This window comes from Pristiophorus japonicus, chromosome 7 (genome assembly GCF_044704955.1).
Source record: "Pristiophorus japonicus isolate sPriJap1 chromosome 7, sPriJap1.hap1, whole genome shotgun sequence".
Lineage (NCBI taxonomy): Eukaryota > Metazoa > Chordata > Chondrichthyes > Pristiophoridae > Pristiophorus > Pristiophorus japonicus.
Window position 1 is genome coordinate 6,455,636 of NC_091983.1, and position 71,661 is coordinate 6,527,296.

The 71,661-nt window shown below is 49.7% G+C and overlaps 1 protein-coding gene and 5 non-coding genes across 6 annotated transcripts in view; 1 reads left to right on the forward strand and 5 right to left on the reverse strand.

Annotated features, from left to right (window-relative positions):
* Positions 1–23,059: 23,059 nt before the first annotated feature.
* trnam-cau (transfer RNA methionine (anticodon CAU)) lies at positions 23,060–23,131 on the reverse strand. The gene has a single exon. It is a non-coding gene; the product is annotated as a tRNA-Met (tRNA).
* Positions 23,132–32,664: 9,533 nt separating this feature from the next.
* Positions 32,665–32,736, reverse strand: trnam-cau (transfer RNA methionine (anticodon CAU)). Its single transcript has one exon. It is a non-coding gene; the product is annotated as a tRNA-Met (tRNA).
* Positions 32,737–41,756: 9,020 nt separating this feature from the next.
* On the reverse strand, positions 41,757–41,828 carry trnam-cau (transfer RNA methionine (anticodon CAU)). The gene has a single exon. It is a non-coding gene; the product is annotated as a tRNA-Met (tRNA).
* A 10,270-nt stretch (positions 41,829–52,098) lies between these two features.
* Positions 52,099–52,170, reverse strand: trnam-cau (transfer RNA methionine (anticodon CAU)). The gene has a single exon. It is a non-coding gene; the product is annotated as a tRNA-Met (tRNA).
* An 11,495-nt stretch (positions 52,171–63,665) lies between these two features.
* On the reverse strand, positions 63,666–63,737 carry trnam-cau (transfer RNA methionine (anticodon CAU)). The gene has a single exon. It is a non-coding gene; the product is annotated as a tRNA-Met (tRNA).
* A 641-nt stretch (positions 63,738–64,378) lies between these two features.
* The window catches only part of sdhaf4 (succinate dehydrogenase complex assembly factor 4), an 11,219-nt gene continuing 3,936 nt past the window's right edge, over positions 64,379–71,661 (forward strand). Inside the window, exons 1-2 of the mRNA XM_070884317.1 lie at positions 64,379–64,516; positions 71,574–71,661. The exon at positions 71,574–71,661 is cut by the window's right edge and continues 62 nt beyond it. Coding sequence (XP_070740418.1) covers positions 64,456–64,516; positions 71,574–71,661 — 149 coding nt within the window. The 5' untranslated portion in view covers positions 64,379–64,455. The remainder of the gene's footprint in view (positions 64,517–71,573) is intronic.

A 71,661-nucleotide genomic window follows, 5' to 3' on the forward strand; every position in this document is an offset into this window, starting at 1 on the left:
TTCAAGATGTATCCTTGTCAAGGCTGGGATTAGTTGCAGTGCACGTGTTGGCGGCAACCACATTAAAAGCTGTCTTTAGCAGAGGATGGTTTCGATCCATCGACCTCTGGGTTATGGGCCCAGCACGCTTCCGCTGCACCACTCTTCTGCTGGTGTTGGAACTGATGAATTGCACCTCCTTGTGCTGGGACATGGCTGGCTGCGGTTGCGTGTGATTGACAGCTGCTCTAGTGAGCGGATTGGGCCGCGGGGTCACGTGGTGGATGGGCGTGATTAACCACTGCTCCAGTCATCACCAGAGGCAGTCCCTCGAAATCGAGGAAGACTTGCTTCCACTCGAAATGTGAGTTCTCAGGTGGCTGTTCAGTCCAATACAGGAATTACAGTCTCTGTCACAGCTGGGGCAGACAGTGGTTAAAGGAAAGGGTGGGTGGGGAGTCTGGTTTGCCGCACGCTCCTTCCGCTGCCTGCGCTTGTTTTCTGTATGTTCTCGGCGCCGAGACTCAAGGTGCTCAGCGCCCTCTCGGATGCTCTTCCTCCACTTAGGGTGCTCTTTGGCAAGAGATTCCCAGGTGTCGGTGGGGATGTTGCACTTTATCAAGGAGGCTTTGAGGATGTCCTTGAAACGTTGCCTCTGCCCACCTGCGGCTCACTTGCCGTGTAGGATTCCTAGTAGAGCGCTTGTTTTGGGAGTCTTGTGTCGAGAATGCGGACAATGTGGCCCGCCCAATGGAGCTGGTCGAGTGTGGTCAGTGCTTCGATGCTGGGGATGTTGGCTTGATCGAGAGCACTGACGTTGAAGCGTCTATCCTCCCAGGGGATTTGCAGGATGTTGTGGTATTTCTCCAGCGATTTGAGGTGATTGCTGTATATGGTCCATGTCTCTGAGCCACCCAGGAGGCCGGATATCACTACAGCCCTGTATACCATGAGCTTGGTGCCAGATTTGAAAGCCTGATCTTGGAACACTGTCTTCCTCCGGCGGCCGAAGGCCCAACAGCCTGTATCCAGCAATATTTACAGGACATCCTCTCTCGTCAACACTAACATTGTCCTTAACCAATACTGCCACCCCAACTGCTACCATTCATGTACACCCGATATCCAGCTATATTTACGGCCCACGCCAGCCCTTTGAGCCAGATCCCAGTTATTGCCACAGCATCATATTCCGATTTGCTTGCAGATCAGCAAACTTATCTAGTAAAAGAAGAGGAAACAATAAGACTTTTAATATCAAGCTCATATTTTATGAGTGTGCTCTATCAGCCCAAGTTATTTTCGAGATGTATCCTTGTGAAGGCTGGGATTCGTTGCAGTGCACGTGTTGGCTGCAACCACATTAAAAGTTGTCTTTAGCAGAGAATGGTTTCGATCCATCGACCTCTGGGTTATGGGCCCAGCACGCTTCCGCTGCGCCACTCTGCTGCTGGGTTTGGAACTGATGAATTGCACCTCCTTGTGCTGGGACATGGCTGGCTGCGGTTGCGTGTGATTGACAGCTGCTCTAGTGAGCGGATTGGGCCGCGGGGTCACGTGGTGGATGGGCGTGATTAACCACTGCTCCAGTCATCACCAGAGGCAGCCCCTCGAAATCGAGGAAGACTTGCTTCCACTCGAAATGTGAGTTCTCAGGTGGCTGTTCAGTCCAATACAGGAATTACAGTCTCTGTCACAGCTGGGGCAGACAGTGGTTAAAGGAGAGGGTGGGTGGGGAGTCTGGTTTGCCGCACGCTCCTTCCGCTGCCTGCGCTTGTTTTCTGTATGTTCTCGGCGCCGAGAGTCGAGGTGCTCAGCGCCCTCTCGGATGCTCTTCCTCCACTTAGGGCGCTCTTTGGCAAGAGATTCCCAGGTGTCGGTGGGGATGTTGCACTTTATCAAGGAGGCTTTGAGGATGTCCTTGAAACGTCCCCTCTGCCTACCTGCGGCTCACTTGCCATGTAGGATTCCTAGTAGAGCGCTTGTTTTGGGAGTCTTGTGTTAAGAATGCGGACAATGTGGCCCGCCCAATGGAGCTGGTCGAGTGTGGTCAGTGCTTCGATGCTGGGGATGTTGGCTTGATCGAGAGCACTGACGTTGAAGCGTCTATCCTCCCAGGGGATTTGCAGGATGTTGTGGTATTTCTCCAGCGATTTGAGGTGATTGCTGTGTATGGTCCATGTCTCTGAGCCACCCAGGAGGCCGGATATCACTACAGCCCTGTACACCATGAGCTTGGTGCCAGATTTGAAAGCCTGATCTTGGAACACTGTCTTCCTCCGGCGGCCGAAGGCCCAACAGCCTGTATCCAGCAATATTTACAGGACATCCTCTCTCGTCAACACTAACATTGTCCTTAACCAATACTGCCACCCCAACTGCTACCATTCATGTACACCCGATATCCAGCTATATTTACGGCCCACGCCTGCCCTTTGAGCCAGATCCCAGTTATTGCCACAGCATCATATTCCGATTTGCTTGCAGATCAGCAAACTTATTTAGTAAAAGAAGAGGAAACAATAAGACTTTTAATATCAAGCTCATATTTTATGAGTGTGCTCTATCAGCCAAAGCTATTTTAGAGATGTATCCTTGTGAAGGCTGGGATTAGTTGCAGTGCACGTGTTGGCTGCAACCACATTAAAAGTTGTCATTAGCAGAGGATGGTTTCGATCCATCGACCTCTGGGTTATGGGCCCAGCACGCTTCCGCTGCACCACTCTGCTGCTGGTGTTGGAAGTGATGAATTGCACCTCCTTGTGCTGGGACATGGCTGGCTGCGGTTGCGTGTGATTGACAGCTGCTCTGGTGAGCGGATTGGGCCGCGGGGTCACGTGGTGGATGGGCGTGATTAACCACTGCTCCAGTCATCACCAGAGGCAGCCCCTCGAAATCGAGCAAGACTTGCTTCCACTCTAAATGTGAGTTCTCAGGTGGCTGTTCAGTCCAATACAGGAATTACAGTCTCTGTCACAGCTGGGGCAGACAGTGGTTAAAGGAAAGGGTGGGTGGGGAGTCTGGTTTGCCGCACGCTCCTTCCGCTGCCTGCGCTTGTTTTCTGTATGTTCTCGGCGCCGAGACTCGAGGTGCTCAGCACCCTCTCGGATGCTCTTCCTCCACTTAGGGCGCTCTTTGGCAAGAGATTCCCAGGTGTCGGTGGGGATGTTGCACTTTATCAAGGAGGCTTTGAGGATGTCCTTGAAACGTTCCCTCTGCCTACCTGCGGCTCACTTGCCGTGTAGGATTCCTAGTAGAGCGCTTGTTTTGGGAGTCTTGTGTTAAGAATGCGGACAATGTGGCCGGCCCAATGGAGCTGGTCGAGTGTGGTCAGTTCTTCGATGCTGGGGATGTTGGCTTGATCGAGAGCACTGACGTTGAAGCATCTATCCTCCCAGGGGATTTGCAGGATGTTGCGGGCACGTGGTTGGTGGTATTTCTCCAGCGATTTGAGGTGATTGCTGTGTATGGTCCATGTCTCTGAGCCACCCAGGAGGCCAGATATCACTACAGCCCTGTACACCATGAGCTTGGTGCCAGATTTGAAAGCCTGATCTTGGAACACTGTCTTCCTCCGGCGGCCGAAGGCCCAACAGCCTGTATCCAGCAATATTTACAGGACATCCTCTCTCGTCAACACTAACATTGTCCTTAACCAATACTGCCACCCCAACTGCTACCATTCATGTCCACCCGATATCCAGCTATATTTACGGCCCACGCCTGCCCTTTGAGCCAGATCCCAGTTATTGCCACAGCATCATATTCCGATTTGTTTGCAGATCAGCAAACTTATTTAGTAAAAGAAGAGGAAACAATAAGACTTTTAATATCAAGCTCATATTTTATGAGTGTGCTCTATCAGCCAAAGCTCCTCAAATTAATTGATAGAGAATGATTTTAGAGATGTATCCTTGTCAAGTCTGGGATTAGTTGCAGTGCACGTGTTGGTTGCAACCACATTAAAAGTTGTCTTTAGCAGAAGATGGTTTCAATCCATCGACCTCTGGGTTATGGGCCCAGCACGCTTCCGCTGCACCACTCTGCTGCTGGTTTTGGAACTGATGAATTGCACCTCCTTGTGCTGGGACATGGCTGGCTGCGGTTGCGTGTGATTGACAGCTGCTCTAGTGAGCGGATTGGGCCGCGGGGTCACGTGGTGGATGGGCGTGATTAACCACTGCTCCAGTCATCACCAGAGGCAGTCCCTCGAAATCGAGGAAAACTTGCTTCCACTCTAAATGTGAGTTCTCAGGTGGCAGTACAGTCCAATACAGGAATTACAGTCTCTGTCACAGCTGGGGCAGACAGTGGTTAAAGGAAAGGGTGGGTGGGGAGTCTGGTTTGCCGCACGCTCCTTCCGCTGCCTGCGCTTGTTTTCTGTATGTTCTCGGCGCCGAGACTCGAGGTGCTCAGCGCCCTCTCGGATGCTCTTCCTCCACTTAGGGCGCTCTTTGGCAAGAGATTCCCAGGTGTCGGTGGGGATGTTGCACTTTATCAAGGAGGCTTTGAGGATGTCCTTGAAACGTTCCCTCTGCCCACCTGCGGCTCACTTGCCGTGTAGGATTCCTAGTAGAGCGCTTGTTTTGGGAGTCTTGTGTCGAGATTGCGGACAATGTGGCCCGCCCAATGGAGCTGGTCGAGTGTGGTCAGTGCTTCGATGCTGGGGATGTTGGCTTGATCGAGAGCACTGACGTTGAAGCGTCTATCCTCCCAGGGGATTTGCAGAATGTTGCGGGCACGTGGTTGGTGTTATTTCTCCAGCGATTTGAGGTGATTGCTGTGTATGGTCCATGTCTCTGAGCCACCCAGGAGGCCGGATATCACTACAGCCCTGTACACCATGAGCTTGGTGCCAGATTTGAAAGCCTGATCTTGGAACACTGTCTTCCTCCGGCGGCCGAAGGCCCAACAGCCTGTATCCAGCAATATTTACAGGACATCCTCTCTCGTCAACACTAACATTGTCCTTAACCAATACTGCCACCCCAACTGCTACCATTCATGTACACCCGATATCCAGCTATATTTACGGCCCACGCCTGCCCTTTGAGCCAGATCCCAGTTATTGCCACAGCAACATATTCCCATTTGCTTGCAGATCAGCAAACTTATTTAGTAAAAGAAGAGGAAACAATAAGACTTTTAATATCAAGCTCATATTTTATGAGTGTGCTCTATCAGCCCAAGTTATTTTAGAGATGTATCCTTGTCAAGGCTGGGATTAGTTGCAGTGCACGTGTTGGCTGCAACCACATTAAAAGTTGCCTTTAGCAGAGGATGGTTTCGATCCATCGACCTCTGGGTTATGGGCCCAGCACGCTTCCGCTGCACCACTCTGCTGCTGGTTTTGGAACTGATGAATTGCACCTCCTTGTGCTGGGACATGGCTGGCTGCGGTTGCGTGTGATTGACAGCTGCTCTAGTGAGCGGATTGGGCCGCGGGGTCACGTGGTGGATGGGCGTGATTAACCACTGCTCCAGTCATCACCAGAGGCAGTCCCTCGAAATCGAGGAAGACTTGCTTCCACTCTAAATGTGAGTTCTCAGGTGGCTGTTCAGTCCAATACAGGAATTACAGTCTCTGTCACAGCTGGGGCAGACAGTGGTTAAAGGAAAGGGTGGGTGGGGAGTCTGGTTTGCCGCACGCTCCTTCCGCTGCCTGCGCTTGTTTTCTGTATGTTCTCAGCGGCGAGACTCGAGGTGCTCAGCGCTCTCTCGGATGCTCTTCCTCCACTTAGGGCGCTCGTTGGCAAGAGATTCCCAGGTGTCGGTGGGGATGTTGCACTTTATCAAGGAGGCTTTGAGGATGTCCTTGAAACGTTCCCTCTGCCCACCTGCGGCTCACTTGCCGTGTAGGATTCCTAGTAGAGCGCTTGTTTTGGGAGTCTTGTGTCGAGAATGCGGACAATGTGGCCCGCCCAATGGAGCTGGTCGAGTGTGGTCAGTGCTTCGATTTTGGGGATGTTGGCTTGATCGAGAGCACTGACGTTGATGCGTCTATCCTCCCAGGGGATTTGCAGGATGTTGTGGTATTTCTCCAGTGATTTGAGGTGATTGCTGTGTATGGTCCATGTCTCTGAGCCACCCAGGAGGCCGGATATCACTACAGCCCTGTACACCATGAGCTTGGTGCCAGATTTGAAGGCCTGATCTTGGAACACTGTCTTCCTCCGGCGGCCGAAGGCCCAACAGCCTGTATCCAGCAATATTTACAGGACATCCTCTCTCGTCAACACTAACATTGTCCTTAACCAAGACTGCCACCCCACCTGCTAGCTTTCCTGACAACCCTATATCCAGCAATATTTGCGGCCCACGCCTGCCCTTTGAGCCAGGTCCCAGTTATTGCCACAGCTGTATATTTAATTCGCAAGACTGGGAATTAAACATACAGGGGTATCTGACGATTCGGAAAGTGGAGGGCAGAGAAACCCAAGGCAAAAAACAAAAAGGGCCACTGAATATATAGGGGTTGCAGGAGGGGTCAAAACTAAAAATCATAATTTAAAAACTAGTATTAAAACACTCTACCTTAACGCACGCAGCATTCGAAATAAAGTAAATGAGTTGACGGCACAAATCATTACAAATGGGGATGATTTGGTGGTCATTACAGAAACGTGGTTGCAGGGTGGCCAAGACTGGGAATTAAACATACATGGGTATCTGATGATTCAGAAAGATAGACAAGAAGGGAAAGGAGGTGGGGTAGCTCTGTTAATAAATAATGATCTCAGAGTAGTTGTGAGAGACGATATTGGCTCTAATGAACAAAATGTTGAATCATTGTGGGTGGAGATTAGAGATAATTCAGGGAAAAAGTCACTGGTGGGCGTAGTTTATAGGCCCCCAAATAATAACTTCACGGTGGGGCGGGCAATAATCAAGGGAATAATGGAGGCATGTGAAAAAGGAACGGCAGTAATCATGGGGGATTTTAACCTGCATATCGATTGGTCAAATCAAATCGCACGGTGGAGCCTGGAGGAGGAATTCATAGAATGCATACGGGATTGTTTCTTCGAACAGTATGTTACAAAACCTACAAGGGAGCAAGCTATCTTAGATCTGGTCCTGTGTAATGAGACAGGAATAATAAATGATCTCCTAGTAAAAGATCCTCTCGGAATGAGTGACCACAGTATGGTTGAATTTGTAATACAGATTGAGGGTGAGGAAGTAGTGTCTCAAACGAGCGTACTATGCTTAAACAAAGGGGACTACAGTGGGATGAGGGCAGAGTTGGCTAAAGTAGATTGGAAACACAGACTAAACGGTGGCACAATTGAGGAACAGTGGAGGACTTTTAAGGAGCTCTTTCATAGTGCTCAACAAAAATATATTCCAGTGAAAAAGAAGGGCGGTAAGAGAAGGGATAACCAGCCGTGGATAACCAAGGAAATAAAGGAGAGTATCAAATTAAAAACCAATGCGTATAAGGTGGCCAAGGTTAGTGGGAAAATAGAAGATTGGGAAAATTTTAAACGACAGCAAAGAATGACTAAGAAAGCAATAAAGAAAGGAAAGATAGATTACGAAAGTAAACTTGCGCAAAACATAAAAACAGATAGTAAAAGCTTTTACAGATATATAAAACAGAAAAGAGTGACTAAAGTAAATGTTGGTCCCTTAGAAGATGAGAAGGGGGATTTAATAATGGGAAATGTGGAAATGGCTGAGACCTGAAACAATTATTTTGCTTCGATCTTCACAGTGGAAGACACAAAAACCATGCAAAAATTGCTGGTCACAGGAATGTGGGAAGGGAGGACCTTGAGACAATCACTATCACTAGGGGTGTAGTGCTGGACAGACTAATGGGACTCAAGGTAGACAAGTCCCCAGGTCCTGATGAAATGCATCCCAGTGTATTAAAAGAGATGGCGGAAATTATAGCAGATGCATTAGTTACAATCTACCAAAATTCTCTGGACTCTGGGGAGGTACCAGCGGATTGGAAAACAGCTAATGTAACGCCTCTGTTTAAAAAAGGGGTCAGACAAAAGGCAGGTAACTATAGGCCAGTTAGTTTAACATCTGTAGTGGGGAAAATGCTTGAAGCTATCATTAAGGAAGAAATAGTGGGACATCTCGATAGGAAGAGTGCAATCATGGATTCATGAAGGAAAAATCATGTTTAAAAATTTATTGGAATTCTTTGAGGATATAACAAGCATGGTGGATAGAGGTGTACCGATGGATGTGGTGTGTTTAGATTTCCAAAAGGCATTCGATAAGGTGCCACAGAAAAGGTTACTGCAGAAGATAAAGGTACGCGGAGTCAGAGGAAATGTATTAGCATGGATAGGGAATTGGCTGGCGAACAGAAAGCAGAGAGTCGGGATAAATGGGTCCTTTTCGGGTTGAAAATCGGTGGTTAGTGGTGTGCCACAGGGATCGGTGCTAGGACCACAACTGTTTACAATATACATAGATGACCTGGAAGAGGGGACAGAGTGTAGTGTAACAAAATTTGCAGGTGACACAAAGATTAGTGGGAAAGCGGGGGTTGTGTAGAGGACACAGAGAGGTTGCAAAGAGATTTAGATAGGTTAAGCGAATGGGCTAAGGTTTGGCAGATGGAATACAATGTCGGAAAATGTGAGGTCATCCACCTTGGAAAAAAAAACAGTAAAAGGGAATATTATTTGAATGGGGAGAAATTACAACATGCTGCGGTGCAGAGGGACCTGGGGGTCCTTGTGCATGAATCCCAAAAAGTTAGTTTGCAGGTGCAGCAGGTAATCAGGAAGGCGAATGCAATGTTGGCCTTCATTGCGAGAGGGATGGAGTACAAAAGCAGGGAGGTCCTACTGCAACTGTATAGGGTACTGGTGAGGCTGCACCTGGAGTACTGCGTGCAGTTTTGGTCACCTTACTTAAGAAAGGATATACTGGCTTTGGAGGGGGTACAGAGACGATTCACGAGGCTGTTTCCGGAGATGAGGGGGTTACCTTATGATGATAGATTGAGTAGACTGGGTATTTACTCGTTGGAGTTCAGAAAGATGAGGGGTGATCTTATACAAACATTTAAGATAATGAAAGGGATAGACAAGATAGAGGCAGAGAGGTTGTTTCCACTGGTCGGGGAGACTAGAACTAGGGGGCACAGCCTCAAAATACGGGGGAGCCAATTTAAAACCGAGTTGAGAAGGAATTTCTTCTCCCACAGGGGTTGTGAATCTGTGGAATTCTCTGCCCAAGGAAGCAGTTGAGGCTAGCTCATTGAATGTATTCAAATCACAGATTGATTGATTTTTAACCAATAAGGGAATTAAGGGTTACGGGGAGCGGGCGGGTAAGTGGAGCTGAGTCCACGGCCAGATCAGCCATGATCTTGTTGAATGGCGGAGCAGGCTCGAGGGGCTAGATGCCCTACTCCTGTTTCTAATTCTTATGTTCTTATGTTCATCATATTCCCATTTGCTTGCAGCTCACCAAATTTATTTACTAAAAGAAGGGGAAACAATAAGACTTTTAATATCAAGCTTATATTTTATCAGTGTGCTCTATCAGCCAAAGCTCCTTCACTTCATTGAAAGAGAATGATTTTAGAGATGTATCCTTGTCAAAGCTGGGATTAGTTGCAGTGCAAGTGTTGACTGCACCCACATTAAAGATTGCAGTTAGCAGAGGATGGTTTCGATCCATCGACCTCTGGGTTATGGGCCCAGCACGCTTCCGCTGCACCACTCTGCTGCTGGTGTTGGAACTGATGAATTGCACCTCCTTGTGCTGGGACATGGCTGGCTGCGGTTGCGTGTGATTGACAGCTGCTCTAGTGAGCGGATTGGGCCGCGGGGTCACGTGGTGGATGGGCGTGATTAACCACTGCTCCAGTCATCACCAGAGGCAGTCCCTCGAAATCGAGGAAGACTTGCTTCCACTCTAAAAGTGAGTTCTCAGGTGGCTGTTCAGTCCAATACGGGAATTACATAGAAACATCGAAACATAGAAAATAGGTGCAGGAGTAGGCCATTCGACCCTTCAAGCCTGCACCGCCATTTAACAAGATCATGGCTGATCATTCCTTCAGTTCCCCTGTCCTGCTTTCTCTCGATACCCCTTGATCCCCTTAAATATAAGAGCCATATGTAACTCCTTCTTGAATATATCCAGTGAACTGTCATCAGCAACTCTTCGGCAGGGCTTTCCACAGGTTAACAATTCTTTGAGTGAAGAAGTTTCTCCTCCTCTCAGTCCTAAATGGCCGACCCCTTATCCTAAGACTTTGTCCCCTGGATCTGGACTCCCCCAACATCGGGAACATTCTTCCCGCTTCTAACCTGTCCAGTCCTGTCAGAATCTGATATGTTTCTATGAGATCCCCTCTCATCCTTCTCAACTCCAGTGAATAAAGGCCCAGTTGATCCTGTCTCTCATAGAAACATAGAAACATAGAAAATAGGTGCAGGAGCAGGCCATTCAGCCCTTCTAGCCTGCACCGCCTTTCAATGAGTTCATGGCTGAACATGCAACTTCAGTACCCCCTTCCTGCTTTCTCGCCATAACCCTTGATCCCCCGAGTAGTAAGGACTTCATCTAACTCCCTTTTGAATATATTTAGTGAATTGGCCTCAACTACTTTCTGTGGTAGAGAATTCCATAGGTTCACCACTCTCTGGGTGAAGAAGTTTCTCCTCATCTCGGTCCTAAATGGCTTACCCCTTATCCTTAGACTGTGACCCCTGGTTCTGGACCTCCCCAACATTGGGAACATTCTTCCTGCATCCAACCTGTCCAAACCCGTCAGAATTTTAAACGTTTCTATGAGGTCCCCTCTCACTCTTCTGATCTCCAGTGAATACAAGCCCAGTTGATCCAGTCTTTCTTGATAGGTCAGTCCCACCATCCCGGGAATCAGTCTGGTGAATCTTCGCTGCACTCCCTCAATAGCAAGAATGTCCTTCCTCAGGTTAGGAGACCAAAACTGTACACAATGCTCCAGGTGTGGCCTCACCAAGGCCCTGTACAACTGTAGCAACACCTCCCTGCCCCTGTACTCAAATCCCCTCGCTATGAAGGCCAACATGCCATTTGCTTTCTTAACCGCCTGCTGTACCTGCATGCCAACCTTCAATGACTGATGTACCATGACACCCAGGTCTCGCTGCACCTTCCCCTTTTCCTAATCTGTCACCATTCAGATAATAGTCTGTCTTCGTGTTTTTGCCACCAAAGTGGATAACCTCACATTTATCCACATTATACTGCATCTGCCATGCATTTGCCCACTCACCTAACCTGTCCAAGTCACCCTGCAGCCTCTTAGCGTCCTCCTCACAGCTCAACCGCCACCCAGTTTAGTGTCATCTGCAAACTTGGAGATATTACACTCTATTCCTTCATCCAAATCGTTAATGTATATTGTAAAGAGCTGAGGTCCCAGCACTGAGCCCTGCGGCACTCCACTAGTCACTGCCTGCCATTCTGAAAAGGACCCGTTTATCCTGACTCTCTGCTTTCTGTCTGCCAACCAGTTCCCTCTCCACATCAGTATATTACCCCCAATACCATGTGCTTTGATTTTGCACAACAATCTCTTATGCGGAACCTTGTCAAAAGCCTTTTGAAAGTCCAAATACACCACATCCACTGGTTCTCCCTTGTCCACTCTGCGAGTTACATCCTCAAAAAATTCCAGAAAATTCGTCAAGCATGATTTCCCTTTCATAAATCCATGCTGACTTGGACCGATCCTGTCACTGCTTTCCAAATGCGCTGCTATTTCATCCTTCATGATTGATTCCAACATTTTCCGCACTGCTGATGTCAAGCTAACCGATCTATAATTACCCATTTTCTCTCTCCATCCTTTTTTAAAAAGTGGGGTTACATTAGCTACCCTCCAGTCCATGGGAACAGATCCAGAGTCGATAGACTGTTGGAAAATGATCACCAATGCATCCACTATTTCTCGGGACCACTATTTCCTTGAGCACTCTGGGATGCAGACTATCAGGCTCCGGGGCTTTATCGCCTTTCAATCCCATCAATTTCCCGAACACAATTTCCCGCCAATAAGAATATCCTTCAGTTCCTCCTTCTCACTAGTCCCACTGTCCCCTCGTACCTTCGGAAGGTTATTTGTATCTTCCTTCCTGAAGACAGAACCGAAGTATTGGTTCAATTGGTCTGTGTTGTAGGGCATTAGGCACCTGCTGATTATATACATATATGTATGTGTAAAATGGTAGCCAGATGTAAAATGGCTGTCAGGGATTCCACAAAACACTAGGGGAATTCAGCTAACAGTTCGCTTGACTACATTTTTGGGTAGCCGATGACACTGCAGTTCCGTGTACAGGAACACTGGAAAGGGCGAGCTCAGCAGAACGTCCTTAATCAACAAACCACAGACAAGATTTCCTAGCAGGATACTGAACAAAGAAACTCCTGTGACTGTGTAAGGATAAGAAGGTTAGGCGCAAGCAGAACCCAAGGACAATAGAGATAAGGGGCTTTGGAGAATATCACGAGGCCATGAATAAGCCCCAGCTAAAACATGAGATGATCACGCAGTCCCCTGGTGCCTGGGGGCCAATTCTATTGGCCCAGTGGAATCGATTTGTAACTTATAATCGTCATGATTGGATTGTGTCCAGCCGACATGGGCTGAGTAATTGTAATGAACTATTGTAAAACATATAAATATCGATGAATTTCTTTGTTCGGTGGAGTGGAGTGCCTGGAGTTGGACCAGAAGCTCTCTCCCCGCCGCGTAATAAAGGCCGTTTTGATGTTGGAACCGACCCAGAGTGTCGCGTGATTCTTGCGAGAAAACATTCACGCTAACAGTGGCGTAGTCGGCAGGATTCCGAAGTCGCTGAGCGGCCTTGGAGAAACCGGGTGAGTATACCTTATACAAAATTTATAACGGGTGCCGAAGGTGGATGCCGGTTGATCGACACGAGGAGACGGTCTAATATCTCAAACACCTAGCCTGAGCCTGAATTAAGAGGACTTTGTCCCACGTGACGGCCAGGAACTAAGTAGGTGCCGGGAACACACTTAGACCGTGGGATCGTGATACCGAACGACATCTTCCGGACCCAGTAGTGTGATTTGAAATATACCCCGTGGGGGGGCAGGGGCTAGGCAGTGCACAGCGACCAACGGAATCCAAACCTGTGAACAAGGTTGGACCAACGGGCAAAACGGTGGTAGGTAGTTGTTAAGGATACGTAGAGCGCTGTTGGGAATTGCTTAAACGCGTTTTAAGAATTGTATAAGTTTGTGTAAAAACAGACCTGTGACCTGACAGCAGCCCGGAGACGGTCTACTACAAGTTGTGCGAGGTAAAAGGCAAACCTCTGAGAGTCGATTCCTGACGGTTCTGGTCCTACCCAGGAATGGCCAATAAAGCAGATAAACTCGAGTGGGGGCCGGAAGGCTCCCTTACCCGCCACCTGGCGGAAAAACAAAAGAAACTAATGGAGAGAATGATTAAAGCAAGATGGGATCCTCAGGACCCGCCAGCAGACCAGCGGGAATGGTGGGAGAAGGAAAGGAAAGACAAAGATGAAAAGGCAGTGGTCCTGGTACTGCGAGCCCATGTAAAGTTAACAGAGAAAGTAAAGCAGTCTGTGCAAACAAAAAGAAAGCAAGTGACTGCTGAGACCGGACTGACAGTTTTGCCAGTCCTAACCATGAGTAGCCCAAGTGCGCCACCTAGTGAGGAAGTTTGGGAGTGCCTAGGGAATGAAACAGGTCGTTGTGACTCGTTTAAAGGGGATGCCCTGCCATCCCCATATGCCACAATAAACCCGATCAAGACCGCGCCTGTAAAGGTGGAACGCATACCCGGGGTCCCAGCAGGACACAGGCGTAATGGTAGTCCTGCCCGACCCCCACAAATACGATTAACATACACATCGTTATCCCCCGGGGACACGATGCAGTTAGTAGACAAGCTGCCACCCCTAATACCCCGCCATAGCAATGCAACCTTCTGGCAGAAGCTCAAGGAAATGAAAATTTGCCACCAACCCTACAATCAAGACATCGCTGCTGTAGTTAGAATTAAAATGCCAGAAAACTACTGGAACAGACGACAGGATGATTACTGAAGCGGTACCTGGTGTATCGACCTGTCTGCTACGAGGCAGCAGCAGGAGGCGAGCATGATAGCATTCAAAGCGAACGTGACACTCGTCTTAGGCCAGGTTCCCGTAAACTGGAACTCGATAGTGGGAGTAATACAAAAGAAGGACGAGCGGGCACAAGAGTACGGGGTTAGGAAATTTGAGGCGTTCTTGGCACATAGCGGAGTACCGGACGCAGACCGGCAGAACCCGGCCTTCATACAGTTGTATAAGGACGGACTAAGCTCCGCCCACCAAGCCATCCTAAAAACAGGCTCAGTGGCAGATAATAACTTTGATGACCTGGAAAGTTGGGCTACCTCGGTCGACAATCAACAAAGGTCCGAGATAGCCGCCAGCACAGCGGAGGTCTGCGCGGCCACTGACAAAAAGGTGGCTGAGACATGCTCCAACTGCAACAAGACGGGACACCGCGCGCCGAGTGCAGAGCCCCAAAACCCGACGGACGCAAAAGGCATAGGAACTGTGACCAATCAGATCACGAGTCAAAGGACTGTTGGACAAAGTGGGGCGGCCAGGAAGGGAAGGGACCGCAACGGGGATCTAAAAAGGGACAAAATCCCAATGAAAGAGCCCCGGACGTCAGTACGCTCGGAAATCAGCAGCTGCTGGACATTATACAGCAGCTGACCCAGAAGCAGACGAAACCCCAATGAATCGCATCGGCCCCCAGCCAAGAACCCGATCCCCGCATGTGGATCAATGCATCGTTCGGGGGCCGGCGATGTGACATGTTGATAGACACAGGGGCATCGGTGTCCCTAACCAATCTCGACCTACCCACTGCCCGGCGATCCATCATAATCCAAGGGGTAGGGGGAGACAGGACCACGGCGTATCAAAGTGAAACACAAGTGCTCGAGGTGGACGGTATAATGGTACCGGTCCAGTTCTGGGTATGTCAAAATTCAGAGGGCACTATACTAGGGACGGACCTACTCCGGGAACTAGGCACCATAGTGGACACACGGTGAAGGCGGGTAACCTGGAAAGCCAAGAAAGGGTATAAGGATAAAGTTGCCGGGAAATGGGCCCCGGTAAAAAATCTAGCCACGTTAGGTAAAACAGGCACCTTGACGAGAGACGGGACTTAGGATGGGATGTTGGGATTACTGTGTCAGGCTATCCCGGGAGTTTGGGCAATAAGCAAACAGGACTGTGGGCTCATTGATATAACACCGGAGAAGGTCACGGGACAGGTACATCCTCCCCACAAACAATAGCCTATTAGACCAGAGGCCATGCGGGCCACTGAGGGGATAACAGAAGCTCTGGTAGACCAAGGCATATTACGACAGACCGTGTCAGTCACGAACTCCCCGATGTGGCCAGTGAAGAAACCGGATGAGAGTTACCGACTAACGATAGATTATACAGCCCTAAATAAAGTAACGCGCAGGGAACACCCGATTGTGGCCAGCCCAGCGACTATCTTCAACGGTCTGAATCCGGAACACAGGATTTTCACCGTTTTCGATATTGCTAACGGATTTTGGTCGATCCCACTGGACCCTGGGTCTCAGGAAAGATTCGCATCTACCTCCAGGGGCAGACAATACACGTGGACCTGACTCCCTCAGGGGTTCCATAATAGTCCAAACATTTTCCACCGAGTCATGAGTAATGCCTTGGAACAGTGTGACTTAACCCTTCCAACAGCACGATCCTTCAGTACGTGGATGACATCTTGATAACCTCGTCAAGCGACCGAGAGCACTTAGGGGCCGTAGCCACGGTTTTAAGGACTCTAGACAAGGCAGGTTTTAAAATAAATCCAAAAAAGGCACAGATCGGGCAAGCCACGGTTCGATATCTGGGACGCGATATCAGTCAGGGGAAAAAGACCCTTCCGACAGACCGAAAGACAGCCATCGCTGATATGCCCCGACCAACCACGGTGCGGGGAGTGCGGCGGGTGATGGGCTTGTTCAACTACTGCAGGAAATTCATTCCTCAATTTGCGAACATGGCCGAATCCATTCAGTGACTAGTGAGGGCAGGAAAACCAGGAACGGAACAGGTAGAGTGGGGATTGGAGCAAGAGGAAGCCTATGGGAAATTAAAAGCCGAATTATTGGCACACACCCCGGCGCTGAAGCTACCTGACATGACGAAGCCATTCCATGTATATTACGATCTCGAGGGGGGTTTCTACAGCGCCGTAATAACCCAGGAAAAGGGAGGGGTAATGAGACCAGTAGCGTATTACTCAACACAAGAGTCCCCGGTCGCGAAGGGGCTTCATCGGTGTGTGGCTGCCCTCGATTGCGCCGCTTGGGCTGCAAGAATATGCGAACCAGTCACGATGTCGGGGCAACTAATCCTACACACGAAGCACACCATAGAGGAATTGCTAAACACCGGGAGGTTAAAAACGGTGTCGGATGCCCGACGAGCTACCTGGGAGGCGGTACTATTGCCCAAAGACCAGTCCATACAAGTAATCAGGGATATAGGTTTTAATCCCGCGGAGGGAATAGTGACCGAAGGCGAACCCCATAGTTGCAAAACTGAGATAGATCAAGGGACGGAAGGGGGAATGGGCGATGAACCTCTGGGCGACCCCGATTTAGCCCTTTACGTTGACGGGTCCCGACGGTATATTGACGGACAATTCCGCACCGGATGGGGCGTGGTAGACCAGGACGGTGCCACCCTCCTGCGAGGGGCACTGGAAGGAACAGTGTCCGCCCAAGTAGCGGAGCTCGTGGCTTTGACCGAAGCCCTTAAATTGGCAGAGGGGAAGCGTGTAAATGTCTATACCAACAGCCGGTATGCGTTCGGGGTAGTACACGACTACATGATAGCGTGGAGCAGACGTGGGTGCATAACCTCAGGAGGGGAGCACACTAAACATGAGAATATAGTTCGGGAGTTGGTAAAAGCCATTAAAAGACCCGCTACGGTAGCCGTAATAAAGATCAAGGCGCATCAAAAGGTAGAAACCAGGGAACAGCGGGGAAACATGCTAGCAGATCAAGCAGCGAGGAGCGCAGCGGAAGAAGATGAGCCCCAGATAATTAAAGTGGCCGTGATAGGACCAGGAGAGCTGAATATCCGTAAGGTACAGGAAGAAAGTAGCTCGGAGGAACGGTCGCTATGGGAGAGCCAGGGGGCCAGCATTGGGGAGGACGGGGTGTGGAGGAAGGGCTTACAAGTAGTCGCCCCATCCTCTATCCAGACCGAACTACTCCGGCTACACCACGAGCCGGACCACACTGGGCGAGGCGGAATGCTGAGCCGTCTGCTCAAAGACTGGTGGTGGGCCGGGATAGGGCGAGACGGAGCCAAGCATTGCCAGCGCTGCATAGTATGTGCACAGCATAATCCAGGCAGACCCATAAAGGTCAAAATGGCCCATCAGACACGTCCCAGGGGCCCGTGGGAGAATCTACAGATTGATTTCACAGGGCCCCTACCCACCAGTCGGGGAAAGAAATACTGCCTGGTCATTATCGATCAGTTTACCAGGTGGGTTGAGGTTTTTCCCACCCGGGATTGCGGAGCATCCACGATAGCGCAGATTCTCACATTCGACATAATCCCACGGTGGGAAGTGCCCCTCCAAATTGACTCAGACCAGGGGACACACTTCACGGGACAGGTCATGAAGCGGACATGCGGCCTGCTCGGAATCCGACAACGGTTCCACATCCCGTACCATCCACAGAGCTCGGGAATGGTGGAGCGAATGAACCGTACCTTTAAGACAGCAATTGCCAAAGCCATAACTGAAACCGGGAAGGGATGGGTGGACATTCTACCCTGTATACTAATGAGACTTAGGGCTACCCCTAACCGGACCACAGGTCTGACCCCCTTTGAATTAATGACGGGGAGGGCCATGAGACTCCCCGAAGGTATCATAGCGGGGGGAGAGGACATGGGGCCTTTACGAGATCGGATTAAACAATATGTAAAACAATTAGATTCACAGCTGAAGGAACTAAGGAAAGAGGTGGTAGAGCAACAGATCATACGGGACTTGGAGATCCAAAACAAAGGAAAGGCCGACACACACCTCCCACAGGAAGGCGACAAAGTGTTGGTACAAGTCACCCCCGACAGGACGGGGTTTGCCCCAAGGTGGACCTCACCATATGACATCATTTTGACGAGCGACACGTATGCATGTGTCAACATGAGAGGGAAAGGCCGGTGGAAGCATTGGTCGCAATTAAAAAGGTATAACTCAGAAGGGTAATGGCCGAACCAAGGGTGATTCGCCTAAACGAGACGGAATGGTATGCCGCAAAATACCAGGAGTGGTTAGATCCTCTTTTGGAAGGGGTATTCGGGGGAACAGCTTTGGTCTTGGTGGTGATAGGAGTTTGGGTAATATTTAAGTGGGCAAAGGCACGGGCTCACGCCCCACAGATTCAGCTCGAAATGGTTCGACTATAACCTTGTACTTCTGATTTCGCAGGCTGTCGAGGATACTCATAGAGCAGAACCTAACCCCTGGTGACGACCCAGGCCGTCTGTTTAAAATTACAGATAATACTTATCAGAATGGGAATACGAACGATGCTACTCGTAATATGGATAGCCCTGAGACATACACATACCCTGGACGACACCGACGGACAGCCGAGCACGCTGGAAGTAAACAATCACATGAACTATTGAGTTTTGTTCAATTTGACGGACGGAGTGTGCGTCCCAGTGACTAAGGATTGGAGCAAGGACAGGACTTATTTTAATGCATGGTTGCAAGTGAATCCCAGTAAAAACCGGGTATGTGTGCAGTGCTCCACGGGTACAAGAGGCAGCTGCATTACACGGAAGAATGCCAAAGGGCCCGATGAGTGTACCTCCAGCATAATTTGCACGCCTCCGGAGCAGTCCCAGCAATCAGTCATCCGCAAAAAGGGAGTGGGGCTGTGTGGGTACTACGAGGAGGTGGGAGCGGCTGCAATATCGTTGTATGTGTGCTTTTCACCTTCGCCAACGCCACGCCCCATATGAACCACTACATTGCCCGAGGAACTGCCTTGTCCAACAAATACCAAGGGGCCAGAAAATGGGATCGTGCTGTACAACGAAGGGGAATTGTTGTATGATAATGTTAAGCATGAAATTGTGCCTGTCCTGATCAATATTTCAGGCCAGATGCTGGAATATTGTACAGAACAGTCAAGGAAAATGTATAATGTATTAAGTAAAGTTGTAATGCAGCAGGCTGCCGATGCAATGGGTGCCAGTCGATTCCGGGGACAGGGGTCAGCCCCCAGGATAAAGAGGGGAATAGTTAATGATGTTGCTACCGTTTTCAATACAGGGACCTCCGTAGTGAACTCGCCAGACATACAAAGGTTAAATGAGAGGGTGGAACAGCTTCGAGGGGTGGTGAAGGGGTTATTAGAGAGGGTGGAGCAAAACCAGCAAGACCAAGCCAACCTAGGAAAGGAGGGTGCCGAAATCCAGTTGGATGGCATCTCAGTCCTGGAAGCTCACGCCAAAACCATCAATCACCTCATTGATAGAGAAAGAGAAGATACAGGGAAAGCAAAGACAGGGGCAACTCTGTCACGCTTATGGTCTGTGGATGGTGGAACAGATCCGCCACAATATAGATCAGATCCAAAGCGGGGAGGTACCCGATTGGATAAACAGTTCACATTTGGCTCAGTTGGCCAACCAGAGGGGGACACTGGATAATTGTACTCTGAAGGGACTGACCCGAGTATACCCAGCGATTCCAGATTGCCAGATGGGTAGGAATACTGGGATAGGGATAGTCCTGATGCTCCCGATAGCCACGCCGGATTCAGGCCGTTCCCCCTGTACCAACTAGAGAATATCGGAGTAATACGGGAAAATGCGTCCATCCGTTACTATCTGACCACCACCTCCGCCGTTCGCCGAAACAACATACTTACCAGCATTTCCCTAACAGGATGCAAGCAAAGGGGGGAGATCACAGTATGTCCTCACCCGGTAGGCCGAGGTGAGCTAGACGAGTGCGGGTTTAACTGAACCGACGGATGTGTACTAGAAATAGTGCCCGCACAAATGCACTTAGCGAGGGCAGGCTACAGAGGGAAGGGAAGATACTGCGTCTCTACGACAGAGCGTTCATACCGGTATAATGACCTGCAGTTCCCGATACCACAGCCGAACTTTTGCTTTGCGCCGCTACGACCTGTCACGATCGGGCAAGTGCATATCACCCAGGTTAGGCGCCGGAAGCCCAAAGGTATTAATGTAACCGATCAGCTCCATGATCGTTTGCAGGATTATGACGAGCCAGACCAGGTCCCCATCCCACACCTCACCGAAGTATTACGGGAATTGAGGCTCAGGGTGGGTCAATTCATAAAGCTTATCACCAACTGCAAACTAAAATCAAAGTACTGGAAGAAGATATCGATGTCGACTTACAAAGTCAGAGTTGGTGGAGAAAGGCCTGGGACTGGGGAAGGAATGTGAACATCCATCCTTGGGTTCGAATAATTTCGCACATACTGGTCGGGGTACAATTGACCTTAGCAATAACATGGGGCATAATGGCCTGCCAGGCATGCAGGCACCACGCACAACGAAGAGGGACCCATGCCAGGTCCCTGGATATTAAACAAGCCTGTCTAACAGAAGGGCAGGAGGATTTGGCCTTTGTCAATTTGATCTAAGCAACCGGGACTCCTGAAACCGCATGACTGGCACGTTGAGGCAGGGAGTACCGGGCCATGCACAAAATCTATTCGGGATGGAGATATGGCGGTCGGTTAAAGGGGGACTAGGACTAGTCCCTTTACCGAAAGGGGCGAATTGTTGGAGGACATTAGACACCTGCTGATTATATACATATATGTATGTGTAAAATGGTAGCCAGATGTCAAATGGCTGCCAGGGATTCCACAAAGCACTCGGGGAATTCAGCTAACAGTTAGCTTGACTACATTTTTGGGTAGCTGATGACACTGCAGTTCCGTGTACAGGAACACTGGAAAGGGCGAGCTCAGCAGAACATCCTGAATCAACAAACCACAGACAAGATGTCCTAGCAGGATACTGAACAAAGAAACTCCTGTGACTGTGTAAGGATAAGGAGGTTAGGCGCAAGCAGAACCCAAGGACAATAGAGATAAGGGGGTTTGGAGAATATCACGAGGCCATGAATAAGCCCCAGCTAAAACATGAGATGATCACGCAGTCCCCTGGTGCCTGGGGACCAATTCCATTGGCCCAGTGGAATCGATTTGTAATTTATAATCGTTATGATTGGATTGTGTCCAGCCGACATGGGCTGAGTAATTGTAATGAACTATTGTAAAACACATAAATATCGATGAATTTCTTTGTTCAGTGGAGTGGAGTGCCTGGAGTTGGACCAGAGGCTCTCTCCCGGCTGGCATAATAAAGGCCGTTTTAATGTTGGAACCGACCCAGAGTGTCGAGTGATTCATCCAGGAAAACACTCGCGCTAACAGTCTGCCATTTCTTGGTTCCCCATTATAATTTCACCTGAATCCGACTGCAAGGGACCTACGTTTGTCTTTACTAATCTTTTTCTCTTCACATATTTATAGAAGCTTTTGCAGTCAGTTTTTATATTCCCTGCAAGCTTCCTCTCGTACTCTATTTTCCCCCTCTTAATTAAACCCTTAGTCCTCCTCTGTTGAATTCTAAATTTCTCCCAGTCCTCAGGTTTGTTGCTTTTTCTAGCCAATTTAGATGCCTCTTCCTTGGCTTTAACACTATCCTTAATTTCCTTTGTTAGTCATGGGTGAGCCACCTTCCCAGTTTTATTTTTACTCCAGACAGGGATGTACATTTGCTGAAGTTCATCCACGTGATCTTTAAATGTTTGCCATTGCTTATCCACCGTCAACTCTTTGAGTATCGTTTGCCAGTCTATTCTAGCTCATTCACGCCTCATACCATCGAAGTTACCTTTCCTTAAATTCAGGACCCTAGTTTCCGAATTAACTTTGTCACTCTCCATCTTAATAACAGTCTCTGTCACAGCTGGGGCAGACAGTGGTTAAAGGAAAGGGTGGGTGGGGAGTCTGGTTTGCCGCACGCTCCTTCCGCTGCCTGCGCTTGTTTTCTGCATGTTCTCGGCGGCGAGACTCGAGGTGCTCAGCGCCCTCTCGGATGCTCTTCCTCCACTGAGGGTGCTCTTTGGCAAGAGATTCCCAGGTGTCAGTGGGGATGTTGCACTTTATCAAGGAGGCTTTGAGGGTGTCCTTGAAACATTTCCTCTGCCCACCTGGGGCTCACTTGCCGTGTAGGAATTCCGAATAGAGCGCTTGTTTTGGGAGTCTTGTGTCGAGATTGCGGACAATGTGGCCCGTCCAATGGAGCTGGTCGAGTGTGGTCAATGCTTCGATGCTGGGGATGTTGGCTTGATCGAGAGCACTGACGTTGAAGCGTCTATCCTCCCAGGGGATTTGCAGGATGTTGCGGGCACATGGTTGGTGGTATTTCTCCAGCGATTTGAGGTGATTGCTGTGTATGGTCCATGTCTCTGAGCCACCCAGGAGGCCGGATATCACTACAGCCCTGTACACCATGAGCTTGGTGCCAGATTTGAAAGCCTGATCTTGGAACACTGTCTTCCTCCGGCGGCCGAAGGCCCAACAGCCTGTATCCAGCAATATTTACAGGACATCCTCTCTCGTCAACACTAACATTGTCCTTAACCAATACTGCCACCCCAACTGCTACCATTCATGTACACCCGATATCCAGCTATATTTACGGCCCAAGCCTGCCCTTTGAGCCAGGTCACAGTTATTGCCACAGCTACATATTGCCATTTGCTCGCAGCTCACCAAACCGATTTAATAAAAGCAGAAGAAAAAATAAGACTTTTAATATCAAGCTTATATCTTATCAGTGTGCTCTATCAGCCAAAGCTCCTTAAATTAATTGAAAGAGAATGATTTTAGAGATGAATTCTTGTCAAGGCTGGGATTAGTTGCAGTGCACGTGTTGGCTGCAACCACATTAAAAGTTGCCTTTAGCAGAGGATGGTTTCGATCCATCGACCTCTGGGTTATGGGCCCAGCACGCTTCCGCTGCGCCACTCTGCTGCTGGTGTTGGAACTGATGAATTGCACCTCCTTGTGCTGGGACATGGCTGGCTGTGGTTGCGTGTGATTGACAGCTGCTCCAGTGAGCGGATCGGGCCGCGGGGGTCACGTGGTGGATGGGCGTGATTAACCACTGCTCCAGTCATCACCATAGGCAGTCCCTCGAAATCGAGGAAGACTTGCTTCCACTCTAACAGTGAGTTCTCAGGTGGCTGTTCAGTCCAATACGGGAATTACAGTCTCTGTCACAGCTGGGGCAGACAGTGGTTGAAGGAAAGGATGGGTGGGGAGTCTGGTTTGCCGCACGCTCCTTCCGCTGCCTGCTCTTGCTTTCTGCATGCTCTCGGCGGCGAGACTCGAGGTGCTCAGCGCCCTCCCGGATACGTTTCCTCCACTTCGGACGGTCTTTGGCCAGAGATTCCCAGGTATCGGTGGGGATGTTGCACTTGATCAAGGAGGCTTTGAGGGTGTCCTTGAAACGTTCCCTCTGCCCACCTGTGGCTCGCTTGCCGTGTAGGATTCATAGAAACATAGAAACATAGACCTAGTAGAGCGCTTGTTTTGGGAGTCTGGTGTCGAGCATGTGGACAATGTGGCCCGCCCAATGGAGCTGGTCGAGTGTGGTCAGTGCTTCGATGCTGGGGATGTTGGCTTGATCGAGAGCACTGACGTTGAAGCATCTATCCTCCCAGGGGATGTGCAGGATGTTGCGGGCACATCGTTGGTGGTATTTCTCCAGCGATTTGAGGTGATTGCTGTGTATGGTCCATGTCTCTGAGCCACCCAGGAGGCCGGATATCACTACATAGAAACATAGAAACATAGAAAATAGGTGCAGGAGTAGGCCACTCGGCCCTTTGAGCCTGCACCACCATTCAATAAGATCATGGCTGATCATTCCTTCAGTACCTCTTTCCTGCTTTCTCTCCATACCCCTTGTCCCTTTAGCCGTAAGGGCCATATCTAACTCCCTCTTGTATATATCCAATGAACTGGCATCTCTCCAGCAGGGAATTCCACAGGTTAACATCTCTCTGAGTGAAGAAGTGTCTCCTCATCTCAATCCTAAATGGCCTGCCTCTTATCCTAAGACTGTGTCCCCTGGTTCTGGACTTCCCCAACATCGGGAACATTCTTCCCGCATCTAACCTGTCCAGTCCTGTCAGAATCTTATCCATTTCTTTGAGATCCCCTCGCATCCTTCTAAACTCCAGTGAATAAAGGCCCAGTTGATCCAATCTCTCCTCATATGTCAGTCCATCCATCCCTGGAATCAGTCTGGTGAACCTTAGCTGCAATCCCTCAATAGCAAGAACGTCCTTCCTCAGATTAGGAGACCAAAACTGAACACAATATTCCAGGTGGGGCCTCAGCAAGGCCCTGTACAACTGCAGCAAGACTTCCTTGCTCCTGTACTCAAATCCCCTTGCTATGAAGGCCAACATACCATCTGCCTTCTTCACTGCTTGCTGTACCTGCATGCCAACTTTCAATGACTGATGAACCACGACACCCAGGTCTCGCTGTACCTCCCCTTTTCCTAATCTGCCGCCATTCAGATAATATTCTGCCTTCGTGTTTTTGCCCTGAAAGTGGATAACCTCACATTTATCCACATTATACTGCATCTGCCATGTATGTGCCCATTCGCCTAACCTGTTCAAGTCACTCTGCAGCCTCTTAGCATCCTCCTTACAGCTCACACCGCCACCCAGTTTAGTGTCATCTGCAAACTTGGAGATATTACACTCAATTCCATCATCTAAATCATTAATATATATTGTAAAGAGCTGGAACCCCAGCTCTGAGCCCTGCGGCACTCCACTAGTCACTGCCTGCCATTCTGAAAAGGACCCGTTAATCCCGACTCTCTGCTTCCTGTCTGCCAACCAGTTCTCTATCCACATCAGTACACTACCCCCAATACCATGTGCTATGATTTTGCACACCAATCTCTTGTGTGGGACCTTGTCAAAAGCAATTTGAAAGTCCAAATACACCACATCCACTGGTTCTCCCTTGTCCACTCTACTAGTTACATCCTCAAAAAATTCCAGAAGATTTGTCAAGCATGATTTCCCTTTCATAAAGCCATGATGACTTGGACCGATCCTGTCACTGCTTTCCAAATGCGCTGCTATTTCAGCCTTAATGATTGATTCCAACATTTTCCCCACTACTGATGTCAGGCTAACCAGTCTATAATTACCCGTTTTCTCTCTCCCTCCTTTTTTAAAAAGTGGTGTTACATTAGCAACCCTCCAGTCCATAGCAACTGATCCAGAGTCAATAGACTATTGGAAAATTATCACCAATGCATCCACTATTTCTTGGGCCACTTCCTTAAGTACTCTGGGATGTCGACTGTCAGGCCCTGGGGATTTATCGGCCTTCAAACCCGTTAATTTCCCTAACACAATTTCCCGCCTAATAAGGCTATCCTTCAGTTCCTCCTTCTCACTAGACCCTCGGTCCCCTAGTACATCCGAAAGGTTATATGTGTCTTCCTTTGTGAAGACAGAACCAAAGTACTTGTTCAATCGGTCTGCCATTTCTTTGTTCCCCATTATAAATTCACCCGAATCCGACTGCAAGGGACCTACGTTTGTCTTCACTCATCTTTTTCTCTTCACATATCTATAAAAGCTTTTGCAGTCAGTTTTTATGTTTCCGGCAAGCTTCCTCTCGTACTCTATTTTCCCCCTCTTAATTAAACCCTTTGCCCTCGTCTGCTGAATTCTAAAATTCTCCCAGCCCTTCGGTTTGCTGCTTTTGCTGGCCAATTTATATGCCTTTTCCTTGGATTTAACACTATCCTTAATTTCTCTTGTTAACCACGGTTGAGCCACCTTCCCCGTTTTATTTTTACTCCAGACAGGGATGTACAATTGTTGAAGTTCGACCATATGATCTTTAAAGGTTTGCCATTACCTATCCACCGTCAACCCTTGTAAGGGGTGGTTTTCACGGGGTCAGCTTTCCCTTCTGACCTGATATGAGTGGTTCCGAATCGCTCCCACACCCTTGGTTCTAGACACTGGAATTATGAAGGGACTGTGACAGACTTGGACAGACAATCGGTTTCAAGGTAGGAAGTAGGAATGGCTTTATTGTCTTTAAAAAGAAGTAAAAGGCACACCTTTAATAACACCCACAGACCAATACACACTGAGGGGTACAACACATTGAATAAAATGTCAAATTACAGCCTGTGAGGAAAAGAATACAGCTTAAACTCTAAATGGGGTAAAGAGGAGAATGCAGGTACATTTAGACAAGTTATCCCTGCCTCCCCCTGTCCCAATTCCCCGAACTAACGAAGTTATAGCTCTGGGGTTTCAGGGGCCATGCTCACCAATCCCTTTAGACAGTTGCCGGTGAATCGCGGTTTCGGGGTTCGCTGTACTTGGCTTTCTAGGCGAGCCGTACCCCGGTCGGAGGAGAGGACTTCGGACTGCGTAGTCTTCGGTTGGGGTGCGTCCGTTGATGCGCTAAGTTGCGTTTTGGATGTATGGGGTAAGTACCCACTTTCTTCGGAATAGTTTTAGTTAGTCCCTTTTGGTAATTTCTCCCCCGTTGGGTCATTCAGAAGTAGATTGTAGAGTGGTTGTCAATTTGGTTGCTGACAACCTTCCGTTTCCTGGGCCTCGTGCTCAGTCAGTTCCTGATGAGTTCTGGTAGTTTCCTTCACTATTCCATTTCTTCACTGTAGATGAAGCAGGCTGCTTGTGTCTGTGTCTGTGTTCCAGTCTGTGTCCTTGTTCGAGTCTGTGTGATTTCGAGTCTGTGTTCTGTTAGTTTTTCCTTGTAAAATTGGGGAATAGTTATATCCCAAAAAAGCTTTCTTATCTCCACGCCCCCCTCCCCCCCCCGGAATCTTGCCCAGCTCTTTGTTGCGATTGTCCAGCCCAGCTAACTGAAACTTGACTAAGTGGTTTTAATCTGGCGTTAATAGGCTTTTCGAAGTTGATCAGCTCTCGTCCATTGTGCTAGTCTGGCCTGAGCCAGATATTTCTATGCCTGTTGAACAGGTGACATTTCGATCCTCTGGGTGGGGTGATAATGTTTCTTCCATTGGTTGAATGCTAATGTTTTCTCGGGGCAAGTTTTCGAGAGAAAACAGTTCCCAGACAATTTGATTAGCTCCAATGTCCAAACTGGGCCTTTAGAGATTGACCCCACCCCTTTTCTTGCCGAACCAACATCCATCTTTTAAAAATCCCAAATTTGATTAAAGTTCGTTGTTTCTTCCATGTGCACTTTAGGATTTCTAACTTTCTGGTTGATAGTTCCAAATTAAATTCTCTTCCCTATGAGTCCAAACACTCGGGGAAGGTCTCCATGAATGCATTTTAAAAGTCCAGAAAGGGGTTCTTCTCCTCTGCAGGGGAAAGGTATCAGGAATCTTTGCGAAATATTGGTAAATTCTACACCCTTTAAGTATCATTTGCCACTCTAATCGAGCCAATTCGCGCCTCATACCATCAAAGTTACATTTCCTTAAGTTCAGGATCCTAGTTTCTGAATTAACTTTGTCACTCTCCATCTTAATAAAGAATTCTACCATATTATGGTCACTCTTCCCCAAGGGGCCTCGCACAACAAGATTGCTAATTAGTCCCTTCTCATTACACATCACCCAGTCTAGGATGGCCAGCTCCCTGGTTGGTTCCTCAACATATTGGTTTAGAAAACCATCCCTAATACACTCCAGGAAATCCTCCTCCACCAGATTGCTACCAGTTTGGTTAGCCCAATCAATATGTAGATTAAAGTCGCCCATGATTACTGCTGTACCTTTAGTGCACACATCCCTTACTTCTTGTTTGATGCTGTCCACAATCTCATTACTACTATTTGGTGGCCTGTACACAACTCCCACTAGCGTTTTCTGCCCTTTGGTATTCTGTAGCTCCATCCATACCGATTCCATAATTCCAAGCTAATGTCCTTCCTTACAATTGCAATAATTTCCTCTTTAACCAGCAACGTCACCCCGTCTCCTTTTCCTCTCTGTCTATCCTTCCGAAATGCTGAATGTCCCTGGATGTTGAGTTGCCAGCCTTGGTCACCCTGGCGCCATATCTCCGTGATGCCAATCACATCGTATCCGTTAACTGCTATCTGCGCACTTATTTCATCCACCTTATTCCGAATACTCCTCGCATTGAGGCACAGCCCTGTACACCATGAGCTTGGTGCCAGATTTGAAAGCCTGATCTTGGAACACTGTCTTCCTCCGGCGGCCGAAGGCCCAACAGCCTGTATCCAGCAATATTTACAGGACATCCTCTCTCGTCAACACTAACATTGTCCTTAACCAATACTGCCAGCCCAGCTGCTATCTTTTCTGAAAACCCTATATCCAGCAATATTTACGGTCCATGCCTGCCCTTTGATCCAGGTCCCAGTTATTGCCACAGCATCATTTTGCCATTTGCTTGCAGCTTACCAAACGTATTTACTAAAAGAAGAGGAGACAATAAGACTTTTAATATCAAGCTTATATTTCATCAGTGTGCTCGCTCAGTCAAAGCTCCTTCAATTAATTGAAAGGGAATGATTTTAAACGTGAATTATTTACATGGCTGGGATTAGTTGCAGTGGAAATGTTGGCCGCCCCGACATTAAAAATTGTACTTAGTAGAGAATGGTTTCGATCCATTGACCTCTGGGTTATGGGCCCAGCACGCTTCCGCTGCACCACTCTGCTGCTGGTTTTGGAACTGATGAATTGCACCTCCTTGTGCTGGGACATGGCTGGCTGCGGTTGCGTGTGATTGACAGCTGCTCTAGTGAGCGGATTGGGCCGCGGGGTCACGTGGTGGATGGGCGTGATTAACCACTGCTCCAGTCATCACCAGAGGCAGTCCCTCGAAATCGAGGAAGACTTGCTTCCACTCTAACAGTGAGTTCTCAGGTGGCTGTACAGTCCAATACAGGAATTGCAGTCTCTGTCACAGCTGGGGCAGACAGTGGTTAAAGGAAAGGGTGGGTGGGGAGTCTGGTTTGCCGCACGCTCCTTCCGCTGCCTGCGCTTGGTTTCTGCATGCTCTCGGCGATGAGACTCGAGGTGCTCAGCGCCCTCCCGGACGCTCTTCCTCAACTTAGGACGATCTTTGGCCAGGGATTCCCAGGTGTCGGTGGGGACATTGCACTTTATCAAGGAGGCTTTGAGGGTGTCCTTGAAACGTTCCCTCTGCCCACCTGCGGCTCGCTTGCCTTGTAGGAATTCCGAGTAGAGCGCTTGTTTTGGGAGTCTTGTGTCGAGATTGCGGACAATGTGGCCCGCCCAATGGAGCTGGTCGAGTGTGGTCAGTGCTTCGATGCTGGGGATGTTGGATTGATCGAGAGCACTGACGTTGAAGCGTCTATCCTCCCAGGGGATTTGCAGGATGTTGTGGTATTTCTCCAGCGATTTGAGGTGATTGCTGTGTATGGTCCATGTCTCTGAGCCACCCAGGAGGCCGGATATCACTACAGCCCTGTACACCATGAGCTTGGTGCCAGATTTGAAGGCCTGATCTTGGAACACTGTCTTCCTCCGGCGGCCGAAGGCCCAACAGCCTGTATCCAGCAATATTTACAGGACATCCTCTCTCGTCAACACTAACATTGTCCTTAACCAATACTGCCACCCCAACTGCTACCATTCATGTACACCCGATATCCAGCTATATTTACGGCCCACGCCTGCCCTTTGAGCCAGGCCCCAGTTATTGCCACAGAATCATTTTCCCATTTGCTTGCAGCTCAGCAAACGTATTTACTAAAAGAAGAGGAGACAATAAGACTTTTAATATCAAGCTTATATTTTATCCGTGTGCTCTATCAGTCAAAGCTTCTTAAATTAATTGAAAGAGAATGGTTTTAAACGTGAATTCTTGACAAGGCTGGGATTAGTTGCAGTGGAAATGTTGGCCGCCCCGACATTAAAAATAACATTAGCAGAGGATGGTTTCGATCCATCGACCTCTGGGTTATGGGCCCAGCACGCTTCCGCTGCACCACTCTGCTGCTGGTTTTGGAACTGATGAATTGCACCTCCTTGTGCTGGGACATGGCTGGCTGCGGTTGCGTGTGATTGACAGCTGCTCCAGTGAGCGGATCGGGCCGCGGGGTCACGTGGTGGATGACCGTGATTAACCACTGCTCCAGTCATCACCAGAGGCAGTCCCTCGAAATCGAGGAAGACTTGCTTCCACTCTAAATGTGAGTTCTCAGGTGGCTGTTCAGTCCAATACAGGAATTACATTCTCTGTCACAACTGGGGCAGACAGTGGTTAAAGGAAAGGGTGGGTGGGGAGTCTGGTTTGCCGCACGCTCCTTCCGCTGCCTGCGCTTGGTTTCTGCATGTTCTCGGCGCCGAGACTTGAGGTGCTCAGCGCCCTCCCGGACGCTCTTCCTCAACTTAGGACAGTCTTTGGCCAGGGATTCCCAGGTGTCGGTGGGGATGTTGCACTTTATCAAGGAGGCTTTGAGGATGTCCTTGAAACGTTCCCACTGCCCACCTGCGGCTCACTTGCCGTGTAGGATTCCTAGTAGAGCGCTTGTTTTGGGAGTCTTGTGTCGAGATTGCGGACAATGTGGCCCGCCCAATGGAGCTGGTCGAGTGTGGTCAGTGCTTCGATGCTGGGGATGTTGGATTGATCGAGAGCACTGACGTTGAAGCGTCTATCCTCCCAGGGGATTTGCAGGATGTTGCGGGCACATGGTTGGTGGTATTTCTCCAGCGATTTGAGGTGATTGCTGTGTATGGTCCATGTCTCTGAGCCACCCAGGAGGCCGGATATCACTACAGCCCTGTACACCATGAGCTTGGTGCCAGATTTGAAAGCCTGATCTTGGAACACTGTCTTCCTCCGGCGGCCGAAGGCCCAACAGCCTGTATCCAGCAATATTTACAGGACATCCTCTCTCGTCAACACTAACATTGTCCTTAACCAATACTGCCACCCCAACTGCTACCATTCATGTGCACCCGATATCCAGCTATATTTACGGCCCACGCCTGCCCTTTGAGCCAGGTCCCAGTTATTGCCACAGCATCATATTCCGATTTGCTTGCAGATCAGCAAACTTATTTAGTAAAAGAAGAGGAAACAATAAGACTTTTAATATCAAGCTCATATTTTATGAGTGTGCTCTATCAGCCAAAGCTATTTTAGAGATGTATCCTTGTCAAGGCTGGGATTAGTTGCAGTGCATGTGTTGGCTGCAACCACATTAAAAGTTGTCTTTAGCAGAGGATGGTTTCGATCCATCGACCTCTGGGTTATGGGCCCAGCACGCTTCCGCTGCACCACTCTGCTGCTGGTTTTGGAACTGATGAATTGCACCTCCTTGTGCTGGGACATGGCTGGCTGCGGTTGCGTGTGATTGACAGCTGCTCTAGTGAGCGGATTGGGCCGCGGGGTCACGTGGTGGATGGGCGTGATTAACCACTGCTCCAGTCATCACCAGAGGCAGTCCCTCGAAATCGAGGAACACTTGCTTCCACTCGAAATGTGAGTTCTCAGGTGGCTGTTCAGTCCAATACAGGAATTACAGTCTCTGTCACAGCTGGGGTAGACAGTGGTTAAAGGAAAGGGTGGGTGGGGAGTCTGGTTTGCCGCACGCTCCTTCCGCTGCCTGCGCTTGTTTTCTGTATGTTCTCGGCGGCGAGACTCGAGGTGCTCAGCGCCCTCCCGGATGCTCTTCCTCCACTTAGGGCGCTCTTTGGAAGAGATTCCCAGGTGTCGGTGGGGATGTTGCACTTTATCAAGGAGGCTTTGAGGATGTCCTTGAAACGTTCCCTCTGCCCACCTGCGGCTCACTTGCCGTGTAGGATTCCTAGTAGAGCGCTTGTTTTGGGAGTCTTGTGTCGAGATTGCGGACAATGTGGCCCGCCCAATGGAGCTGGTCGAGTGTGGTCAGTGCTTCGATTTTGGGGATGTTGGCTTGATCGAGAGCACTGACGTTGAAGCGTCTATCCTCCCAGGGGATTTGCAGGATGTTGTGGTATTTCTCCAGCGATTTGAGGTGATTGCTGTGTATGGTCCATGTCTCTGAGCCACCCAGGAGGCCGGATATCACTACAGCCCTGTACACCATGAGCTTGGTGCCAGATTTGAAGGCCTGATCTTGGAACACTGTCTTCCTCCGGCGGCCGAAGGCCCAACAGCCTGTATCCTGCAATATTTACAGGACATCCTCTCTCGTCAACACTAACATTGTCCTTAACCAATACTGCCACCCCAACTGCTACCATTCATGTGCACCCGATACCCAGCTATATTTACGGCCCACGCCTGCCCTTTGAGCCAGATCCCAGTTATTGCCACAGCATCATATTCCGATTTGCTCGCAGCTCAGCAAACTTACTTAGTAAAAGAAGAGGAAAAAGTAATATCAAGCTTATATTTTATGAGTGTGCTCTCTCAGCCCAAGCTCCTTCAATTAATTGAAAGAGAATGATTTAGAGATGTATCCTTGTCAAGGCTGGGATTAGTTGCAGTGCAAGTGTTGGCCGCCCCGACATTAAAAGTTGCCTTTAGCAGAGGATGGTTTCGATCCATCGACCTCTGGGTTATGGGCCCAGCACGCTTCCGCTGCGCCACTCTGCTGCTCATATTTCAGCTTGTGAATCGCAACTCCTTGTGCCGGGACAGGGCTGCGTGCGGTTGTATGTGATTGACATCTGCTCCAATGTCGGGGGCGGGCCGCGGGGGTCACGTGGTCAATTGCTGTGATTGACAGCTCCTCCCCTATGGGCGGGTCTGGCCGTGTGTCACGTGTGGACTGACTGTGATTGTCAGCTCCTCCCCTGTGGGCGGGGTCGGGCCCAGTGTCACGTGTGGAGTGGGTGTGATTGACATCTCCTCCTCTGTGGGCGGGATCGGGGTCGGTGTCACGTGTGGAGTGGCTGTGATTGACAGCTCCTGCCCCTGTGGGCGGGGTCGGGCCCGGTGTCACGTGGTGGATTGCTGTGGTTGACAGCTCCTCCCCTGTGGGCGGGGTCGGGCCCGGTGTTACGTGCGGAGTGGCTGTGATTGACAGGTCCTCCCCTGTGGGCGGGGTCAGGCCGCAGGGTCACGTGGGGGATTGTTGTGATTGATAGCTCCGCGTTTGTGGGCGTAGTCGGGCCTGCTGTCACGTGTGGAGTGGGTGTGATTGACAGCTCCTCCACTGTGGGCGGGGTCCGGCCCGGTGTCACGTGTGGAGTGGGTGTGATTGACAGCTCCCCCCCACTGTGGGCGGGGTCCGGCCCGGTGTCACGTGTGGAGTGGGTGTGATTGACAGCTCCCCCCCCACTGTGGGCGGGGTCCGGCCCGCTGTCACGTGTGGAGTGGGTGTGATTGACAGCTCCTGCCCCTGTGGGCGGGGTCCGGCCCGGTGTCACGTGTGGAGTGGGTGTGATTGACAGCTCCTCCACTGTGGGCGGGGTCCGGCCCGGTGTCACGTGTGGAGTGGGTGTGATTGACAGCTCCCCCCCCCCACTGTGGACGGGGTGACGTGAGGAGGGCGCTCAGTGCTGCCCCCAGTGGGGAGAGCCGGCGGCCGCGGAGGCCTGAGGAGCGGCTGATGTCGGTGAGCCGGACGCTGTGGGCCGCTTCAGGCCGGGAGTGGGCGGCGCGGCGGCGGCAGGGTGAGTGTGTGAGGGGAGAGAGGAGGCGGCGGCCTGTCCGGGCGTCGTGCCGGGCCCCGGGGACAGAGTGCTGAGCCTCGGCCCCCCGCTCAGCCCGCGCCTGCCCCAGGCGGGCGGCCGGCCGGCCGGCTCTCGGTTCAACACATTGTTCCGTCAACACTTTCCCAATGTCGGGCTTGATTGGTGAAAGAGAAAGTTGGATTTATATGGCGCCTTTCACCACCGCCGGACCAGCTCAAAGCGCTTTACAGCCGATGAAGTACTTGAGGAGTGTAGTCACTGTTGTAATGTGGGAAACACGGCAGCCAGTTTGTGCACAGCAAGCTCCCACACACAGCCATGTGGTCATGGCCAGATAAACCCTTTTTGTTATGTTGATTGAGAGATAAATATTGGTTGGGACACCGGGATAACCCCTACTCTTCAAAATAGTGCCGTGGGATCCTTTACACCCCCACTGAGCGAGCAGATGGGGCCTTGGTTTCACGTTATGATGCTTAAAATTGCAGTGTAGATTTGTGCGACAGGCTCACTGAGCCAACTCCTCTATTGTCTGTCATTTTTGTATGTTCATAAAACTGACTATAAGAATGGATTTGGCAAACGAGCCAAAGGTGGGCAGAGGAAACGCTACAAGGGACACCCTCAAAGCCTCCCTGATAAAGTGCAACATCTCCACCGACACCTGGGAGTCCCTGGCCCAAGACCGCCCGAAGTGGAGGAAGTGCATCCGGGGAGGGCGCTGAGCACCTCGAGTCTCAAAGACGAGAGCGTGCAGAAACCAAGCGCAGGTAGCAGAAAGATCGTGCGGCAAACCAGTCCCACCCACCCACCCCTTCCCTTCCCTCAATGACTATCTGTCCCACCTACCCACCCACCCCTTCCCTCAATGACTATCTGTCCCACCTACCCACCCACCCCTTCCCTCAATGACTATCTGTCCCACCTGTGACAGAGTCTGAAGCTCTCGTATGGGACTGTACAGCCACCAAAGAACTCACTTTTAGAGTGGAAGCAAGTCTTCCTTGATTCTGAGGGACTGCCTATGATGATGATGATGACTAAAACGTGACCTTATTGATTAACTGGGCACCCTCCACATTAGCAAGCAATACTATTTGGAATTCAGTTGCACAGCTTGTATTCATAAGGTTGATTTTCAATATCTACATTGAGTGCATTTCAACATGGTTTTGTTAATGAATTTTCACCAAAGTGTGACAGACCTATTTCACTTCCTTATCTAAAGTATTCATAGAATCATCGAAATTTACAGCACTGAAAGAGGCCATTTCGGCCCATCGTGTCCATGCCAGCCAACAAAATGCTGTCCCGCCTAATCCTACTTTCCAGCTCTTGGTCCATAGCCTCGATACCCTCTCTAGTGCAATCACAACTTTCCTGTAATGTGATCAGAATTGTACACAGTACTCCAGCTGTGGCACTTCCAGTGCACATCCAAGTACTTTTTAAATGTGGCAAGGGTTTCTGCCTCTTGAAACATAGAAACATAAAAAATAGGTGCAGGAGTAGGCCATTCGGCCCTTTGAGCCATTCAATAAGATCATGGCTGATCATTCACCTCAGTACCCCTTTCCTGGTTTCTCTCCATACCCTTGATCCCTTTAGCCGTAAGAGCCGCATCTAACTTCCTCTTGAATATATCCAACAAACTGGCATCAACTGCGGTAGAGAATTCCACAGGTTAACAACTCTCTGAGTGAAGAGTTCTAAATGGCTTACCTCTTATCCTTCGACTGTGTCCCCTGGTTCTGGACTTCCCCAACATTGGGAACATTCTTCCTGTATCTAACCTTCCAGTCCCGTCAGAATCTTTTATGTTTCTATGAGATCCCCTCTCATTCTTCTAAACTCCAGTGAATACAGGCCCAGTCGATCCAGTCTCTCCTCATGTGTCAGTCCTGCCATCCCAGGAATCAGTCTGTGAGCCTTCGCTGCACCTCCTCAATAGCAAGAACGTCCTTCCTCAGATTAGGAGACCAAAACTGAACACACTATTCCAGGTGAGGCCTCACCAAGGCCCTGTACTACTGCAGTAAGACCTCCCTGCTCCTATACTCAAAACCCAACATACCGTTTGCCGCCTTCACTGCCTGCTGTACCTGCATGCCAACTTTCAATGACTGATGTACCATGACTCCCAGGCCTCGTTGCACCGCCTCTTTTCCTAATCTGCCGCCATTCAGACAATATTCTGCCTTCATGTTTTTGCCCCCAAAGTGGATAACCTCACATTTATCTAAATTATACTGCATCTGCCATGCATTTGCCCACTCACCTAACCTGTCCAAGTCACCCTGCAGCCTCTTAGCGTCCTCCTCACAGCTCACACCGCCACCCAGTTTAGTGTCATCTGCAAACTTGGAGATATTACACTCAATTCCTTCATCCAAATCATTAATGTATATAGTAAATAGCTGGGGTCCCAACACTGAGCCCTGCGGCACCCGACTAGTCACTGCCTGCTATTCTGAAAAGGACCCGTTTATCCCGACTCTCAGCTTCCTGTCTGCCAACCAGTTCTCTATCCACATCAGTACATTACCCCCAATACCATGTGCTTTAATTTTGCACACCAACTCTTGTGTGGGATGTTGCCAAAAGCCTTTTGAAAGTCCAAATACACCACATCCACTGGTTCTCCCTTCTCCGCTCTACTAGTTACATCCTCAAAAAATTCCAGAAGATTTGTCAAGCATGATTTCCCTTTCATAGATCCATGCTGACTTGGACCGATCCTGTAACTGCTTTCCAAATGCACTGTTATTTCATCTTTAATAACTGATTCCAACATTTTCCTCACTACTGATGTCAGGCTAACCGGTCTACAATTACCCGTTTTCGCGCTCTCTCCTTTTTTAAAAAGTGGTATTGCATTAGCTACCCTCCAGTCCATTGGAACTGATCCAGAGTCAATAGACTGTTGGAAAATGATCACCAACGCATCCACTATTTCTAGGGCCACTTAAGTACTCTGGGATGCAGACTATCAGGCCGCGGGGATTTATCGGCCTTCAATCCCATCAATTTTCTGCCTCATAAGGATATCCTTCAGTTCCTCGTTCTCACTAGACCCTCGGTCCCCTAGTATTTCCGGAAGGTTATTTGTGTCTTCCTTTGTGAAGACAGAACCAAAGTATTTGTTCAATTGGTCTGCCATTTCTTTATTCCCCATTACAAATTCACCTGAATCTGACTGCAAGGGACCTACGTTTGTCTTCACTGATCTTTTTGTCTTCACATATCTATAGAAGCTTTTGCAGTCAGTTTTTATGTTCCTGGCAAGCTTCCTCTCATACTCTATTTTCCCCCTCCTAATTAAACCCTTAGTCCTCCTCTGCTGAATTCTAAATTTCTCCCAGTCCTCAGGTTGCTGCTTTTTCTGACCAATTTATATGTCTCTTCCTTGGATTTAACACTATCCTTAATTTCTCTTGTTAGCCACGGTTGAGCCACCTTCCCCGTTTTATTTTTACTCCAGACAGGGATGTACAATTGTTGAAGTTCATCCATGTGATCTTTAAATGTTTGCCATTGCCTATCCACCGTCAACCCTCTAAGTATCATTTGCCAGTCTATTCTAACCAATTCACGTCTCATACCATCATAGAAGAAGCATAGAAAATAGGTGCAGGAGTAGGCCATTCAGCCCTTCGAGCCTGCACCACCATTCATAAGAACAAGAACATAAGAATTAGGAACAGGAGTAGGCCATCTAGCCCCTCGAGCCTGCTCCGCCACTCAACAAGATCATGGCTGATCTGGCCGTGGACTCAGCTCCACTTACCCGCCCGCTCCTCATAACCCTTAATTCCCTTATTGGTTAAAAATCTATCTATCTGTGATTTGAATACATTCAATGAGCTAGCCTCAACTGCTTCCCTGGGCAGAGAATTCCACAGATTCACAACCCTCTGGGAGAAGAAATTCCTTCTCAACTCTGTTTTAAATTGGCTCCCCCGTATTTTGAGGTAGTGCCCCCTAGTTCTCGTCTCCTCGACCAGTGGAAACAACCTCTCTGCCTTTATCTTGTCGATCCCTTTCATTATTTTAAATGTTTCTATAAGATCACCCCTCATCCTTCTGAACTCCAGCGAGTAAAGACCCAGTCTACTCAATCTATCATCATAAGGTAACCCCCTCATCTCCGAAATCAGCCTAGTGAATCATCTCTGTACCCCTTCCAAAGCTAGTATATCCTTCCTTAAGTAAGGTGACCAAAACTGCACACAGTACTCCAGGTGCGGCCTCACCAATACCCTGTACAGTTGCAGCAGGACCTCCCGGCTTTTGTACTCCATCCCTCTCGCAATGAAGGCCAACATTCCATTCGCCTTCCTGATTACCTGCTGCACCTGCAAACTAACTTTTTGGGATTCTAAAAGAGTTTCATGCACAAGGAATCCTCGGCGGCCATCCGGACACGCCATGGCGTACCATCTTGCCGTCCGGAGGAGGCGGGGGTCCCCGATGGAGGGCACTCTATGCGGGAGTCCTCCCACTATTCATCGGGGACTTAGCCTGGAGGGTGGTGCATGGAGCAGTGCCGTGCAATAAATTTTTAAGCCGGTTCACGGACTCCCAGGCCGCCTGCAATTTCTGCGGTCTGGAGGAGTCCGTGTTCCATGTTTTTATTGAGTGCACGAGGTTGCAGCCCCTGTTCCATTATTTGAAGGGGCTGCTCCTGAAATTCTGGCTGCACTTCAGTCCCACTCTCCTGATCTTTGGGCACCCTGTGCGGAGGGGAGCGGGTAGGTCCGAGGGCCTCCTCGTAGGACTGCTCCTGGGCACGGCCAAGGGTGCCATCAGCCGGTCCAGGCAGCGGGCGGTCGAGGGGGTCGTTCAATCTGACTGCCTGCCTCTCTTCCGCTCTTACATCCGGTCCAGGGTGTCCTTGGAGATGGAGCACGCGGTGTCCACCGGTACGCTCGCGGCCTTCTGCGAGAGGTGGGCACCGGAGGGACTGGAGTGCATCATCACACCCGGCAACCAAATTTTAATTTGATTTTACGTTTTAAAGTTTAATTTGTTTTAATTGCCGGTGCTTTTAGTGTCCCCCTCCCCTTTTATAGGGGGCACTGGAGGAAAAAAAAAATTTGATTTTAGTGCCCAAAAAAAAAGAAAGAAAAACACAAAAAAAAACACAAAAAAGAAAAAAAATGGGCCTTGTAAATATCTGGTGTGTCATCCAGGTCGGGTGGCACCGATTAATGTTTATGTTTTACAGGTAAACTCCAAAAGAGTTTCATGCACAACGATCCCCAGGTCCCTCTGCACCGCAGCATGTTGTAATTTCTCCCCATTCAAATAATATTCCCTTTTACTGTTTTTTTTTCCCAAGGTGGATGACCTCACATTTTCCAACATTGTATTCCATCTGCCAAACCTTTGCCCATTCGCTTAACCTATCCAAATCTCTTTGCAGCGCCTCTGTGTCCTCTACACAACCCGCTTTCCCACTAATCTTTGTGTCATCTGCCAATTTTTTCACACTACACTCTGTTCCCTCTTCCAGGTCATCTATGTATATCGAAGTTCCTTTTCCTTAAGTTCAAGACCCTAGTCTCTGAATTAACTGTGTCACTCTCCATCTTAATATGGAATTCTACCATATAATGGTCACTCTTCCCCAAGGGGCCTCGCACAACAAGATTGCTAATTAGTCCCTTCTCATTACACATCACCCAGTCTAGGATGGCCAGCTCCCTGGTTGGTTCCTCAACATATTGGTTTAGAAAACCATCCCTAATACACTCCAGGAAATCCTCCTCCACCAGATTGCTACCAGTTTGGTTAGCCCAATCAATATGTAGATTAAAGTCGCCCATGATTACTGCTGTACCTTTAGTGCACACATCCCTTACTTCTTGTTTGATGCTGTCCACAATCTCACTACTACTATTTGGTGGCCTGTACACAACTCCCACTAGCGTTTTCTGCCCTTTGGTATTCTGTAGCTCCATCCATACCGATTCCATAATTCCAAGCTAATGTCCTTCCTTACAATTGCAATAATTTCCTCTTTAACCAGCAACGTCACCCCGTCTCCTTTTCCTCTCTGTCTATCCTTCCGAAATGCTGAATGTCCCTGGATGTTGAGTTGCCAGCCTTGGTCACCCTGGCGCCATATCTCCGTGATGCCAATCACATCGTATCCGTTAACTGCTATCTGCGCACTTATTTCATCCACCTTATTCCGAATACTCCTCGCATTGAGGCACAGCCCTGTACACCATGAGCTTGGTGCCAGATTTGAAAGCCTGATCTTGGAACACTGTCTTCCTCCGGCGGCCGAAGGCCCAACAGCCTGTATCCAGCAATATTTACAGGACATCTTCTCTCGTCAACACTAACATTGTCCTTAACCAATACTGCCAGCCCAGCTGCTATCTTTTCTGAAAACCCTATATCCAGCAATATTTACGGCCCATGCCTGCCCTTTGATCCAGGTCCCAGTTATTGCCACAGCATCATTTTGCCATTTGCTTGCAGCTTACCAAACGTATTTACTAAAAGAAGAGGAGACAATAAGACTTTTAATATCAAGCTTATATTTCATCAGTGTGCTCGCTCAGTCAAAGCTCCTTCAATTAATTGAAAGGGAATGATTTTAAACGTGAATTATTTACATGGCTGGGATTAGTTGCAGTGGAAATGTTGGCCGCCCCGACATTAAAAATTGTACTTAGCAGAGAATGGTTTCGATCCATCGACCTCTGGGTTATGGGCCCAGCACGCTTCCGCTGCGCCACTCTGCTGCTGGGTTTGGAACTGATGAATTGCACCTCCTTGTGCTGGGACATGGCTGGCTGCGGTTGCGTGTGATTGACAGCTGCTCTAGTGAGCGGATTGGGCCGCGGGGTCACGTGGTGGATGGGCGTGATTAACCACTGCTCCAGTCATCACCAGAGGCAGTCCCTCGAAATCGAGGAAGACTTGCTTCCACTCTAACAGTGAGTTCTCAGGTGGCTGTTCAGTCCAATACAGGAATTACAGTCTCTGTCACAGCTGGGGCAGACAGTGGTTAAAGGAAAGGGTGGGTGGGGAGTCTGGTTTGCCGCATGCTCCTTCCGCTGCCTGCGCTTGGTTTCTGCATGTTCTCGGCGGCGAGACTCGAGGTGCTCAGCGCCCTCCCGGATGCTCTTCCTCAACTTAGGACGATCTTTGGCAAGGGATTCCCAGGTGTCGGTGGGGACATTGCACTTTATCAAGGAGGCTTTGAGGGTGTCCTTGAAACGTTCCCTCTGCCCACCTGCGGCTCGCTTGCCTTGTAGGAATTCCGAGTCGAGCGCTTGTTTTGGGAGTCTTGTGTTAAGAATGCGGACAAAGTGGCCCGCCCAATGGAGCTGGTCGAGTGTGGTCAGTGCTTCGATGCTGGGGTTGTTGGCTTGATCGAGAGCACTGACGTTGAAGCGTCTATCCTCCCAGGGGATTTGCAGGATGTTGTGGTATTTCTCCAGCGATTTGAGGTGATTGCTGTGTATGGTCCATGTCTCTGAGCCACCCAGGAGGCCGGATATCACTACAGCCCTGTATACCATGAGCTTGGTGCCAGATTTGAAAGCCTGATCTTGGAACACTGTCTTCCTCCGGCGGCCGAAGGCCCAACAGCCTGTATCCAGCAATATTTACAGGACATCCTCTCTCGTCAACACTAACATTGTCCTTAACCAATACTGCCACCCCAACTGCTACCATTCATGTGCACCCGATATCCAGCTATATTTACGGCCCACGCCTGCCCTTTGAGCCAGATCCCAGTTATTGCCACAGCATCTTATTCCGATTTGCTTGCAGATCAGCAAACTTATTTAGTAAAAGAAGACTTTTAATATCAAGCTCATATTTTATGAGTGTGCTCTATCAGCCAAAGCTTCTTAAATTAATTGAAAGAGAATGGTTTTAAACGTGAATTCTTGACAAGGCTGGGATTAGTTGCAGTGGAAATGTTGGCCGCCCCGACATTAAAAATAACATTAGCAGAGGATGGTTTCGATCCATCGACCTCTGGGTTATGGGCCCAGCACGCTTCCGCTGCGCCACTCTGCTGCTGGGTTTGGAACTGATGAATTGCACCTCCTTGTGCTGGGACATGGCTGGCTGCGGTTGCGTGTGATTGACAGCTGCTCTAGTGAGCGGATTGGGCCGCGGGGTCACGTGGTGGATGACCGTGATTAACCACTGCTCCAGTCATCACCAGAGGCAGTCCCTCGACATCGAGGAAGACTTGCTTCCACTCTAAAAGTGAGTTCTCAGGTGGCTGTTCAGCCCAATACAGGAATTACAGTCTCTGTCACAGCTGGGGCAGACAGTGGTTAAAGGAAAGGGTGGGTGGGGAGTCTGGTTTGCCGCACGCTCCTTCCGCTGCCTGCGCTTGTTTTCTGCATGTTCTCGGCGCCGAGCCTCGAGGTGCTCAGCGCCCTCCCGGACGCTCTTCCTCAACTTAGGACGGTCTTTGGCCAGGGATTCCCAGGTGTCGGTGGGGATGTTGCACTTTATCAAGGAGGCTTTGAGGGTGTCCTTGAAACGTTCCCACTGCCTACCTGCGGCTCACTTGCCGTGTCGGATTCCGAGTAGAGCGCTTGTTTTGGGAGTCTTGTGTCGGGCATGCGGACAATGTGGCCCGCCCAATGGAGCTGGTCGAGTGTGGTCAGTGCTTCGATGCTGGGGATGTTGGCTTGATCGAGAGCACTGACGTTGATGCGTCTATCCTCCCAGGGGATTTGCAGGATGTTGCGGGCACATGGTTGGTGGTATTTCTCCAGCGATTTGAGGTGATTGCTGTGTATGGTCCATGTCTCTGAGCCACCCAGGAGGCCGGATATCACTACAGCCCTGTACACCATGAGCTTGGTGCCAGATTTGAAGGCCTGATCTTGGAACACTGTCTTCCTCCGGCGGCCGAAAGCTGAACACACTATATCCAGCAATATTTACAGGACATCCTCTCTCGTCAACACTAACATTGTCCTTAACCAATACTGCCACCCCAACTGCTACCTTTCATGTGCACCCGATATCCAGCTATATTTACGGCCCAGGCCTGCCCTTTGATCCAGGTCCCAGTTATTGCCACAGCATCATATTCCGATTTGCTCGCAGCTCAGCAAACTTATTTACTAAAAGAAGAGGAAAAAGTAATATCAAGCTTAAGCTCCTTCAATTAATTGAAAGAGAATGATTTTAGAGATGTATCCTTGTCAAGGCTGGGATTAGTTGCAGTGCACGTGTTGGCCGCCCCGACATTAAAAGTTGCCTTTAGCAGAGGATGGTTTCGATCCATCGACCTCTGGGTTATGGGCCCAGCACGCTTCCGCTGCACCACTCTGCTGCTCATATCTCAGCTTGTGAATCGCAACTCCTTGTGCCGGGACAGGGCTGCGTGCGGTTGTATGTGATTGACATCTGCTCCAGTGTCGGGGGCGGGCCGCGGGGGTCACGTGGTGGATTGCTGTGGTTGACAGCTCCTCCCCTGTGGGCGGGGTCGGGCCCGGTGTTACGTGCGGAGTGGCTGTGATTGACAGGTCCTCCCCTGTGGGCGGGGTCAGGCCGCCGGGTCACGTGGGGGATTGTTGTGATTGATAGCTCCGCGCTTGTGGGCGAAGTCGGGCCCGCTGTCACGTGTGGAGTGGGTGTGATTGACAGCTCCTCCACTGTGGGCGGGGTCCGGCCCGGTGTCAAGTGTGGAGTGGGTGTGATTGACAGCTCCCCCCCACTGTGGGCGGGGTCCGGCCCGGTGTCAAGTGTGGAGTGGGTGTGATTGACAGCTCCTCCACTGTGGGCGGGGTCCGGCCCGCTGTCACGTGTGGAGTGGGTGTGATTGACAGCTCCTCCACTGTGGTCGGGGTCTGGCCCGGTGTCACGTGTGGAATGGGTGTGATTGACAGCTCCTCCACTGTGGGCGGGGTCCGGCCCGGTGTCACGTGTGGAGTGGGTGTGATTGACAGCTCCTGCCCCTGTGGGCGGGGTCCGGCCCGGTGTCACGTGTGGAGTGGGTGTGATTGACAGCTCCTCCACTGTGGGCGGGGTCCGGCCCGGTGTCACGTGTGGAGTGGGTGTGATTGACAGCTCCTGCCCCTGTGGGCGGGGTCCGGCCCGGTGTCACGTGTGGAGTGGGTGTGATTGACAGCTCCTGCCCCTGTGGGCGGGGTCCGGCCCGGTGTCACGTGTGGAGTGGGTGTGATTGACAGCTCCCCCCCCCCCACTGTGGACGGGGTGACGTGAGGAGGGCGCTCAGTGCTGCCCCCAGTGGGGAGAGCCGGCGGCCGCGGAGGCCTGAGGAGCGGCTGATGTCGGTGAGCCGGACGCTGTGGGCCGCTTCAGGCCGGGAGTGGGCGGCGCGGCGGCAGGGTGAGTGTGTGAGGGGAGAGAGGAGGCGGCGGCCTGTCCGGGCGTCGTGCCGGGCCCCGGGGACAGAGTGCTGAGCCTCGGCCCCCCGCTCAGCCCGCGCCTGCCCCAGGCGGGCGGCCGGCCGGCCGGCTCTCGGTTCAACACATTGTTCCGTCAACACTTTCCCAATGTCGGGCTTGATTGGTGAAAGAGAAAGTTGGATTTATATGGCGCCTTTCACCACCGCCGGACCAGCTCAAAGCGCTTTACAGCCGATGAAGTATTTGAGGAGTGTAGTCACTGTTGTAATGTGGGAAACACGGCAGCCAGTTTGTGCACAGCAAGCTCCCACACACAGCCATGTGGTCATGGCCAGATAAACCCTTTTTGTTATGTTGATTGAGAGATAAATATTGGTTGGGACACCGGGATAACCCCTACTCTTCAAAATAGTGCCGTGGGATCCTTTACACCCACACTGAGCGAGCAGATGGGGCCTTGGTTTCACGTTATGATGCTTAAAATTGCAGTGTAGATTTGTGCGACAGGCTCACTGAGCCAACTCCTCTATTGTCTGTCATTTTTGTATGTTCATAAAACTGACTATAAGAATGGATTTGGCAAACGAGCCAAAGGTGGGCAGAGGAAACGCTACAAGGGACACCCTCAAAGCCTCCCTGATAAAGTGCAACATCTCGGGGAGGGCGCTGAGCACCTCGAGTCTCAAAGACGAGAGCGTGCAGAAATCAAGCGCAGGTAGCAGAAAGATCGTGCGGCAAACCAGTCCCACCCACCCACCCCTTCCCTCAATGACTATCTGTCCCACCCACCCACCCCTTCCCTCAATGACTATCTGTCCCACCCACCCACCCCTTCCCTCAATGACTATCTGTCCCACCTACCCACCCACCCCTTCCCTCAATGACTATCTGTCCCACCTGTGACAGAGTCTGAAGCTCTCGTATGGGACTGTACAGCCACCAAAGAACTCACTTTTAGAGTGGAAGCAAGTCTTCCTTGATTCTGAGGGACTGCCTATGATGATGATGATGACTAAAACGTGACCTTATTGATTAACTGGGCACCCTCCACATTAGCAAGCAATACTATTTGGAATTCAGTTGCACAGCTTGTATTCATAAGGTTGATTTTCAATATCTACATTGAGTGCATTTCAACATGGTTTTGTTAATGAATTTTCACCAAAGTGTGACAGACCTATTTCACTTCCTTATCTAAAGTATTCATAGAATCATCGAAATTTACAGCACTGAAAGAGGCCATTTCGGCCCATCGTGTCCATGCCAGCCAACAAAATGCTGTCCCGCCTAATCCTACTTTCCAGCTCTTGGTCCATAGCCTCGATACCCTCTCTAGTGCAATCACAACTTTCCTGTAATGTGATCAGAATTGTACACAGTACTCCAGCTGTGGCACTTCCAGTGCACATCCAAGTACTTTTTAAATGTGGCAAGGGTTTCTGCCTCTTGAAACATAGAAACATAAAAAATAGGTGCAGGAGTAGGCCATTCGGCCCTTTGAGCCATTCAATAAGATCATGGCTGATCATTCACCTCAGTACCCCTTTCCTGGTTTCTCTCCATACCCTTGATCCCTTTAGCCGTAAGAGCCGCATCTAACTTCCTCTTGAATATATCCAACAAACTGGCATCAACTGCGGTAGAGAATTCCACAGGTTAACAACTCTCTGAGTGAAGAGTTCTAAATGGCTTACCTCTTATCCTTCGACTGTGTCCCCTGGTTCTGGACTTCCCCAACATTGGGAACATTCTTCCTGTATCTAACCTTCCAGTCCCGTCAGAATCTTTTATGTTTCTATGAGATCCCCTCTCATTCTTCTAAACTCCAGTGAATACAGGCCCAGTCGATCCAGTCTCTCCTCATGTGTCAGTCCTGCCATCCCAGGAATCAGTCTGTGAGCCTTCGCTGCACCTCCTCAATAGCAAGAACGTCCTTCCTCAGATTAGGAGACCAAAACTGAACACACTATTCCAGGTGAGGCCTCACCAAGGCCCTGTACTACTGCAGTAAGACCTCCCTGCTCCTATACTCAAAACCCAACATACCGTTTGCCGCCTTCACTGCCTGCTGTACCTGCATGCCAACTTTCAATGACTGATGTACCATGACTCCCAGGCCTCGTTGCACCGCCTCTTTTCCTAATCTGCCGCCATTCAGACAATATTCTGCCTTCATGTTTTTGCCCCCAAAGTGGATAACCTCACATTTATCTAAATTATACTGCATCTGCCATGCATTTGCCCACTCACCTAACCTGTCCAAGTCACCCTGCAGCCTCTTAGCGTCCTCCTCACAGCTCACACCGCCACCCAGTTTAGTGTCATCTGCAAACTTGGAGATATTACACTCAATTCCTTCATCCAAATCATTAATGTATATAGTAAATAGCTGGGGTCCCAACACTGAGCCCTGCGGCACCCGACTAGTCACTGCCTGCTATTCTGAAAAGGACCCGTTTATCCCGACTCTCAGCTTCCTGTCTGCCAACCAGTTCTCTATCCACATCAGTACATTACCCCCAATACCATGTGCTTTAATTTTGCACACCAACTCTTGTGTGGGATGTTGCCAAAAGCCTTTTGAAAGTCCAAATACACCACATCCACTGGTTCTCCCTTCTCCGCTCTACTAGTTACATCCTCAAAAAATTCCAGAAGATTTGTCAAGCATGATTTCCCTTTCATAGATCCATGCTGACTTGGACCGATCCTGTAACTGCTTTCCAAATGCACTGTTATTTCATCTTTAATAACTGATTCCAACATTTTCCTCACTACTGATGTCAGGCTAACCGGTCTACAATTACCCGTTTTCGCGCTCTCTCCTTTTTTAAAAAGTGGTATTGCATTAGCTACCCTCCAGTCCATTGGAACTGATCCAGAGTCAATAGACTGTTGGAAAATGATCACCAACGCATCCACTATTTCTAGGGCCACTTAAGTACTCTGGGATGCAGACTATCAGGCCGCGGGGATTTATCGGCCTTCAATCCCATCAATTTTCTGCCTCATAAGGATATCCTTCAGTTCCTCGTTCTCACTAGACCCTCGGTCCCCTAGTATTTCCGGAAGGTTATTTGTGTCTTCCTTTGTGAAGACAGAACCAAAGTATTTGTTCAATTGGTCTGCCATTTCTTTATTCCCCATTACAAATTCACCTGAATCTGACTGCAAGGGACCTACGTTTGTCTTCACTGATCTTTTTGTCTTCACATATCTATAGAAGCTTTTGCAGTCAGTTTTTATGTTCCTGGCAAGCTTCCTCTCATACTCTATTTTCCCCCTCCTAATTAAACCCTTAGTCCTCCTCTGCTGAATTCTAAATTTCTCCCAGTCCTCAGGTTGCTGCTTTTTCTGACCAATTTATATGTCTCTTCCTTGGATTTAACACTATCCTTAATTTCTCTTGTTAGCCACGGTTGAGCCACCTTCCCCGTTTTATTTTTACTCCAGACAGGGATGTACAATTGTTGAAGTTCATCCATGTGATCTTTAAATGTTTGCCATTGCCTATCCACCGTCAACCCTCTAAGTATCATTTGCCAGTCTATTCTAACCAATTCACGTCTCATACCATCATAGAAGAAGCATAGAAAATAGGTGCAGGAGTAGGCCATTCAGCCCTTCGAGCCTGCACCACCATTCATAAGAACAAGAACATAAGAATTAGGAACAGGAGTAGGCCATCTAGCCCCTCGAGCCTGCTCCGCCACTCAACAAGATCATGGCTGATCTGGCCGTGGACTCAGCTCCACTTACCCGCCCGCTCCTCATAACCCTTAATTCCCTTATTGGTTAAAAATCTATCTATCTGTGATTTGAATACATTCAATGAGCTAGCCTCAACTGCTTCCCTGGGCAGAGAATTCCACAGATTCACAACCCTCTGGGAGAAGAAATTCCTTCTCAACTCTGTTTTAAATTGGCTCCCCCGTATTTTGAGGTAGTGCCCCCTAGTTCTCGTCTCCTCGACCAGTGGAAACAACCTCTCTGCCTTTATCTTGTCGATCCCTTTCATTATTTTAAATGTTTCTATAAGATCACCCCTCATCCTTCTGAACTCCAGCGAGTAAAGACCCAGTCTACTCAATCTATCATCATAAGGTAACCCCCTCATCTCCGAAATCAGCCTAGTGAATCATCTCTGTACCCCTTCCAAAGCTAGTATATCCTTCCTTAAGTAAGGTGACCAAAACTGCACACAGTACTCCAGGTGCGGCCTCACCAATACCCTGTACAGTTGCAGCAGGACCTCCCGGCTTTTGTACTCCATCCCTCTCGCAATGAAGGCCAACATTCCATTCGCCTTCCTGATTACCTGCTGCACCTGCAAACTAACTTTTTGGGATTCTAAAAGAGTTTCATGCACAAGGAATCCTCGGCGGCCATCCGGACACGCCATGGCGTACCATCTTGCCGTCCGGAGGAGGCGGGGGTCCCCGATGGAGGGCACTCTATGCGGGAGTCCTCCCACTATTCATCGGGGACTTAGCCTGGAGGGTGGTGCATGGAGCAGTGCCGTGCAATAAATTTTTAAGCCGGTTCACGGACTCCCAGGCCGCCTGCAATTTCTGCGGTCTGGAGGAGTCCGTGTTCCATGTTTTTATTGAGTGCACGAGGTTGCAGCCCCTGTTCCATTATTTGAAGGGGCTGCTCCTGAAATTCTGGCTGCACTTCAGTCCCACTCTCCTGATCTTTGGGCACCCTGTGCGGAGGGGAGCGGGTAGGTCCGAGGGCCTCCTCGTAGGACTGCTCCTGGGCACGGCCAAGGGTGCCATCAGCCGGTCCAGGCAGCGGGCGGTCGAGGGGGTCGTTCAATCTGACTGCCTGCCTCTCTTCCGCTCTTACATCCGGTCCAGGGTGTCCTTGGAGATGGAGCACGCGGTGTCCACCGGTACGCTCGCGGCCTTCTGCGAGAGGTGGGCACCGGAGGGACTGGAGTGCATCATCACACCCGGCAACCAAATTTTAATTTGATTTTACGTTTTAAAGTTTAATTTGTTTTAATTGCCGGTGCTTTTAGTGTCCCCCTCCCCTTTTATAGGGGGCACTGGAGGAAAAAAAAAATTTGATTTTAGTGCCCAAAAAAAAAGAAAGAAAAACACAAAAAAAAACACAAAAAAGAAAAAAAATGGGCCTTGTAAATATCTGGTGTGTCATCCAGGTCGGGTGGCACCGATTAATGTTTATGTTTTACAGGTAAACTCCAAAAGAGTTTCATGCACAACGATCCCCAGGTCCCTCTGCACCGCAGCATGTTGTAATTTCTCCCCATTCAAATAATATTCCCTTTTACTGTTTTTTTTTCCCAAGGTGGATGACCTCACATTTTCCAACATTGTATTCCATCTGCCAAACCTTTGCCCATTCGCTTAACCTATCCAAATCTCTTTGCAGCGCCTCTGTGTCCTCTACACAACCCGCTTTCCCACTAATCTTTGTGTCATCTGCCAATTTTTTCACACTACACTCTGTTCCCTCTTCCAGGTCATCTATGTATATCGAAGTTCCTTTTCCTTAAGTTCAAGACCCTAGTCTCTGAATTAACTGTGTCACTCTCCATCTTAATATGGAATTCTACCATATAATGGTCACTCTTCCCCAAGGGGCCTCGCACAACAAGATTGCTAATTAGTCCCTTCTCATTACACATCACCCAGTCTAGGATGGCCAGCTCCCTGGTTGGTTCCTCAACATATTGGTTTAGAAAACCATCCCTAATACACTCCAGGAAATCCTCCTCCACCAGATTGCTACCAGTTTGGTTAGCCCAATCAATATGTAGATTAAAGTCGCCCATGATTACTGCTGTACCTTTAGTGCACACATCCCTTACTTCTTGTTTGATGCTGTCCACAATCTCACTACTACTATTTGGTGGCCTGTACACAACTCCCACTAGCGTTTTCTGCCCTTTGGTATTCTGTAGCTCCATCCATACCGATTCCATAATTCCAAGCTAATGTCCTTCCTTACAATTGCAATAATTTCCTCTTTAACCAGCAACGTCACCCCGTCTCCTTTTCCTCTCTGTCTATCCTTCCGAAATGCTGAATGTCCCTGGATGTTGAGTTGCCAGCCTTGGTCACCCTGGCGCCATATCTCCGTGATGCCAATCACATCGTATCCGTTAACTGCTATCTGCGCACTTATTTCATCCACCTTATTCCGAATACTCCTCGCATTGAGGCACAGCCCTGTACACCATGAGCTTGGTGCCAGATTTGAAAGCCTGATCTTGGAACACTGTCTTCCTCCGGCGGCCGAAGGCCCAACAGCCTGTATCCAGCAATATTTACAGGACATCTTCTCTCGTCAACACTAACATTGTCCTTAACCAATACTGCCAGCCCAGCTGCTATCTTTTCTGAAAACCCTATATCCAGCAATATTTACGGCCCATGCCTGCCCTTTGATCCAGGTCCCAGTTATTGCCACAGCATCATTTTGCCATTTGCTTGCAGCTTACCAAACGTATTTACTAAAAGAAGAGGAGACAATAAGACTTTTAATATCAAGCTTATATTTCATCAGTGTGCTCGCTCAGTCAAAGCTCCTTCAATTAATTGAAAGGGAATGATTTTAAACGTGAATTATTTACATGGCTGGGATTAGTTGCAGTGGAAATGTTGGCCGCCCCGACATTAAAAATTGTACTTAGCAGAGAATGGTTTCGATCCATCGACCTCTGGGTTATGGGCCCAGCACGCTTCCGCTGCGCCACTCTGCTGCTGGGTTTGGAACTGATGAATTGCACCTCCTTGTGCTGGGACATGGCTGGCTGCGGTTGCGTGTGATTGACAGCTGCTCTAGTGAGCGGATTGGGCCGCGGGGTCACGTGGTGGATGGGCGTGATTAACCACTGCTCCAGTCATCACCAGAGGCAGTCCCTCGAAATCGAGGAAGACTTGCTTCCACTCTAACAGTGAGTTCTCAGGTGGCTGTTCAGTCCAATACAGGAATTACAGTCTCTGTCACAGCTGGGGCAGACAGTGGTTAAAGGAAAGGGTGGGTGGGGAGTCTGGTTTGCCGCATGCTCCTTCCGCTGCCTGCGCTTGGTTTCTGCATGTTCTCGGCGGCGAGACTCGAGGTGCTCAGCGCCCTCCCGGATGCTCTTCCTCAACTTAGGACGATCTTTGGCAAGGGATTCCCAGGTGTCGGTGGGGACATTGCACTTTATCAAGGAGGCTTTGAGGGTGTCCTTGAAACGTTCCCTCTGCCCACCTGCGGCTCGCTTGCCTTGTAGGAATTCCGAGTCGAGCGCTTGTTTTGGGAGTCTTGTGTTAAGAATGCGGACAAAGTGGCCCGCCCAATGGAGCTGGTCGAGTGTGGTCAGTGCTTCGATGCTGGGGTTGTTGGCTTGATCGAGAGCACTGACGTTGAAGCGTCTATCCTCCCAGGGGATTTGCAGGATGTTGTGGTATTTCTCCAGCGATTTGAGGTGATTGCTGTGTATGGTCCATGTCTCTGAGCCACCCAGGAGGCCGGATATCACTACAGCCCTGTATACCATGAGCTTGGTGCCAGATTTGAAAGCCTGATCTTGGAACACTGTCTTCCTCCGGCGGCCGAAGGCCCAACAGCCTGTATCCAGCAATATTTACAGGACATCCTCTCTCGTCAACACTAACATTGTCCTTAACCAATACTGCCACCCCAACTGCTACCATTCATGTGCACCCGATATCCAGCTATATTTACGGCCCACGCCTGCCCTTTGAGCCAGATCCCAGTTATTGCCACAGCATCTTATTCCGATTTGCTTGCAGATCAGCAAACTTATTTAGTAAAAGAAGACTTTTAATATCAAGCTCATATTTTATGAGTGTGCTCTATCAGCCAAAGCTTCTTAAATTAATTGAAAGAGAATGGTTTTAAACGTGAATTCTTGACAAGGCTGGGATTAGTTGCAGTGGAAATGTTGGCCGCCCCGACATTAAAAATAACATTAGCAGAGGATGGTTTCGATCCATCGACCTCTGGGTTATGGGCCCAGCACGCTTCCGCTGCGCCACTCTGCTGCTGGGTTTGGAACTGATGAATTGCACCTCCTTGTGCTGGGACATGGCTGGCTGCGGTTGCGTGTGATTGACAGCTGCTCTAGTGAGCGGATTGGGCCGCGGGGTCACGTGGTGGATGACCGTGATTAACCACTGCTCCAGTCATCACCAGAGGCAGTCCCTCGACATCGAGGAAGACTTGCTTCCACTCTAAAAGTGAGTTCTCAGGTGGCTGTTCAGCCCAATACAGGAATTACAGTCTCTGTCACAGCTGGGGCAGACAGTGGTTAAAGGAAAGGGTGGGTGGGGAGTCTGGTTTGCCGCACGCTCCTTCCGCTGCCTGCGCTTGTTTTCTGCATGTTCTCGGCGCCGAGCCTCGAGGTGCTCAGCGCCCTCCCGGACGCTCTTCCTCAACTTAGGACGGTCTTTGGCCAGGGATTCCCAGGTGTCGGTGGGGATGTTGCACTTTATCAAGGAGGCTTTGAGGGTGTCCTTGAAACGTTCCCACTGCCTACCTGCGGCTCACTTGCCGTGTCGGATTCCGAGTAGAGCGCTTGTTTTGGGAGTCTTGTGTCGGGCATGCGGACAATGTGGCCCGCCCAATGGAGCTGGTCGAGTGTGGTCAGTGCTTCGATGCTGGGGATGTTGGCTTGATCGAGAGCACTGACGTTGATGCGTCTATCCTCCCAGGGGATTTGCAGGATGTTGCGGGCACATGGTTGGTGGTATTTCTCCAGCGATTTGAGGTGATTGCTGTGTATGGTCCATGTCTCTGAGCCACCCAGGAGGCCGGATATCACTACAGCCCTGTACACCATGAGCTTGGTGCCAGATTTGAAGGCCTGATCTTGGAACACTGTCTTCCTCCGGCGGCCGAAAGCTGAACACACTATATCCAGCAATATTTACAGGACATCCTCTCTCGTCAACACTAACATTGTCCTTAACCAATACTGCCACCCCAACTGCTACCTTTCATGTGCACCCGATATCCAGCTATATTTACGGCCCAGGCCTGCCCTTTGATCCAGGTCCCAGTTATTGCCACAGCATCATATTCCGATTTGCTCGCAGCTCAGCAAACTTATTTACTAAAAGAAGAGGAAAAAGTAATATCAAGCTTAAGCTCCTTCAATTAATTGAAAGAGAATGATTTTAGAGATGTATCCTTGTCAAGGCTGGGATTAGTTGCAGTGCACGTGTTGGCCGCCCCGACATTAAAAGTTGCCTTTAGCAGAGGATGGTTTCGATCCATCGACCTCTGGGTTATGGGCCCAGCACGCTTCCGCTGCACCACTCTGCTGCTCATATCTCAGCTTGTGAATCGCAACTCCTTGTGCCGGGACAGGGCTGCGTGCGGTTGTATGTGATTGACATCTGCTCCAGTGTCGGGGGCGGGCCGCGGGGGTCACGTGGTGGATTGCTGTGGTTGACAGCTCCTCCCCTGTGGGCGGGGTCGGGCCCGGTGTTACGTGCGGAGTGGCTGTGATTGACAGGTCCTCCCCTGTGGGCGGGGTCAGGCCGCCGGGTCACGTGGGGGATTGTTGTGATTGATAGCTCCGCGCTTGTGGGCGAAGTCGGGCCCGCTGTCACGTGTGGAGTGGGTGTGATTGACAGCTCCTCCACTGTGGGCGGGGTCCGGCCCGGTGTCAAGTGTGGAGTGGGTGTGATTGACAGCTCCTCCACTGTGGGCGGGGTCCGGCCCGCTGTCACGTGTGGAGTGGGTGTGATTGACAGCTCCTCCACTGTGGTCGGGGTCTGGCCCGGTGTCACGTGTGGAATGGGTGTGATTGACAGCTCCTCCACTGTGGGCGGGGTCCGGCCCGGTGTCACGTGTGGAGTGGGTGTGATTGACAGCTCCTGCCCCTGTGGGCGGGGTCCGGCCCGGTGTCACGTGTGGAGTGGGTGTGATTGACAGCTCCTCCACTGTGGGCGGGGTCCGGCCCGGTGTCACGTGTGGAGTGGGTGTGATTGACAGCTCCTGCCCCTGTGGGCGGGGTCCGGCCCGGTGTCACGTGTGGAGTGGGTGTGATTGACAGCTCCTGCCCCTGTGGGCGGGGTCCGGCCCGGTGTCACGTGTGGAGTGGGTGTGATTGACAGCTCCCCCCCCCCCACTGTGGACGGGGTGACGTGAGGAGGGCGCTCAGTGCTGCCCCCAGTGGGGAGAGCCGGCGGCCGCGGAGGCCTGAGGAGCGGCTGATGTCGGTGAGCCGGACGCTGTGGGCCGCTTCAGGCCGGGAGTGGGCGGCGCGGCGGCAGGGTGAGTGTGTGAGGGGAGAGAGGAGGCGGCGGCCTGTCCGGGCGTCGTGCCGGGCCCCGGGGACAGAGTGCTGAGCCTCGGCCCCCCGCTCAGCCCGCGCCTGCCCCAGGCGGGCGGCCGGCCGGCCGGCTCTCGGTTCAACACATTGTTCCGTCAACACTTTCCCAATGTCGGGCTTGATTGGTGAAAGAGAAAGTTGGATTTATATGGCGCCTTTCACCACCGCCGGACCAGCTCAAAGCGCTTTACAGCCGATGAAGTATTTGAGGAGTGTAGTCACTGTTGTAATGTGGGAAACACGGCAGCCAGTTTGTGCACAGCAAGCTCCCACACACAGCCATGTGGTCATGGCCAGATAAACCCTTTTTGTTATGTTGATTGAGAGATAAATATTGGTTGGGACACCGGGATAACCCCTACTCTTCAAAATAGTGCCGTGGGATCCTTTACACCCACACTGAGCGAGCAGATGGGGCCTTGGTTTCACGTTATGATGCTTAAAATTGCAGTGTAGATTTGTGCGACAGGCTCACTGAGCCAACTCCTCTATTGTCTGTCATTTTTGTATGTTCATAAAACTGACTATAAGAATGGATTTGGCAAACGAGCCAAAGGTGGGCAGAGGAAACGCTACAAGGGACACCCTCAAAGCCTCCCTGATAAAGTGCAACATCTCGGGGAGGGCGCTGAGCACCTCGAGTCTCAAAGACGAGAGCGTGCAGAAATCAAGCGCAGGTAGCAGAAAGATCGTGCGGCAAACCAGTCCCACCCACCCACCCCTTCCCTCAATGACTATCTGTCCCACCCACCCACCCCTTCCCTCAATGACTATCTGTCCCACCCACCCACCCCTTCCCTCAATGACTATCTGTCCCACCTACCCACCCACCCCTTCCCTCAATGACTATCTGTCCCACCTGTGACAGAGTCTGAAGCTCTCGTATGGGACTGTACAGCCACCAAAGAACTCACTTTTAGAGTGGAAGCAAGTCTTCCTTGATTCTGAGGGACTGCCTATGATGATGATGATGACTAAAACGTGACCTTATTGATTAACTGGGCACCCTCCACATTAGCAAGCAATACTATTTGGAATTCAGTTGCACAGCTTGTATTCATAAGGTTGATTTTCAATATCTACATTGAGTGCATTTCAACATGGTTTTGTTAATGAATTTTCACCAAAGTGTGACAGACCTATTTCACTTCCTTATCTAAAGTATTCATAGAATCATCGAAATTTACAGCACTGAAAGAGGCCATTTCGGCCCATCGTGTCCATGCCAGCCAACAAAATGCTGTCCCGCCTAATCCTACTTTCCAGCTCTTGGTCCATAGCCTCGATACCCTCTCTAGTGCAATCACAACTTTCCTGTAATGTGATCAGAATTGTACACAGTACTCCAGCTGTGGCACTTCCAGTGCACATCCAAGTACTTTTTAAATGTGGCAAGGGTTTCTGCCTCTTGAAACATAGAAACATAAAAAATAGGTGCAGGAGTAGGCCATTCGGCCCTTTGAGCCATTCAATAAGATCATGGCTGATCATTCACCTCAGTACCCCTTTCCTGGTTTCTCTCCATACCCTTGATCCCTTTAGCCGTAAGAGCCGCATCTAACTTCCTCTTGAATATATCCAACAAACTGGCATCAACTGCGGTAGAGAATTCCACAGGTTAACAACTCTCTGAGTGAAGAGTTCTAAATGGCTTACCTCTTATCCTTCGACTGTGTCTCCTGGTTCTGGACTTCCCCAACATTGGGAACATTCTTCCTGTATCTAACCTTCCAGTCCCGTCAGAATCTTTTATGTTTCTATGAGATCCCCTCTCATTCTTCTAAACTCCAGTGAATACAGGCCCAGTCGATCCAGTCTCTCCTCATGTGTCAGTCCTGCCATCCCAGGAATCAGTCTGTGAGCCTTCGCTGCACCTCCTCAATAGCAAGAACGTCCTTCCTCAGATTAGGAGACCAAAACTGAACACACTATTCCAGGTGAGGCCTCACCAAGGCCCTGTACTACTGCAGTAAGACCTCCCTGCTCCTATACTCAAAACCCAACATACCGTTTGCCGCCTTCACTGCCTGCTGTACCTGCATGCCAACTTTCAATGACTGATGTACCATGACTCCCAGGCCTCGTTGCACCGCCTCTTTTCCTAATCTGCCGCCATTCAGACAATATTCTGCCTTCATGTTTTTGCCCCCAAAGTGGATAACCTCACATTTATCTAAATTATACTGCATCTGCCATGCATTTGCCCACTCACCTAACCTGTCCAAGTCACCCTGCAGCCTCTTAGCGTCCTCCTCACAGCTCACACCGCCACCCAGTTTAGTGTCATCTGCAAACTTGGAGATATTACATTCAATTCCTTCATCCAAATCATTAATGTATATAGTAAATAGCTGGGGTCCCAACACTGAGCCCTGCAGCACTCCACTAGTCACTGCCTGCTATTCTGAAAAGGACCCGTTTATCCCGACTCTCAGCTTCCTGTCTGCCAACCAGTTCTCTATCCACATCAGTACATTACCCCCAATACCATGTGCTTTAATTTTGCACACCAACTCTTGTGTGGGATGTTGCCAAAAGCCTTTTGAAAGTCCAAATACACCACATCCACTGGTTCTCCCTTCTCCGCTCTACTAGTTACATCCTCAAAAAATTCCAGAAGATTTGTCAAGCATGATTTCCCTTTCATAGATCCATGCTGACTTGGACCGATCCTGTAACTGCTTTCCAAATGCACTGTTATTTCATCTTTAATAACTGATTCCAACATTTTCCTCACTACTGATGTCAGGCTAACCGGTCTACAATTACCCGTTTTCGCGCTCTCTCCTTTTTTAAAAAGTGGTATTGCATTAGCTACCCTCCAGTCCATTGGAACTGATCCAGAGTCAATAGACTGTTGGAAAATGATCACCAACGCATCCACTATTTCTAGGGCCACTTAAGTACTCTGGGATGCAGACTATCAGGCCGCGGGGATTTATCGGCCTTCAATCCCATCAATTTTCTGCCTCATAAGGATATCCTTCAGTTCCTCGTTCTCACTAGACCCTCGGTCCCCTAGTATTTCCGGAAGGTTATTTGTGTCTTCCTTTGTGAAGACAGAACCAAAGTATTTGTTCAATTGGTCTGCCATTTCTTTATTCCCCATTACAAATTCACCTGAATCTGACTGCAAGGGACCTACGTTTGTCTTCACTGATCTTTTTGTCTTCACATATCTATAGAAGCTTTTGCAGTCAGTTTTTATGTTCCTGGCAAGCTTCCTCTCATACTCTATTTTCCCCCTCCCTAATTAAACCCTTAGTCCTCCTCTGCTGAATTCTAAATTTCTCCCAGTCCTCAGGTTGCTGCTTTTTCTGACCAATTTATATGTCTCTTCCTTGGATTTAACACTATCCTTAATTTCTCTTGTTAGCCACGGTTGAGCCACCTTCCCCGTTTTATTTTTACTCCAGACAGGGATGTACAATTGTTGAAGTTCAACCATGTGATCTTTAAATGTTTGCCATTGCCTATCCACCGTCAACCCTCTAAGTATCATTTGCCAGTCTATTCTAACCAATTCACGTCTCATACCATCATAGAAGAAGCATAGAAAATAGGTGCAGGAGTAGGCCATTCAGCCCTTTGAGCCTGCGCCACCATTCATAAGAACAAGAACATAAGAATTCGGAACAGGAGTAGGCCATCTAGCCCCTCGAGCCTGCTCCGCCACTCAACAGGATCATGGCTGATCTGGCCGTGGACTCAGCTCCACTTACCCGCCCGCTCCTCATAACCCTTAATTCCCTTATTGGTTAAAAATCTATCTATCTGTGATTTGAATACATTCAATGAGCTAGCCTCAACTGCTTCCCTGGGCAGAGAATTCCACAGATTCACAACCCTCTGGGAGAAGAAATTCCTTCTCAACTCTGTTTTAAATTGGCTCCCCCGTATTTTGAGGTAGTGCCCCCTAGTTCTCGTCTCCTCGACCAGTGGAAACAACCTCTCTGCCTCTATCTTGTCGATCCCTTTCATTATTTTAAATGTTTCTATAAGATCACCCCTCATCCTTCTGAACTCCAGCGAGTAAAGACCCAGTCTACTCAATCTATCATCATAAGGTAACCCCCTCATCTCCGAAATCAGCCTAGTGAATCATCTCTGTACCCCTTCCAAAGCTAGTATATCCTTCCTTAAGTAAGGTGACCAAAACTGCACACAGTACTCCAGGTGCGGCCTCACCAATACCCTGTACAGTTGCAGCAGGACCTCCCGGCTTTTGTACTCCATCCCTCTCGCAATGAAGGCCAACATTCCATTCGCCTTCCTGATTACCTGCTGCACCTGCAAACTAACTTTTTGGGATTCTAAAAGAGTTTCATGCACAAGGAATCCTCGGCGGCCATCCGGACACGCCATGGCGTACCATCTTGCCGTCCGGAGGAGGCGGGGGTCCCCGATGGAGGGCACTCTATGCGGGAGTCCTCCCACTATTCATCGGGGACTTAGCCTGGAGGGTGGTGCACGGAGCAGTGCCGTGCAATAAATTTTTAAGCCGGTTCACGGACTCCCAGGCCGCCTGCAATTTCTGCGGTCTGGAGGAGTCCGTGTTCCATGTTTTTATTGAGTGCACGAGGTTGCAGCCCCTGTTCCATTATTTGAAGGGGCTGCTCCTGAAATTCTGGCTGCACTTCAGTCCCACTCTCCTGATCTTTGGGCACCCTGTGCGGAGGGGAGCGGGTAGGTCCGAGGGCCTCCTCGTAGGACTGCTCCTGGGCACGGCCAAGGGTGCCATCAGCCGGTCCAGGCAGCGGGCGGTCGAGGGGGTCGTTCAATCTGACTGCCTGCCTCTCTTCCGCTCTTACATCCGGTCCAGGGTGTCCTTGGAGATGGAGCACGCGGTGTCCACCGGTACGCTCGAGGCCTTCTGCGAGAGGTGGGCACCGGAGGGACTGGAGTGCATCATCACACCCGGCAACCAAATTTTAATTTGATTTTACGTTTTAAAGTTTAATTTGTTTTAATTGCCGGTGCTTTTAGTGTCCCCCTCCCCTTTTATAGGGGGCACTGGAGGAAAAAAAAAAATTGATTTTAGTGCCCAAAAAAAAAGAAAGAAAAACACAAAAAAAAACACAAAAAAGAAAAAAAATGGGCCTTGTAAATATCTGGTGTGTCATCCAGGTCGGGTGGCACCGATTAATGTTTATGTTTTACAGGTAAACTCCAAAAGAGTTTCATGCACAACGATCCCCAGGTCCCTCTGCACCGCAGCATGTTGTAATTTCTCCCCATTCAAATAATATTCCCTTTTACTGTTTTTTTTTCCCAAGGTGGATGACCTCACATTTTCCAACATTGTATTCCATCTGCCAAACCTTTGCCCATTCGCTTAACCTATCCAAATCTCTTTGCAGCGCCTCTGTGTCCTCTACACAACCCGCTTTCCCACTAATCTTTGTGTCATCTGCCAATTTTTTCACACTACACTCTGTTCCCTCTTCCAGGTCATCTATGTATATCGAAGTTCCTTTTCCTTAAGTTCAAGACCCTAGTCTCTGAATTAACTGTGTCACTCTCCATCTTAATATGGAATTCTACCATATAATGGTCACTCTTCCCCAAGGGGCCTCGCACAACAAGATTGCTAATTAGTCCCTTCTCATTACACATCACCCAGTCTAGGATGGCCAGCTCCCTGGTTGGTTCCTCAACATATTGGTTTAGAAAACCATCCCTAATACACTCCAGGAAATCCTCCTCCACCAGATTGCTACCAGTTTGGTTAGCCCAATCAATATGTAGATTAAAGTCGCCCATGATTACTGCTGTACCTTTAGTGCACACATCCCTTACTTCTTGTTTGATGCTGTCCACAATCTCACTACTACTATTTGGTGGCCTGTACACAACTCCCACTAGCGTTTTCTGCCCTTTGGTATTCTGTAGCTCCATCCATACCGATTCCATAATTCCAAGCTAATGTCCTTCCTTACAATTGCAATAATTTCCTCTTTAACCAGCAACGTCACCCCGTCTCCTTTTCCTCTCTGTCTATCCTTCCGAAATGCTGAATGTCCCTGGATGTTGAGTTGCCAGCCTTGGTCACCCTGGCGCCATATCTCCGTGATGCCAATCACATCGTATCCGTTAACTGCTATCTGCGCACTTATTTCATCCACCTTATTCCGAATACTCCTCGCATTGAGGCACAGCCCTGTACACCATGAGCTTGGTGCCAGATTTGAAAGCCTGATCTTGGAACACTGTCTTCCTCCGGCGGCCGAAGGCCCAACAGCCTGTATCCTGCAATATTTACAGGACATCCTCTCTCGTCAACACTAACATTGTCCTTAACCAATACTGCCAGCCCAGCTGCTATCTTTTCTGAAAACCCTATATCCAGCAATATTTACGGCCCATGCCTGCCCTTTGATCCAGGTCCCAGTTATTGCCACAGCATCATTTTGCCATTTGCTTGCAGCTTACCAAACGTATTTACTAAAAGAAGAGGAGACAATAAGACTTTTAATATCAAGCTTATATTTCATCAGTGTGCTCGCTCAGTCAAAGCTCCTTCAATTAATTGAAAGGGAATGATTTTAAACGTGAATTATTTACATGGCTGGGATTAGTTGCAGTGGAAATGTTGGCCGCCCCGACATTAAAAATTGTACTTAGCAGAGAATGGTTTCGATCCATCGACCTCTGGGTTATGGGCCCAGCACGCTTCCGCTGCGCCACTCTGCTGCTGGTTTTGGAAGTGATGAATTGCACCTCCTTGTGCTGGGACATGGCTGGCTGCGGTTGCGTGTGATTGACAGCTGCTCTAGTGAGCGGATTGGGCCGCGGGGTCACGTGGTGGATGGGCGTGATTAACCACTGCTCCAGTCATCACCAGAGGCAGTCCCTCGAAATCGAGGAAGACTTGCTTCCACTCTAACAGTGAGTTCTCAGGTGGCTGTTCAGTCCAATACAGGAATTACAGTCTCTGTCACAGCTGGGGCAGACAGTGGTTAAAGGAAAGGGTGGGTGGGGAGTCTGGTTTGCCGCATGCTCCTTCCGCTGCCTGCGCTTGGTTTCTGCATGTTCTCGGCGGCGAGACTCGAGGTGCTCAGTGCCCTCCCGGATGCTCTTCCTCAACTTAGGACGATCTTTGGCAAGGGATTCCCAGGTGTCGGTGGGGACATTGCACTTTATCAAGGAGGCTTTGAGGGTGTCCTTGAAACGTTCCCTCTGCCCACCTGCGGCTCGCTTGCCTTGTAGGAATTCCGAGTCGAGCGCTTGTTTTGGGAGTCTTGTGTTAAGAATGCGGACAAAGTGGCCCGCCCAATGGAGCTGGTCGAGTGTGGTCAGTGCTTCGATGCTGGGGATGTTGGCTTGATCGAGAGCACTGACGTTGAAGCGTCTATCCTCCCAGGGGATTTGCAGGATGTTGTGGTATTTCTCCAGCGATTTGAGGTGATTGCTGTGTATGGTCCATGTCTCTGAGCCACCCAGGAGGCCGGATATCACTACAGCCCTGTATACCATGAGCTTGGTGCCAGATTTGAAAGCCTGATCTTGGAACACTGTCTTCCTCCGGCGGCCGAAGGCCCAACAGCCTGTATCCAGCAATATTTACAGGACATCCTCTCTCGTCAACACTAACATTGTCCTTAACCAATACTGCCACCCCAACTGCTACCATTCATGTGCACCCGATATCCAGCTATATTTACGGCCCACGCCTGCCCTTTGAGCCAGATCCCAGTTATTGCCACAGCATCTTATTCCGATTTGCTTGCAGATCAGCAAACTTATTTAGTAAAAGAAGACTTTTAATATCAAGCTCATATTTTATCCGTGTGCTCTATCAGTCAAAGCTTCTTAAATTAATTGAAAGAGAATGGTTTTAAACGTGAATTCTTGACAAGGCTGGGATTAGTTGCAGTGGAAATGTTGGCCGCCCCGACATTAAAAATAACATTAGCAGAGGATGGTTTCGATCCATCGACCTCTGGGTTATGGGCCCAGCACGCTTCCGCTGCACCACTCTGCTGCTGGTGTTGGAACTGATGAATTGCACCTCCTTGTGCTGGGACATGGCTGGCTGCGGTTGCGTGTGATTGACAGCTGCTCCAGTGAGCGGATTGGGCCGCGGGGTCACGTGGTGGATGGGCGTGATTAACCACTGCTCCAGTCATCACCAGAGGCAGTCCCTCGACATCGAGGAAGACTTGCTTCCACTCTAAAAGTGAGTTCTCAGGTGGCTGTTCAGCCCAATACAGGAATTACAGTCTCTGTCACAGCTGGGGCAGACAGTGGTTAAAGGAAAGGGTGGGTGGGGAGTCTGGTTTGCCGCACGCTCCTTCCGCTGCCTGCGCTTGTTTTCTGTATGTTCTCGGCGACGAGCCTCGAGGTGCTCAGCGCCCTCCCGGCGCTCTTCCTCAACTTAGGACGGTCTTTGGCCAGGGATTCCCAGGTGTCGGTGGGGATGTTGCACTTTATCAAGGAGGCTTTGAGGGTGTCCTTGAAACGTTCCCACTGCCCACCTGCGGCTCACTTGCCGTGTCGGATTCCGAGTAGAGCGCTTGTTTTGGGAGTCTTGTGTCGGGCATGCGGACAATGTGGCCCGCCCAATGGAGCTGGTCGAGTGTGGTCAGTGCTTCGATGCTGGGGATGTTGGCTTGATCGAGAGCACTGACGTTGATGCGTCTATCCTCCCAGGGGATTTGCAGGATGTTGCGGGCACATGGTTGGTGGTATTTCTCCAGCGATTTGAGGTGATTGCTGTGTATGGTCCATGTCTCTGAGCCACCCAGGAGGCCGGATATCACTACAGCCCTGTACACCATGAGCTTGGTGCCAGATTTGAAGGCCTGATCTTGGAACACTGTCTTCCTCCGGCGGCCGAAAGCTGAACACACTATATCCAGCAATATTTACAGGACATCCTCTCTCGTCAACACTAACATTGTCCTTAACCAATACTGCCACCCCAACTGCTACCTTTCATGTGCACCCGATATCCAGCTATATTTACGGCCCACGCCTGCCCTTTGATCCAGGTCCCAGTTATTGCCACAGCATCATTTTCCGATTTGCTCGCAGCTCAGCAAACTTATTTACTAAAAGAAGAGGAAAAAGTAATATCAAGCTTAAGCTCCTTCAATTAATTGAAAGAGAATGATTTTCGAGATGTATGCTTGTCAAGGCTGGGATTGGATTAGTTGCAGTGCAAGTGTTGGTCGCCCCGACATTAAAAGTTGCCTTTAGCAGAGGATGGTTTCGATCCATCGACCTCTGGGTTATGGGCCCAGCACGCTTCCGCTGCGCCACTCTGCTGCTCACATTTCAGGTTGTGAATCGCAACTCCTTGTGCCGGGACAGGGCTGCGTGCGGTTGTATGTGATTGACATCTGCTCCAATGTCGGGGGCGGGCCGCGGGGGTCACGTGGTGGATTGCTGTGGTTGACAGCTCCTCCCCTGTGGGCGGGGTCGGGCCCGGTGTTACGTGTGGAGTGGCTGTGATTGACAGGTCTTTCCCCTGTGGGCGGGGTCAGGCCGCCGGGTCACGTGGGGGACTGTTGTGATTGATAGCTCCGCGCTTGTGGGCGAAGTCGGGCCCGCTGTCACGTGTGGAGTGGGTGTGATTGACAGCTCCTCCACTGTGGGCGGGGTCCGGCCCGGTGTCACGTGTGGAGTGGGTGTGATTGACAGCTCCCCCCCACTGTGGGCGGGGTCCGGCCCGGTGTCACGTGTGGAGTGGGTGTGATTGACAGCTCCTCCACTGTGGGCGGGGTCCGGCCCGGTGTCACGTGTGGAGTGGGTGTGATTGACAGCTCCCCCCCACTGTGGGCGGGGTCCGGCCCGGTGTCACGTGTGGAGTGGGTGTGATTGACAGCTCCTGCCCCTGTGGGCGGGGTCCGGCCCGGTGTCACGTGTGGAGTGGGTGTGATTGACAGCTCCCCCCCCCCACTGTGGACGGGGTGACGTGAGGAGGGCGCTCAGTGCTGCCCCCAGTGGGGAGAGCCGGCGGCCGCGGAGGCCTGAGGAGCGGCTGATGTCGGTGAGCCGGACGCTGTGGGCCGCTTCAGGCCGGGAGTGGGCGGCGCGGCGGCAGGGTGAGTGTGTGAGGGGAGAGAGGCGGCGGCGGCCTGTCCGGGCGTCGTGCCGGGCCCCGGGGACAGAGTGCTGAGCCTCGGCCCCCCGCTCAGCCCGCGCCTGCCCCAGGCGGGCGGCCGGCCGGCCGGCTCTCGGTTCAACACATTGTTCCGTCAACACTTTCCCAATGTCGGGCTTGATTGGTGAAAGAGAAAGTTGGATTTATATGGCGCCTTTCACCACCGCCGGACAGCTCAAAGCGCTTTACAGCCGATGAAGTATTTGAGGAGTGTAGTCACTGTTGTAATGTGGGAAACACGGCAGCCAGTTTGTGCACAGCAAGCTCCCACACACAGCCATGTGGTCATGGCCAGATAAACCCTTTTTGTTATGTTGATTGAGAGATAAATATTGGTTGGGACACCGGGATAACCCCTACTCTTCAAAATAGTGCCGTGGGATCCTTTACACCCACACTGAGCGAGCAGATGGGGCCTTGGTTTCACGTTATGATGCTTAAAATTGCAGTGTAGATTTGTGCGACAGGCTCACTGAGCCAACTCCTCTATTGTCTGTCATTTTTGTATGTTCGTAAAACTGACTATAAGAATGGATTTGGCAAACGAGCCAAAGGTGGGCAGAGGAAACGCTACAAGGACCACCCTCAAAGCCTCCCTGATAAAGTGCAACATCTCCACCGACACCTGGGAGTCCCTGGCCAAAGACCACCCTAAGTGGAGGAAGTGCATCCGGGGAGGGCGCTGAGCACCTCGAGTCTCAAAGACAAGAGCGTGCAGAAATCAAGCGCAGGTAGCAGAAAGATCGTGCGGCAAACCAGTCCCACCCACCCACCTCTTCCCTCAATGACTATCTGTCCCACCTACCCACCCACCCCTTCCCTCAATGACTATCTGTCCCACCTGTGACAGAGTCTGAAGCTCTCGTATGGGACTGTACAGCCACCAAAGAACTCACTTTTAGAGTGGAAGCAAGTCTTCCTTGATTCTGAGGGACTGCCTATGATGATGATGATGACTAAAACGTGACCTTATTGATTAACTGGGCACCCTCCACATTAGCAAGCAATACTATTTGGAATTCAGTTGCACAGCTTGTATTCATAAGGTTGATTTTCAATATCTACATTGAGTGCATTTCAACATGGTTTTGTTAATGAATTTTCACCAAAGTGTGACAGACCTATTTCACTTCCTTATCTAAAGTATTCATAGAATCATCGAAATTTACAGCACTGAAAGAGGCCATTTCGGCCCATCGTGTCCATGCCAGCCAACAAAATGCTGTCCCGCCTAATCCTACTTTCCAGCTCTTGGTCCATAGCCTCGATACCCTCTCTAGTGCAATCACAACTTTCCTGTAATGTGATCAGAATTGTACACAGTACTCCAGCTGTGGCACTTCCAGTGCACATCCAAGTACTTTTTAAATGTGGCAAGGGTTTCTGCCTCTTGAAACATAGAAACATAAAAAATAGGTGCAGGAGTAGGCCATTTGGCCCTTTGAGCCATTCAATAAGATCATGGCTGATCATTCACCTCAGTACCCCTTTCCTGGTTTCTCTCCATACCCTTGATCCCTTTAGCCGTAAGAGCCACATCTAACTTCCTCTTGAATATATCCAACAAACTGGCATCAACTGCGGTAGAGAATTCCACAGGTTAACAACTCTCTGAGTGAAGAGTTCTAAATGGCTTACCTCTTATCCTTCGACTGTGTCCCCTGGTTCTGGACTTCCCCAACATTGGGAACATTCTTCCTGTATCTAACCTTCCAGTCCCGTCAGAATCTTTTATGTTTCTATGAGATCCCCTCTCATTCTTCTAAACTCCAGTGAATAAAGGCCCAGTCGATCCAGTCTCTCCTCATGTGTCAGTCCTGCCATCCCAGGAATCAGTCTGTGAGCCTTCGCTGCACCTCCTCAATAGCAAGAACGTCCTTCCTCATATTAGGAGACCAAAACTGAACACACTATTCCAGGTGAGGCCTCACCAAGGCCCTGTACTACTGCAGTAAGACCTCCCTGCTCCTATACTCAAAACCCAACATACCGTTTGCCGCCTTCACTGCCTGCTGTACCTGCATGCCAACTTTCAATGACTGATGTACCATGACTCCCAGGCCTCGTTGCACCGCCTCTTTTCCTAATCTGCCGCCATTCAGATAATATTCTGCCTTCATGTTTTTGCCCCCAAAGTGGATAACCTCACATTTATCTAAATTATACTGCATCTGCCATGCATTTGCCCACTCACCTAACCTGTCCAAGTCACCCTGCAGCCTCTTAGCGTCCTCCTCACAGCTCACACCGCCACCCAGTTTAGTGTCATCTGCAAACTTGGAGATATTACACTCAATTCCTTCATCCAAATCATTAATGTATATAGTAAATAGCTGGGGTCCCAACACTGAGCCCTGCGGCACCCGACTAGTCACTGCCTGCTATTCTGAAAAGGACCTGTTTATCCCGACTCTCAGCTTCCTGTCTGCCAACCAGTTCTCTATCCACATCAGTACATTACCCCCAATACCATGTGCTTTAATTTTGCACACCAACTCTTGTGTGGGATGTTGCCAAAAGCCTTTTGAAAGTCCAAATACACCACATCCACTGGTTCTCCCTTCTCCGCTCTACTAGTTACATCCTCAAAAAATTCCAGAAGATTTGTCAAGCATGATTTCCCTTTCATAGATCCATGCTGACTTGGACCGATCCTGTAACTGCTTTCCAAATGCACTGTTATTTCATCTTTAATAACTGATTCCAACATTTTCCTCACTACTGATGTCAGGCTAACAATTACCCGTTTTCGCGCTCTCTCCTTTTTTAAAAAGTGGTATTGCATTAGCTACCCTCCAGTCCATTGGAACTGATCCAGAGTCAATAGACTGTTGGAAAATGATCACCAACGCATCCACTATTTCTAGGGCCACTTAAGTACTCTGGGATGCAGACTATCAGGCCGCGGGGATTTATCGGCCTTCAATCCCATCAATTTTCTGCCTCATAAGGATATCCTTCAGTTCCTCGTTCTCACTAGACCCTCGGTCCCCTAGTATTTCCGGAAGGTTATTTGTGTCTTCCTTTGTGAAGACAGAACCAAAGTATTTGTTCAATTGGTCTGCCATTTCTTTATTCCCCATTACAAATTCACCTGAATCTGACTGCAAGGGACCTACGTTTGTCTTCACTGATCTTTTTGTCTTCACATATCTATAGAAGCTTTTGCAGTCAGTTTTTATGTTCCTGGCAAGCTTCCTCTCATACTCTATTTTCCCCCTCCTAATTAAACCCTTAGTCCTCCTCTGCTGAATTCTAAATTTCTCCCAGTCCTCAGGTTGCTGCTTTTTCTGACCAATTTATATGTCTCTTCCTTGGATTTAACACTATCCTTAATTTCTCTTGTTAGCCACGGTTGAGCCACCTTCCCCGTTTTATTTTTACTCCAGACAGGGATGTACAATTGTTGAAGTTCATCCATGTGATCTTTAAATGTTTGCCATTGCCTATCCACCGTCAACCCTCTAAGTATCATTTGCCAGTCTATTCTAACCAATTCACGTCTCATACCATCATAGAAGAAGCATAGAAAATAGGTGCAGGAGTAGGCCATTCAGCCCTTCGAGCCTGCACCACCATTCATAAGAACAAGAACATAAGAATTAGGAACAGGAGTAGGCCATCTAGCCCCTCGAGCCTGCTCCGCCACTCAACAAGATCATGGCTGATCTGGCCGTGGACTCAGCTCCACTTACCCGCCCGCTCCTCATAACCCTTAATTCCCTTATTGGTTAAAAATCTATCTATCTGTGATTTGAATACATTCAATGAGCTAGCCTCAACTGCTTCCCTGGGCAGAGAATTCCACAGATTCACAACCCTCTGGGAGAAGAAATTCCTTCTCAACTCTGTTTTAAATTGGCTCCCCCGTATTTTGAGGTTGTGCCCCCTAGTTCTAGTCTCCCCTACCAGTGGAAACAACCTCTCTGCCTCTATCTTGTCGATCCCTTTCATTATTTTAAATGTTTCTATAAGATCACCCCTCATCCTTCTGAACTCCAGCGAGTAAAGACCCAGTCTACTCAATCTATCATCATAAGGTAACCCCCTCATCTCCGAAATCAGCCTAGTGAATCATCTCTGTACCCCCTCCAAAGCTAGTATATCCTTCCTTAAGTAAGGTGACCAAAACTGCACACAGTACTCCAGGTGCGGCCTCACCAATACCCTGTACAGTTGCAGCAGGACCTCCCGGCTTTTGTACTCCATCCCTCTCGCAATGAAGGCCAACATTCCATTCGCCTTCCTGATTACCTGCTGCACCTGCAAACTAACTTTTTGGGATTCTAAAAGAGTTTCATGCACAAGGAATCCTCGGCGGCCATCCGGACACGCCATGGCGTACCATCTTGCCGTCCGGAGGAGGCGGGGGTCCCCGATGGAGGGCACTCTATGCGGGAGTCCTCCCACTATTCATCGGGGACTTAGCCTGGAGGGTGGTGCACGGAGCAGTGCCGTGCAATAAATTTTTAAGCCGGTTCACGGACTCCCAGGCCGCCTGCAATTTCTGCGGTCTGGAGGAGTCCGTGTTCCATGTTTTTATTGAGTGCACGAGGTTGCAGCCCCTGTTCCATTATTTGAAGGGGCTGCTCCTGAAATTCTGGCTGCACTTCAGTCCCACTCTCCTGATCTTTGGGCACCCTGTGCGGAGGGGAGCGGGTAGGTCCGAGGGCCTCCTCGTAGGACTGCTCCTGGGCACGGCCAAGGGTGCCATCAGCCGGTCCAGGCAGCGGGCGGTCGAGGGGGTCGTTCAATCTGACTGCCTGCCTCTCTTCCGCTCTTACATCCGGTCCAGGGTGTCCTTGGAGATGGAGCACGCGGTGTCCACCGGTACGCTCGAGGCCTTCTGCGAGAGGTGGGCACCGGAGGGACTGGAGTGCATCATCACACCCGGCAACCAAATTTTAATTTGATTTTACGTTTTAAAGTTTAATTTGTTTTAATTGCCGGTGCTTTTAGTGTCCCCCTCCCCTTTTATAGGGGGCACTGGAGGAAAAAAAAAAATTGATTTTAGTGCCCAAAAAAAAAGAAAGAAAAACACAAAAAAAAACACAAAAAAGAAAAAAAATGGGCCTTGTAAATATCTGGTGTGTCATCCAGGTCGGGTGGCACCGATTAATGTTTATGTTTTACAGGTAAACTCCAAAAGAGTTTCATGCACAACGATCCCCAGGTCCCTCTGCACCGCAGCATGTTGTAATTTCTCCCCATTCAAATAATATTCCCTTTTACTGTTTTTTTTTCCCAAGGTGGATGACCTCACATTTTCCAACATTGTATTCCATCTGCCAAACCTTTGCCCATTCGCTTAACCTATCCAAATCTCTTTGCAGCGCCTCTGTGTCCTCTACACAACCCGCTTTCCCACTAATCTTTGTGTCATCTGCCAATTTTTTCACACTACACTCTGTTCCCTCTTCCAGGTCATCTATGTATATCGAAGTTCCTTTTCCTTAAGTTCAAGACCCTAGTCTCTGAATTAACTGTGTCACTCTCCATCTTAATATGGAATTCTACCATATAATGGTCACTCTTCCCCAAGGGGCCTCGCACAACAAGATTGCTAATTAGTCCTTTCTCATTACACATCACCCAGTCTAGGATGGCCATCCCTCTAGTTGGTTCCCCGACATATTGGTCCAGAAAACCATCCCTAATACACTCCAAGAAATCCTCCTCCGTTGTATTGCTACCAGTTTGGTTAGCCCAATCGATATGTAGATTAAAGTCGCCCATGATAACTGCTGTACCTTTATTGCACGCATCCCTAATTTCTTATTTGATGCTGTCCCCAACCTCATTACTACTGTTTGGTGGTCTGTACACAACTCCCACTAGCGTTTTCTGCCCTTTGGTGTTCCGCAGCTCCTCACATACAGATTCCACATCATCCAAGCTAATGTCCTTCCTTACTATTGCGTTAATTTCCTCCTTAACCAGCAACGCAACCCCACTTCCTTTTCCTTTCTGTCTATCCTTCCTGAATGTTGAATACCCCTGGATGTTGAGTTCCCAGCCTTGGTCACCCTGGAGTCATGTCTTCGTGATGCCAATTATATCATATTCATTAATTTCTGCCTGTGCAGTTAATTCGTCCACCTTATTACGAATAGTCCTTGCCATTGAGGCACAGAGCCTTCAGGTGTCTTTTTAACACACTTTGCCCTTTTAGAATTTTGCTGCAATGTGGCCCCCTTTCAGGCAGTGAGTTCCAGACCCCACTATCCTCTGGGTGAAAACATTTCCCCCGTAAACCTCCGACCAATTACTTTAAATCTATGCCCCCTGGTTCTTGACCCCTCTGCTAAGGGAAATCGGTCCATCCTTTCCAACCTATCTCGGCCCCTCAGAGTTCTGAAATTTGCAACGTTACAGAATCCGGACGCTGGGCTGATCCATGGCGAGGTCATCCGGAAACCGGAAAATGTTCCGAAATCCAGACTCCCCCACCCGACCTACCTTCGCCTCGGCCGGCCGCCCGACCCCCCACCCACCTTGCCCGACCTACCTTTGCCTTGGCCGCCTGACGTCCGGCCGCCTGCCCACCCCTCCCCTACCTACCTCAGCTCAAGCAAAGACGTTACGAAATCCGAAAATACTCGGAATCCGGAACGGCCTCGGTCCCAAGGATTTCGCACATCACACCAGTACACCTCAATAAGGTCACCCTCAGCATCCTCTGTTCTAAAGTAAACAACCCCAGCCTATCCAATCGATCTTCGTAACTAAAATTCTCCAGCCCAGGCGACGTCCTCGTAAATCTCCTCTGTACCCTCTCTCGTGCAATCTCATCGTTCCTGTAATGTGGTGACCAGAACTGCACGCAGTACTCTAGTTGTGGCCTACCTTGTGTTTTATACAGTTCGAGCCTAACCTTCCTGCTCTTGTATTCTACGCCTCGGCTAATAAAGGCAAGTGTGTCTTTATACTCTTTGATATGCTTGCAGAGAAGTTAAATACATATTTCACATTCATTGCTCCTGTCCTTCCATACACAGGTTTTGTGCTGTGGAACTCCTGGAGCTCAGCTAGTTCCAAAACTGAGGGCCAACAGGGGCTCAAAAAGGAGCCTTTAAAAAAACCTGA